The following is a 70,679-nucleotide window of genomic DNA, read 5'->3' as shown; positions in this document are numbered from 1 at the left end:
GATATCATCCATATAATGATATAACAGAACTTGAGGCAACGCAACCCTGACAGGGCTAAGTACCTTAGCGACATACCATTGACAAATTGTCGGGCTATTTTTCAATCCCTGTGGCAGTACAACCCACTGATATCGTTGCACAGGGGCTTGCATATTGACACTTGGGACTGAAAAAGCAAATTTGGCAGCGTCGTCAGGGTGTAGTGGAATGTTAAAAAAGCAATCCTTAAGGTCAATAACGGTGAGATGCCAATTGCGGGGGATCATAGTTGGAGAAGGGAGCCCTGGCTGCAGAGCTCCCATATCTACCATAGCATCATTGATTTTTCGGAGATCATGGAGCAGGCGCCACTTGCCAGATTGCTTCTTAATAACAAAGACAGGTGAATTCCAAGGACTAGTAGTAGGTACTATATGTCCTTTTGCTAATTGTTCCGTAACCAGTTCTTGGAGAGCGCGAAGCTTTTCGCGTGGTAGGGGCCATTGATCTACCCCAATGGGCGTCTGCGTTTTCCAAGTCAGTTTCAGGGTGTTGCGCACCTCAATGGCCCCCCCTAAAAATGCGACTGAATGCAAGTTCCCCATTGTGACAGCACATCACGTCCCCGTAAGACCATAGGAACAGGCAGCACAAAAGGCTTGATGGAAGCCACTCGTCCTTCTGGGCCTTTGATTTGGATCAATTCCGAGGATTGGTGGCTTCTACCAACTCCTCCGATTCCGGCCAGGGCCTGAGGCACAGCTGCCAAAGGCCATTGTGGAGGCCACTTCGCCTGTGAAATTACGGTAACATCGGCCCCTGTGTCAATAATCCCATTCAGGATTACTTGCTGAGTGCCGTGAATAAGAGTACATTGACAAAGTGGTCGCTTCTGGGAAATGGACTGTACCCAGAGAATCTGTGGATCCCCAGTAGATCCAAAACCTCCTTGTCTTTGCTGCGGAGGTGGGTGAGGCGAAAGAGAGCTTGCGTTCTGCGGAATCAGTAGTAATTGTGCAATGCGGCTTCCTTTGGGTACTGTGCAAGGGGGAAATGGGGTCCAGGCCATGATTTTAATTTCCCCAACGGTATCCGCATCAATTACTCCAGGCAATGCAAAAAGTCCGGCTAAGGTAACCGATGATCTCCCTAATAGTAGCCCTTGTGTTTTCGGGGGTAAAGGACCTGAAACATTAGTTGCTAATAAATGAACAGAGGAATCAAGCCGCCCTAAGCCCCGCCCCTCCCCTCCCATTGGCTGACTCCCACACGAGCCACACCCCCTCCCCTCTTGTCCTGGTTCCGGTGGGGATAGGGTTAATTTTCCCTGGTATTCCATGCCATGTGAGCCACGCCCACCCTGAGCTGCCGGGGGAGGGGGCAGGAAGTTGCTGCTTAAAAGCGGGCTGGGGCGTCCCGGGTCCGGCTGGTGAGCGGCGGGGAGCGGCGGTTCCGTAATCGCGTTTGTATATTCCCCTATCCGTGTTGTTGTTGTTGTTGTTGTTGTTGTTTGCCTGTTCCCTTTGCTGTCCTGTTAAACTGCCTTTGTGTCAACCCAAGAGTCTTGCCTTTTCTTACGATTCTTCCTGTATTAGGAAGGCGCGAGCGAGCGGCACGTGGTTCTTTGTTGCCGTCTGAGGCTAAACCACGACAGTCCTTTTTGGCGCCCAACGTGGGGCTCGAAGGGTTGAGATAACGACAGAATCCAAATAGAACGTGGAAAAAAAAAAACGGTTTTGGTTTTTTTTTGTATGCATTTATTTTATTAGGTAAATAGTCACTGGTCATCATGTTGCTTGGTTTGTTCTCATGGCTGTGTTACATAAATTCCTATATGGCTTATGTACTCCCTGCGATGCTGTTTACCATGTCTGGAAGAGGGATGAGGATTGTCATTCTGCTGTCCTGTGCGATATCTGTTTATGATATGATAACATCACTGTTCAGACGGCTATTTTGGGGTGTTTATGTGGTTTTGCTGTCCTGTCCGTACATTGGACACCGTCTCTCAGAATTTGTTAATAATTTCCCCAGCCCTTTTGCCTCCCTTTTCTCCTTCGGGTCAGGTATGACAGCTTTTGAGAATTTTGAATATCCTTGGGATACTCAAACCAGCGTGTTCCTAGTGCTATGTCTCCTGAATACGTTCCAGGTCTTGTTTAGGGTTAAGCGACTATTTAAGACTACCACCCGGAGATCTGCTCCAAGGCTGGATAGTCAGGGGTGGCACGGCATGTGGGAGAGCATGGGCAGGTACCTAGAGAACTTCTCGCCTCCAATGGTCTGGGACTTCACCCCTGAACAATTACAGGACCCTGATAAAGTGGTAGAATATTTGAAGGGAAAATGCTGTGGCTATTCTAGAGAGGCACAACTCACCGCGCTGTGCTGGGCCCTGGCCAGTATCTAGCAGGCACTGCTCAGAATTATGCAGCACCCTCAAGGGGAAGAGATGGAAACCAGACCAGCAGCCCCTGCGTCAGCCCCTGCGGCTGCTGCGGCCCCTGCGATGGACACTGCGGCTGCTGCGGCCCCTGCGGCAGCCCCTGCGGCTACTGCAACCCCTGTGGCAGCCGCTGTAGCTACTGCAATCCTTGCGACAGACACTGTGGCTACTGCAACCCCTGTGGCAGCCACTGTAGCTACTGCAATCCTTGCGACAGACACTGCGGCTACTGCAACCCCTGTGGTAGCCACTGCAGTTACTCCAACCCCCATAGCAGCCACTGCCACTGAACCAGGGAACCAACCCGTGCCGGTATCAGTTGCCCCCATACAGAAGAAGAAGTACACAAAGAAATCAGTTCGCTTAGTAAGAGATGATGATGAACCAGGGTCATCACGAGAGCAGGAGGAAGAGGCAGAACCAGAGATAATTACTCGATCCCTATCCTTGAGTGAGCTGCGGGATATGCGAAAAGATTTCAGCCGACTTTCAGGCGAGCACATTGTCACCTGGCTGCGCCGGTGCTGGGATAATGGGGCCAGTAGCCTGGAATTAGAGGGTAGGGAGGCCAGGCAGCTGGGATCCCTGTCTAGGGAAGGCGGCATTGACAAGGCGATTGGGAAAAAGACCCAAGCCCTCAGCCTCTGGAAACGACTCCTGTCAGGCATGAGGGAGAGGTACCCCTTCAGTGAGGATGTTGTATGTCAGCCAAGCAAGTGGACTACCATGGAAAGAGGTATCCAGTACCTGAGAGAATTAGCCGTGCGGGAGATGATTTATTATGGCTTGGACAATGCAGACTTACCCACAGACCCTGATGAGGTGCGATGCACAAGGCCCATGTGGCGGAAGTTTGTACGGAGCGCACCATCGTCATATGCCAACTCCCTGGCAGTAATGGAATGGAAAGGTGAAGAGGGACCAACGGTGGATGAGGTAGCTGGCCGGCTCCGGCGATATGAAGAAAGTCTCTCTTCCCCCCTTGTCTCAGCTGTGGAGAAACTGTCGCGGAAGGTCCAGCAACTTGAAGAGAATATGTTCTACTCCCCACCTGTACGGGCCAGCATCTCAGCTATTAGAAGCAGGCATTTCCCCACTCAAGAGAGAGAGTACAGAGGGTACACACCACGAGGCACCCTGTGGTTCTACCTGCGGGACCACGGAGAAGACATGAGGAAGTGGGATGGACAGCCTACTTCGATCCTGCGGACACGGGTACAGGAGTTGCAAGGAAGGACAACCACAAAAGGGGATCCCTCCAGGAAAAGTGCCGCCCCAGTTTCCAGTGGGCCGTTCCCCAGACAAAGCAGAAGGCCTGATCTTGCTTCTGATCCTCTTGAGGGAACTTCCAAGTCATTTATGCAAGAAGTGAGTAATGGATACTATGACGAGTATTAGGGGGGCCCTGCCTCCGGCCAGGTGGAGGAAAGGGACAACCGGGTTTATTGGACGGTGTGGATTCGATGGCCTGGCACATCAGACCCACAGGAGTATAAGGCTCTAGTGGACACGGGTGCGCAGTGTACTTTAATACCATCAAGCTATAGAGGGGCAGAACCCATTTGTATTTCTGGGGTGACAGGGGGATCCCAAGAGTTGACTGTACTGGAGGCAGAAGTGAGCCTAACTGGGAATGAGTGGCAAAAGCATCCCATTGTGACTGGCCCAGAGGCTCCATGCATCCTTGGTATAGATTACCTCAGGAGAGGGTATTTTAAGGACCCAAAAGGGTACCGCTGGGCCTTTGGCATAGCTGCTTTGGAGACAGAGGAAGTTAAACAGTTGTCTGCCTTGCCTGGTCTCTCGGAGGATTCTTCTGTTGTGGGGTTGTTGAGGGTCAAAGAACAACAGGTGCCGATTGCTACCACAACGGTGCATCGGCGGCGGTATCGCACTAACCGAGACTCTCTGATTCCCATCCATGAGCTGATTCGTCAACTAGAGGTTCAAGGAGTGATCAGCAAGACTCGCTCACCCTTTAACAGTCCCATATGGCCGGTGCGAAAATCTAATGGAGAGTGGAGGCTAACTGTAGACTATCGTGGCCTGAATGAAGTCACGCCACCGCTGAGTGCTGCCGTGCCGGACATGCTAGAACTGCAGTACGAACTGGAGTCCAAGGCAGCCAAGTGGTATGCCACGATTGATATAGCGAATGCATTCTTCTCAATCCCTTTGGCAGCAGAGTGCAGGCCTCAGTTCGCTTTCACTTGGAGGGGCGTCCAATACACCTGGAATCGACTGCCCCAGGGGTGGAAACACAGCCCCACCATTTGCCATGGACTGATCCAGACTGCACTGGAACAGGGTGAAGCTCCAGAACATCTGCAGTACATTGATGACATCATTGTATGGGGAAACACAGCAGAAGAAGTTTTTGAGAAAGGGAGTAAAATAGTCCAAATCCTTCTGAACGCTGGTTTTGCTATAAAGCGAAGTAAGGTCAAGGGACCTGCGCAGGAGATCCAGTTTTTAGGAATAAAATGGCAAGATGGACGCCGTCAGATCCCAATGGATGTGATCAACAAAATAGCAGCTATGTCTCCACCAACTAGTAAAAAGGAAACACAGGCTTTCTTAGGCATTGTGGGTTTTTGGAGAATGCATATCCCACATTACAGACTAATTGTAATCCCTCTCTATCAAGTAACCCGGAAGAAGAATGATTTTAAATGGGGTCCTGAGCAACGACAAGCTTTTGAACAAATCAAACAGGAAATAGTCCATGCAGTGTCCCTGGGGCCAGTCCGGGCAGGACAAGATGTTAAAAATGTGCTCTACAGCGCAGCCGGGGAGAACGGCCCTACCTGGAGCCTCTGGCAGAAAGCACCAGGGGAGACTCGAGGTCGACCCCTAGGGTTTTGGAGTCGTGGATACAGAGGATCCGAAGCCCGCTACACTCCAACAGAAAAAGAGATCTTGGCAGCATATGAAGGGGTTCGAGCTGCTTCGGAAGTAGTTGGTACAGAAGCACAGCTCCTCTTAGCACCTCGACTGCCGGTGCTGAGCTGGATGTTCAAAGAAAGGGTCCCCACCACACATCATGCAACCGATGCTACATGGAGTAAGTGGATTGCACTGATCACGCAGCGAACTCGAATGGGAAACCCCAGTCACCCAGGAATTCTGGAAGTGATCATGGACTGGCCAGAAGGCAAGGATTCCGGAATGTCACCAGAGGAGGAGGTGACGCATGCAGAAGAGGCCCCACCATATAATAAACTGCCAGAAAATGAGAAGAAATATGCCCTGTTCACTGATGGGTCCTGCCGGATGGTGGGAAAGCATCGAAAGTGGAAGGCTGCTGTGTGGAGTCCTACACGACAAGTTGCAGAGGCCAGTGAGGGACAGACAGGGTGAATCGAGCCAGTTTGCAGAGGTGAAGGCTATTCAGCTGGCTTTGGACATTGCTGAGCGAGAAAAATGGCCAGTACTTTATCTCTACACTGACTCACGGATGGTGGCAAATGCTCTGTGGGGGTGGTTACAGCAGTGGAAGCAGGGCAACTGGCAGCGCAGAGGCAAACCCATCTGGGCTGCTGACCTATGGCAAGATATTTCTGCCCAGATAGAGAATCTGGTTGTGAAAGTACGCCACGTAGATGCCCACGTACCGAAGAATCGGGCCACGGAGGAACATCAGAACAACCAGCAGGTGGATCGGGCCGCTAGGATTGAAGTGGCTCAGGTGGATCTGGACTGGCAACATAAGGGTGAAGTCTTCACAGCTCAATGGGCCCATGACTCCTCAGGCCATCAAGGGAGAGATGCGACATATAGATGGGCTCGTGACCGAGGGGTGGACTTGACCATGGACACTATTGCACAGGTCATCCATGAATGTGAGACATGCGCTGCGATCAAACAAGCCAAGCGTTTGAAGCCTCTTTGGTATGGAGGGCGATGGCTGAAATACAGATATGGGGAGGCCTGGCAGATTGATTATATCACACTGCCACAAACCCGTCAAGGCAAGCGCCATGTGCTCACAATGGTGGAAGCAACCACGGGATGGCTGGAAACATACCCTGTGCCCCATGCCACTGCCCGGAACACTATCCTGGGCCTTGAAAAGCAAGTCCTGTGGCGACATGGCACCCCAGAGAGAACTGAGTCGGACAACGGGACTCATTTCCGAAACAGCCTCATAGACACCTGGGCCAAAGAGCATGGTATCGAGTGGGTGTATCACATCCCCTGTCACGCACCAGCCTCTGGGAAGACAGAACGATACAATGGACTGTTAAAAACTACACTGAGAGCAATGGGTGGTGGGACTTTCAAACACTGGGATACACATTTAGCAAAAGCTACCTGGCTAGTTAACACCAGGGGATCTAACAATCGGGCTGGCCCTGCCCAATCAAAACTTCCACGTACTCTAGAAGGGGATAAAGTCCCCGTAGTGCACATGAAGAATATGCTAGGGAAGACAGTCTGGGTTAGTCCTGCCTCAGGCAAAGGCAAACCCATCCGTGGGATTGCTTTTGCCCAAGGACCTGGGTGCACTTGGTGGGTGATGCGGAAGGATGGGGAAGTCCGATGTGTACCTCATGGGGATCTGATTTTGGGCGAGAATAGCCAATGAATCAGATTGTGTGCTGTTAATTGCTAAGTAACACTGTCACTGTATGTCCTCATTGCTATAATTGCTATCAGTTGTACTACAAGTAAGGCACAGGGATGATGGGATAAGAACTGATCTCAGCAGCTGGCGCCCAGCAGTTTCCTCAAGATCTACATCTTCAGCCCACGGGCTGCGTGCATGAGCCACACCAGGTGCACCAGTCACAAGCTCCGAAAAATACAGCATGCAACAGACCAGCACCACCCAGCATCTCACCTGCCCTGAGAGACTGTTCTAACAGATGGAGCCCAAAGCCGTGGATTAAAAGAACTCAACGGACACTTTGGAGGGATGACCCATAAACTAAGGGCATTATATGTGTGTACATATATATATATATATATAACAGGGGAAAGTGGTGGCAATTCATTGGAACCTGCTGGGCATGGCATAGATGGTATGGAATAAGGGGTGGATAATGTCCTGGTTCCGGTGGGGATAGGGTTAATTTTCCCTGGTATTCCATGCCATGTGAGCCACGCCCACCCTGAGCTGCCGGGGGAGGGGGCAGGAAGTTGCTGCTTAAAAGCGGGCTGGGGCGTCCGGGGTCCGGCTGGCGAGCGGCGGGGAGCAGCGGTTCCGTAATCGCGTTTGTATATTCCCCTATCCGTGTTGTTGTTGTTGTTTGCCTGTTCCCTTTGCTGTCCTGTTAAACTGCCTTTGTCTCAACCCAAGAGTCTTGCCTTTTCTTACGATTCTTCCTGTATTAGGAAGGCGCGTGCGAGCGGCACGTGGTTCTTTGTTGCCGTCTGAGGCTAAACCACGACACCAGGTCACGCTAGATGGCAGCACGGCCCTCTGGAGTGTCGGCCACCCCTCCCAGCTTGGTATCATCAGCAAACTTGCTGAGGATACACTCTGTCCCCTCATCTAGGTCATTAATGAATATATTGAACAAAATTGGTCCAAGTATTGACCCCTGAGGGACACCACTCGTTACAGGCCTCCAACTGGACTCTGTGCCGCTGATCACAACCCTCTGAGTTCTGTCACTCAGCCAGCTCTCGATCCACCTCACTGTCACCTCGTCTAGCCCATACTTCCTCAGCTTCCTAATGAGGATGTTATGGGAGACAGTGTCAAAAGCCTTGCTAAGGTCAAGGTAGATGACATCTACGGCTCTCCCCTCATCCAGCCAACCTGTTATAACATCATAGAAAGCTATCAGATTGGTCAGGCATGATTTGCCCTTGGTAAATCCATGCTGACCACTTCCAATAACTTCCTGTTCCTCTATGTGTTTGGAGATGACATCCAGAACGAGTCGCTCCATTACCTTCCCAGGGACAGAGGTGAGACTAACCGGCCTGTAGTTCCCTGGGTCCTCCTTCTTGCCTTTTTTGAAGATTGGAGGGATGTCAGCCTTCCTCCAGTCCTCAGGCACCTCTCCTGTTCCCCATGACCTTGCAAAGACAATGGAGAGTGGTCTAGCGATAACATCTGCCAGCTCTCTCAGCACTCGCGGGTGCATCCCGTCAGGGCCCATGGATTTATGAATGTCCAGCTTGGCCAAGTAGTCTCTGACCCGGTCCTCCTCAACTAAGGGAAAGTCTTCCTCTCTCCAGACCTTCCCCCTTGCCTCCAGGGTATGGGATGCGTGAGGAACGGCTTTATCAGTGAAGACCGAAGAAAAGAAGGCATTCAGTAACTCTGCCTTCTCTGTGTCTTCCACCACTAGGGCACCCGTCTCATTCATCAGTGGACCTATATTTTCCCTAGTCTTCCTTTTTCTGTTGATATACTGGAAAAATCTCTTCTTGTTGTCTTTAACTGCAGTGGCCAAGCTGAGTTCTGATTGAGCTTTGGCCCTTCTAATCTTCCCCCTGCATAGCTTTGTTATATCTTGATAATCCTCATAAGTTGCTAAGCCCCTTTTCCAGAGAATGTAAGCCTTCCTTTTTTTTCTGAGGTCCAGCCAAAGCTCTCTATTTAGCCAGGCTGGCCTTCTTCCCCGTCGGCTCATCTTTCGGGACATGGGGATGGCCTTCTCCTGTGCTTCTAAGAGCACCTGCTTGAAGTATGACCAGCCTTCCTGGGCACCTTTGCTCTTCAAAACTGCCTCCCAAGGGACACTCTCAACCATGCTCCTAAACAGGCTAAAGTCTGCCCTTCGGAAATCCAAGGTGGCAGTTTTGCTGGCTCCCCGCCTCCCTTCACCAAGAATTGAAAACTCTATCATTTCATGGTCACTCTGCCCAAGACGACCTCCAACCTTTACATCCCCCACAAGACCTTCTCTGTTAACAAACAGTAGGTCCAGTAGGGCACTTCCCCTAGTAGGTTCCTTCACCAGCTGTGTTAGGAAGTTGTCTTCCACACACTCCAGGAACCTCCGGGACTGTTCCCTCTCTGCTGTGTAGTATTCCCAGCGGACATCCGGGAAGTTGAAATCCCCCACAAGAACAAGGGCAGATGATCGCGAGACCTCTGCCAGCCGCTTATAGAATACTTCATCGGTTTCTACATCCTGATTAGGGGGTCTATAACAAACTCCCATCATGATATCTGCCTTGTTGGCCTTCCCCTTGATTTTTATCCATACACACTCAACACTGTCATTCACACTGTTGAGTTCTAGACATTCAAAACCGCCCCAACATAGAGGGCCACCCCACCACCTCTCTTCCCTTGCCTATCTCTTCTGAAAAGCTGGTAGCCATCAATTACAGCACTCCACTTGTGTGTGTCTTCCCACCACGTTTCCGTGATGGCAACCACATCATAGTTTCCCTGCTGCACGATGGCCTCCAGCTCGTCCTGCTTATTTCCCATGCTGCGTGCATTAGTGTAGATGCACTTCAGTTGGGTTAATTGTCCTGCCACTTTCTTGGGGGGACAGGCCCTGATTTGCACATGATCATTCTCGGACACTACTGTAGTTACCAAATTATCACTACTCCTTGTGTCTATGCTGCCACACAATTCACTATCCCCCGCCATCGCTGAGACAGGCTGCAAGACCTTGCTATCACTTTTACCCATGAGCAGGGCTATGTTGCTCCCAGGCACCACTTTTGTGATCCTGGTTTCGTCACCTTCCCCCATCAATCCTAGTTTAAAGCCTTATGGATAAGCCCTGCTAATTCTTGTCCCAGTCTCTTTCTTCCCCTTCGGGTTAGGCTTCCCCCGCCTGATGCCAGCATGCCTGCTTTCCTGTAGATCAGCCCATGTTCAAAAAAGCCAAAGTCCTGCCGGACGCACCAGTCGCGGAGCCAGGAGTTAATTTGCTGGCTCCTCCTATTTATCCCCTGGTCTACCCCTGCAAATGGTGGGATAGAGGAGAACACTATTTGTGCTCCCGATCCCTTAACCAGCCGTCCCAGGGCCCTAAAGTCATTCTTCATTGCCCTCAGACTTCTGGTACCTACTTCGTCACTGCCTACCTGAAATATCAGTAGCGGATAGTAATCTGATGACTGGACCAGGGAAGGGAGTTTCCTCCGTATGTCCTTAATTCTGGCCCCAGGGAGGCAGCTGACTTCCCTGTGGGATGGGTCCAGTCTACAGATAGGACCCTCTGTTCCTCTCAGAAGGGAGTCACCTACTACAATAACCCTTCTTTCTTTCTTTGTTGAGGACGTCCTGAGGCGTGGGGGTGAGTGACGAGCACTGGGCATTTCACTGGATGGATCAGCTTCTCCATCCTCAATCGCCTGGTCCTCAATTTCCAGAGCCTCATACCTATTACGTAAGGGCAGTTGGGATGGTGAGGGGGGCCGTGAGAGGTTTCGCTTACCTCTCCGAGGAGGGATCTGACTCCACTCCCCCTTATCCCTTGAGTCCTCTCCTTCTGCCTGGTGACAGGAGGGAAGTGGGTCATCCACTTCTGATAGAGCCTCTTCCTGCTGCCTTTGCCTCAGGGTATGGCTCCACCAATCTATTTCGTTTTCACAGTTCCTAATACTTCTTAACCTTTCTACCTCTTCCTTCAGTTCAACCACCTTCCTGAGCAGATCATTTACTTGATCGCACCGTATGCACACAGTGTCTCTGGAACCCTGTGGGAGCAGTGCCAGACTCAGGCATTCATTACAGCCCGAGACCTGCACAGCCACACGCTTGCAGAGGAGCTCAGTCTGAGTTCCCACGTTCTTCCTCGCAGAAGCTTTTGACTGTTTTACAGCCATGTTCTTTTCTCGTGCCGGGAGATGGAGGATCTCTGCTGTTCGCTTCCCTCGCGCCCTGAGCCGGTGCCCTTGCACGCCGATGTTCCTCTGCTTGTGGTTGCCCAGCTTCTGCTTACCTTAGACTCAAGGCTTCCAGTGACCCACCGTACGAAATGCTGCTCCTTGTTCGTTCGCTCGCTCGCACTGCGGTGCCGCCCTGGGTGACCCACGTAGGCTACCCGCGTGCTGGGTGCGCAGCGGCCGGCCGCTGCGCTCCGGGACCACCCGTTTAGAGCTGCCGCGTGTGATGCTGACTCCGCCCCTGCCGCGTCAGCAGCCCGCCCCCGAGCTGCCGGTTTCGGCACGAGCTAGCCGCCTTTCCTGGCTACGAGAGCCCTCGAAAGAGCCCTCAAAAGAGCCCTTTGCCGGCCTTATCCGCCGCGATCCCCTTCCCCAGTGAGGCCTTACCTGCACTGAAGCTGGTCTCCACGGCGACTGACCGTTGGCGTGTTTACAGCTCGTTTAGAGCTGCCGCTTTCCTTCTCCTCCCAGTCGTGGTCCTTCACGGCTTCGTCTGTGCTAAGCGAGCCAGGGGCCTGGTAGGAAATCTTTCACAAGGACGTTATCGGGCCCATTCCTGCGGTGGGACGTGCCCTGGCCCCTTCTCAATCCTTGTGGCAAAGCCTGAGGAACGGGGTGTCCTCAGTGGGAGGGCAGGGCCAGGGGAAGGGGTGTTGAAATGTGGGTGACCGGCACATTGCTGAGCGTGCGTCTTTGCTGCTGTGCCTGAACCACCGGCAGAAAATGTTCCCCTTACCACGTGCTGAAGCACGACACCTTAATAAAAGCATCGCAGACCACGATCCCAGGTCTCCCAGGAGCCCCAGTTGCGTTGGAAGCACCCTTAGAAAATGAATTCATGGGATTTTTGATCTAATTTATAGCACGTAAACCAGAGTCAGGTAACCCAGCCACCCAGCCCCGCTGCCAGGAGGCTCAGTGGCTGTCTGGCTTTGGCCTCTACTGTCACAGGGTAACTCTCTAATGGGGTTTTCCTTTGTTTTCCATTTACTCCAGCTCCTGTGTGCACAGACATACAGAAAACACGGCAGGACACGCTGGTTCCTATGCGTCGGCCCCCATGTGCGCTGGCGCATGTATTTATTATCAGGAATATATTACACTTATCTGTACATCATAACCGAAATAATACAAACTCTTCCTGTAATCATTAGCCACATAGTAAACGGGACCACAGAACTCCTGCTGCATGGGAAACTGTACAGAGGCTCCTCAGCGTGTCCATGGGACACAACCACCATCAGTGCAGAGACGTAAAATACCTGATTTTTGCACTTGATAGTTTTTCCTTTCCTCCCCACAGCCCGCCCCCACCGCAAGACTTTGCCGCTGGCCGAGATAACCCCTCGGAGCCGGCAGCCGCGGGAGGTGTTGTCCCAATGGGGCCAAACAGCGCTTTCCTGCAGAAAAACAGAGATTTCCTGCAGCTTTTCCAGCTCTCCGTGCCCCCCGCTCGCCGCTGGGTCTCCTGCTGTCCCACTGCTGTCACCTGCTCCCGGTGCCAGTCTCTGGGCCTCCTTCAGAGCAACTATAAGCTGGTTTTATTGCCGCTGTGTTGAATAAAGATGAACCAAATCAAACGTTCTCCTTTTCAAAAGCATAAGGGCAATAAAACCCAGCTCGGCACTGGCTATGTTCCCTCTGCTGCCAAAGGCCGCCCTACCCTGCAAAACAGGAAAGCCACCGCAGTGGCCATGGTGTTCGGGAAGTGTCCAGCCCCCCAGAAGCAAAAGCTTCCCCTTGCTCATCTTTGAGCAGGGATGGCTGGGGAGCAAGGACTAGAGAAGTGGCTCCCACACCGCTGGGAATGCCAAGCTCACCGTGCAGGGTCACAGCTCCCTGGCGAGAGCCGGAGTCACCGTCTTGGCCGCATGCTCGGGGGGTCTTCATTCCCCTTCACACCTACTCTGGCATGCAGAGGCAAGGAGGGACAGGAGAGAGGAAGAGCAGGAAAAAAAGGAATGACCTTTTTGGGGGGAAAAAAGTCCACGTTTCTGGGCTTGCACCAGAAGGAACCACTCTTGGCGCCCACCGCAGCGATGGGTTTCTGGGTCCCCACTGGTCAGGCAAAACTTCCTGCAGCTTTGCTAGCCATCGGGTAGGCCCCAGAGGCCGTGCCAAGGAAGAACCCAGTGAGAGGCAGGATTGGGAGGCAAAAATCAGATGGGAAAGGGATTGGCAATGATACCAAACGATGGTGGAGCTGGGATCGGTCCCAGCTTTCCCACCATAAAAGCCCCACTCCCAATTCACTGCTGGAAGCATCTCTTGCATATGAATTTAAACTAACAAAGTGATAAGGAAAGCACCAGAAATTAGAGGGAAAGAATGAATAAATTAAAAAAGGATGGTCTCAGAGAGCCCATCAATATGCTCTAGTGTGTTTAGCATGGAAAAGCTCATATTAGCATCACGGTAACAACTCTGGTTGTATCATCTCACCCATTTTTCAGAAGGGTAAAAAGGAGGCCCCTAGAAACTACCAACAAGTCCGCCTGACTAATCTGGTGGTCCTCTGTGATGGAGTGACTATGTTGGTGGATAAGGGAAGAGCAACTGATACCATCTACGTGGACTTCTGCAAGGTCTTTGATACGGTCCCACACAACATCCTCGTCGCTAAACTGGACAGATATGGGTTTGATAGATGGGCGTTGGATATGGAATTGGCTGGATGGCTGCATCCAGAGACTTGCAGTCAAGTGCTCTATGTCCAAATGGAGATTGGTAACAAGTGGTGTCCCTCAGGGGTCTGTGCTGGGACAAGTACTGTTTAATATCTCTACTAATGACATAGGCAGTGGGATCGAGTGCACCCTCAGCGAGTTTGCAGATGACACCAAGCCAAGTGGTGCAGTTGATACGCTAGAGGGAAGGGATGCCATCCAGAGGCACCTGGACAAGCCTGAGAAGTGCGCCCACGTGAACATCATGAGGTTTAACAAAGCCGAGTGCAGAGTCCTGCATCTGGGTTGGGTAAATCCCCGGTATCGATACAGGCTGGGGGACGAAGGGAGTGAGAGCAGGTCTGCTAAGAAGGACTTGGGGACACTGGTGGATGAATAATCAGACATGAGCCAGAAATGTGCGCTCGCAGCCCAGAAGGTCAACTGTGTTCTGGGCTGCATCAAAAGAAGCGTGGCCAGCAGGTCGAGGGAGGTGATTCTGCCCCTCTACTCGGATGTGGTGAGACCCCACCGGGAGTACTGTGTCCAGATCTGGGGCCCCCAGCACGGGAAAGACATGGACCTGTTGGAATAAGTACAGAGGAGGGTCACAAAAATGATCCGAGGGCTGGAGCACCTCTCCAATGAGGACAGACTGAGAGAGCTGGGGTTGTTCAGCCTGGAGAAGAGAAGGCTGCGGGGAGACCTTCTAGCAGCCTTCCAGTACCTAAAGGGGCCTTGTAAGAAAGATGGAGAGAGACCTTTCACCAGGGCCTGTAGTGACAGGACAAGGAGTAACGGCTTTAAACTAAAAGATGGTAGAGTTAAATTGGACATAAGGAAGAAATTCTTTATTGTGAGGGCAGTGAGACACTGGAACAGGTTGCCCAGAGAAGTTGTGGATGCCCCATCCCTGGAAGTGTTCAAGGCCAGGCTGGATGGGGCTTTGAGAAACATGATCTATTGAAAGATGTCCCTGCCCATGGCGGGGGGGTTGGACTAGATGATCTTTAAGGTCCCTTCCAACCCAAACCATTCTATGATCCTGTGATCTCATTGTTTCAGAATTGTTTGGGCAGACTGCAACATGACAATGCAGTAGGTATTGCAGCTATCTGTGCATTTAGCAAGTATGAAAGTGATTAAGGTTGTACTTGGCAAGGAGGGGCTTTGTGTGCCTGTGTGTGTTGGGTGCCTGTCCTACTTTCAGGTTGTACTCGCTGCACACACTAAAATCTCGTAATGCACTTCAACAGTAGTAGTTGGTGTGGCAGGATCTATTCTAACAAGATGCTCAGTTTATCACAGTATCACGCAAAAGCTGCTACAAAAATACATTTCTCTAAAAAGGAGAAAAAAATCCTTTTTTTTTTTTTTTTTTTTTTTTCTAGTGCTGTGGAACAGGTCACAGGCGCTTTGATGGTGATTGAAGCTGTATCTAAGCTGCGGTCTGTGAATCCTGAGTACTTCCCAGGAAAGCTGAAGCACAGCTCCCATCCGAGCAGAGCCGGGTAGGAGCGCCGCCCTCCCCGCTGTGCTCCTGCACCCCGGGGATTCTCTGCACGTACCGTCTCTCGCTTACTTTGACCCCGGTGCTCAGAGCAGGAATGCACGCAGGCTCTTTGCCCCAAGCTGGGTAGAAAAGCATCCCACAGATCTCCCTTTTTTCAAAAAAAATTACGCTCAGGCATATTTTTTTTCTTGCTAGCAGTGCCCACGAGGGACCTGCAGCCCGTCCCACCCCATCCACTCCTCATCCTCGCCACCCCCTCGGGTGGGGGTCACGCCAAGCCTGGGTGAACCCCAAGCAGGGAAAGTTAAAGGTAGTTTAGCCGCTTTTTTCCATGAACCTTAAAAGTGCTCTGGAACTTTGGGTAAGCTTTAGCAATGTGAAATAATATCTATATGGGGAAGGAAAGAAATTCTGACCTCAGTTGCGCCCATGTAGTCCGCTGGTGTTGCACCACTGTTTGGTGTTACAGATGGGAGGAACCCGGAGCCCCATCAGGTGCCCGGTATCTCATCCTAATACTGGCAACCTCTTGGCAAGCAAAGATCGAGGTTGAATAACTTACCTTCTCCTTCTTGCTTACGGGACTTTAAATAAATCAAAATGGACCAGAACCTACAAGCAGAGATTTTAATTGTACCCAAACCAGGACAAGGTAAAACAAGGTAAGACCTAACTAGGATTTAAATTCACTAAAATTGAAACACGTTAACCAGTAACCTCTATCAAATTCGCTAAAAACCCTCAGGTTTCTCATCTCTAGCCTATCTCCACTTATCGATGCTAAGAGTTCAAAAGCAGTGAATGGTATGCGTATCTTATCTGGTGGTCAATGCAAAGGTGATGGTTTCAAAGGCAGTACTGTCTCAAAATTTCAAAGTCGCTGGTGTTCATGTTACATAGAGTACCACTTGGTGGTCATTTGGAAGGCGCTTCTCCTTCTGTGTAACTTTCTTCTAGATTGGGTATAAATATTCCTGGGAAGCTAAACAGAAATGCTTTTCATTTAGATACAAGTCTTAGGCACGAGTTAGAAAACTGCTGACTGTAATGAAAATATATCAGCACTTAGTAGTATCCAATAATATAAAAAAAGCAATTCAGAACATCTTCAACTACATATATATGTGTGTGTGTCTATAAATAGGTATAAAGGTACAAGACGTACATGTATATAAACACAGACACATATACAGAAATATTAACAGCTTGAACTGTATTTGTAACTAACCTGAAATACTGCAGCAAAAGTTCATTCTGATGAACCATTAACATAGTAGTTTCCAACTTTTGGCTCTAACCACAGTTAAAATGTTAATACACCAAGCTAAACATTTTGCTATCCTAACCTTCTGCTGTCCTAGCTTTTTGCTATCTTTTTTGCTACCCTAATCAACACGTCAGAACCAAGAGCTCCTATGTGGGGACGATAAGAGTACCCTGCCTAGTGCAAAGCTATGCAGCTACCGAGCATGCCTGCAGCCACGAATCCTGGGCGCCTGTTGATGGTAATACTTCGCTGGATGGTAACATGTAGCAGATTGGAAATGCAGAAAAGGCAGGGGACCTTTGGGGGTCAGGCGCCGAATCATCGCCGCAAGGTTCTGACTTTTGCTGGAGAGGAGTGCCCTGATGAGCAGCGATAAAAAGAAGTGGACGATGGCGGTGGGAGTTTCACGGGGCTCACGGCTTCTCTCTCCTGCAGCTTCCAGAGAAGCTCTTCGTTAGTCCTGCTCAGCTTCTTCTTCTCCTCCACTTCTTTCTCAAGGTATTCTTGGAGATTAGCGTTCTCCTCTGACAGTTGCCTGGAGAGGTAAGCAGGACAACATGTAAGGTGGTGGAATTAATGCAGCCAGTTCTGCACAAGAGGCAGGGCCAGGCAGGACCCCCAGCACCTCCCTCCATCCCATCCCATCCCATCCCATCCCATCCCATCCCATCCCATCCCATCCCATCCCGTCCCGTCCCGTCCCGTCGTGTCACGTCTCATTCCGTCCCTAGAATCACAGAATCGTAGAATAGTTTGGGCTGAAACGGACCTTTAAAGGTCATCTAGCCCAACCCCCCTGCAACGAGCAGGGACATCTTCAACTAGATCAGGTTGCTCACAACCTGACCTTGAATGTGTCCAGGGATGGGGCATCTACAACCTCTCCGGGCAACCTGTGCCAGTGTTTCACCACCCTCATTGTAAAAACTTTCTTCCTTATATGTAATCTGACTCTACCCTTTTTTAGTTTAAAACCATTACCCCTTGTCCTATCACAACAGGCCCTTGCTAAAAAGCTTGTCCCCATCTTTCTTATAAGCCCCCTTTAAGTACTGAAAGGCTGCAGTAAGGTCTCACCTAACCAGGTGACTGGTTTTAAAAAAGACAGGGCAGTGCAGGCAGGCTGCGGGACCTGACAGACAAGTGTTTGGGGCATGTGCTGGCAACACCACCATCCTGGAGGATGCATGCAGGAACACCTAGCTTCTGCAGCCCCATTACGCTTGGGCAGGAGCAGGTAAGCAGGGAGACGTTTGAGCAGAAAAGTAGCCAGATGCCTGTGAACACACCTTACAGCATGTGGACACGTCCTCCAGAGAGACCTGCTTTGGCACGTGGATGGAGAAAGGAGCTTATCGCACTTATTTTAGCCTCGTGCACATTGCGCTGGTAATTTACACTGTGTCACCTAAGGTGACGTGACCGGACACAGGCAGAGCCACCTTCATGCCACATGGAGACAGCGGCAGCTCGCACAGCCCAGCAGTGCCGGCATCCTTTAGCAGAGACTCTGCCTTCAGCCCAGCCAACCTGCATCTGCCTCTGCTGCGCCAGGGGCAGGGAGATGGGCAGATGCAGCGTTGCTGCTTCTAAAAGGCAGAGATGCCCGTTCAGCCCCTCTTCATCATTCAGACAGAAGAAGGAAGAGAGGCAATGTAAAAGCAAATGTGTTCTCACTATTGAGTTTGTATCTTGAGATATATGCTCCAATTTTAGACCTAACCTATCCCCAGCACTGCAGACTTAGGATCAGACGCGTTCCTCTGCCAGCCTCCCTGCAGTTTGAGGAGCTGTAACAAATCACAGCCATAAAGCCACAGAGGTCTGCAGGGGCACACTGACATGGTAGGGATGCAGGGGAAAGCACTTGAGTCGTGCCCTCAACTCATGTTAAAGCCTCTCCCAAAAGGCTGAGAGGTCAGTAGGTGCCTAGGTTATGCCAACAGAGACCAGACACCCTCCTGGTCATCTTCATCTCTAGGGTGCTGGAAACAACCATTCCTCAAACATCCCCAGTCCAGAGAACCAAGAAAATGCTGGTTAATTTGGAGGGAGAATCTGAGATGTTGGGAAATCAGATGATTCATTCAAGCACTTGGGGAAGTCCCAGCAGAGATTCTGTGGAGTTCCTGTGCCCAAAGCTGGTGCATGATCTACCTGCAAGGCTCTTCTCCCTTCCTTTGAACCTGCCCTTGGCTTATGATTGGAAATAGCTCTGTAGTGCGCCCCTCGGCCCCCTGATGCCTCCAGGACCCCCATCCTGGCCGTGCTGCAAAGGCTGGCTTTGCTCTTGTCCTCATCCCTCCTGCTCCCCTCCCTCCTCTTGCTGCTGCTGGGCTGCCACGGCCGCGTGGGCTCCCAAACTGCAAATCAACAGAAATAGCTCTAATCCGCGCTGTTCCCCGGCAAGGGCAGCTCCCTGAGCTCGTTCACCCTGCACTTCCCAGGCAGTGCCAGCACAACAGAAACGAGCAGCTGGGGTGGCTACCGCTGCCAGGAAAACACATGTTTTAACAACGCCAGCTTCAAAGCCCTGTCTGATGCTGTCCCCAAACTGCTACTGCTGAAAATGACTGTCCTCTAAGTTGACTTTTCAGGCCGACCTCAAATTCAGAATTTCTCCTGGTAGATGTTCTTCGAAACCAGTACCTACACAGTTACAGGCACGAAGCAAAGCGCTGCAGCCGGCTGCTGGCAGGGGGTGGAGGGTGCTATTCGCCCAGCCGAGGGCAGGGAGCTGCTGCGCAGGGAGACACCAAGCACCGAAGCAGGCACCCTGGCTGCCGTCACAGGCCTGGAGAGAGACTGCCACTTCCAGACCACAATTTGTCCAGTCCAAAAGCGGGTGTCCCAAACTGGTCTGGTGAACCAGACCTTAAAAATTCCTGCTTTTCCTCCCCGGGCACAGAAAGGCTGTATGTAGATACCCTCCTCAGACAGCGACACGTGTGTTACAGCTATTTACAATCAGGCGTGATGAAACATAATCCTCAGCCCAACCTGAATGTTAGTACAAGCAATGCTGCCTTTTAAAAATATCTACACGCAAGAGACAATTTTTTTAAAAGGCTAAACCGTTAATAGAGGAGGCACCGGAAAGATAAAAACTAAATTGAAACCAGAGATGAGACACCAAAGCCTTAAAAAGTCAGCTAAAACTTAGATTGCATTTTAGGCCAATGGCATCATTTGGGGCAACAGTGACAGCTGGTGTGTTGGGACAAGTTCAGCTCCAGCGTCTCCCCCTGGTACCCTTTCTGCCTGGCTCCAGCTGCCGTCTCTTCCCTTACAGCAGACTATGAACTCTCTGGGACAGGGACTGTCCTACCCTTCTCTATTTCTACACTACCTAACACACGGAGCCGTGTCACCCTTATCAGGTTGTGACAAGGGTGCAAATAGACAGTGCAGATGAAAAAACCCACCTAAGGATAACCCTGCCTGAGTGACAGTGGCACCGTGATGATGTCTCTTCTGAAATTGCCCCATTTCCCACCTTTGTTACCCACTGACTGAGGGGTCTCAGGGCACTGACACTGAGATCAGAAGCCACCGGCAACTTTGCTCTCAGCAGCATGTCAAAATCATGGAACTACACAGACAGATATGTGGCATTCCTTAAGTTAGAGTAAGCAAACCCCGATATAAAACGGATTGTTTAATAAAACAAGCAGATCAGGACACCAATAGACGTTCAGGAGGAAGTAAGTTTTTCCCCTTCTGAAATAAGTGTCAGCCGTGGGCAGTCAAGATCTGCAGTCTCCTTTCAGGCTCAGGCAGATTGCAAATACCAGCACAAACCTTGTTATGACAGTGTTTTGCTCAATTCTGGCTCTGAGTTCTTCATTCTGCTGTTGCAGCATGGTGATTTTCTCTTCCAGTTTAAAATTTTTCTCAACCTGCAACAAAAGAAGGTTCGTTAAGTCTGAAGAAAGCCCAACACCTGATCCAAGAGGATTTGTTCTTTATCTTTATTTGTCCCTAGAGCAAATTCTAAAATCTGGGGATAGATGGATGTGGTCATCTTGAGATGCAGCTAAGACTTAGAGGTCTGACTCACACCACATCATACTGGTGAAGCAAGTGGGGTCATCAGCAGAGCATGGAGTGGAGGCAGAGCTGAACCAACCCTTACTTCTAACTGAGGAAAAGGAGGTTCTTAGTCTTGTCAGCACAAATGAAACGTCTTCCTTGATGATGCCCTGACAACTTTCATCCCTCAGGCGCCAGCGTTACCAGCTGTTGTTGTGGACAGGGAGCTGGTGGCACCTGGGAAGCATGGGGATGCCCAGCATGAAGAGGACACTGTAGTGGGAGTGGTCAGCCCACTTCATCATATCGATGAAGGAGGAATGCCAGGTGGTATGATGTGCCTCATCCAGCTCAACTAACCCCATTGGACATAAATGTCTGGTATCCAGCCTCTAGGATTGTGATTCCATGGGTATGGGGAGGAAGGAGTTACCCACCAGGGCGGATTACGCCCAGAAGCAGCCTTAGATGGCTGCTGCATTCACATGAGGTGGGCTGCCCTTTGGAGACACTTCCCTCCACTGCTGGCAGTGTTGGCTTAAATGACAGGCTTAAACTAGTCATTTAACTTTAAGCTACAATTAAATGACATTAATCCCATCCCAAGCATAGGTAGCTTTTCCTCAGGACAGTTCAAGGACAAAGTTTGAGCATGTCAATAGCAGTGTATTAAAACATCAGTAAAATGTAGCACAGCCTCAGATGCCCTCTTTTCCCCAAGTTTTGAATATGACATAATTTATCACCTTAGTTCTTGGTTTTCCAGCAGTTTGAATTTTGCTGGATTCAACGCTTTTGGAAGAAAACAAGATATCACAGGGTAACCTTATTTCTGTGTGAGCTCGGTTATTCAATTTCCCAACCTTTTATAAAGAACCAAAATATTGTGCACAGGAGTTTGCAATAACTCACACTTCATGGTGGAGACATCAGTTTTGTGCAGTGGTTCCCAGTCTATGCAGGTAACTGTAAAGGATACTCCCGATTCTTAGATATTCTGGCCTCTCCCCGTATATTTTGTTAGAGCAGCACAAGGATTCTGGCCCTGTTTTGAAATGCTCTGAGAGAGGCATCACTACCATGGCTAGCCTCTCTGCTTCCTCAGTAGTTCTAATAAGTAGTAGCTATGCCAGCATGAAGCATGGAAGAGATCTGTGCATCTCCTTCCCCCTCCACTGCAACCCTCACCCTATACCACTCCTCTCCTGCCACCTTCATTTCTAGCCTCCCTTAGGGAGGACAAGGAGCCAAGCCTGACCCTGTATTTGAAATGCCCTCCTGCTCCCTTGTGAGGCACCCCATCTTTCAGAGCATTTGGAGATGCCCTGAAGATGTTCTTGCACCTACAAAGGTAACTCTTTAAAGAGAAAGCAGTTGTGCCTTTGGACAACAGTAGGGCCAGTGTTTTACTGTGATAAAAGGCAGGAGCAGGCCTGTGTGCTCACATGGGGTTAATTAGCAAAAGCAGCAAAATGACCAGGAACTATGCAGGTTGTTGTTTGGGATTTTTTGTTTTTTCAGTATAACACTACAGCGCATGTTTTCAGATGCTGGCTTTGCTCCAGGAGCAGCGTGTTGGAAGGAGCACAGTTAACAAGCCTCAGTTGCAGAGGCACTTCTCTCTACTTTCACTTACTCAAGCATCTGTTCAGCAAAATCACCATCAGAGTTCTCCAATTTCCCCGTAAATGGAAACAAATCTTGCTGAATGCTGTGCTGACCCAGCTGTTCTGGCTCCCCAGCTGAGGTGGTGCCTCATCCTCTCACCACGCCACACGTTTACTGTCACTGTAGGATATGCCTTACAAAATCAATCCCCTTTCCAACAAAAAAATGTAATTGATGGTGAACCGGGGAGTTCTTCGTTAGGGACCCCGACAAGCAAAGGATGAGAAAACAGCACAGGCTGCAGAAAAGCATCGCTTTAGGGTTGGAGAGACCTTTCCCAGCATAGGGACTGCTTGCTGAATATCGCTAATTCATACTCGCGGCTGGGAGCTCCCTAAATGCCTGCACAAGCAGCAGCAAGACACACACATCTCAATCTTCCTCCACTTGTCCTTTCCAGCCCTGAACCTGACTCCTGTTGGGGCACATGGTGCAGGCTGGTGTACAAAATAAAGCCCTGGCCTTCCACAAAGTTCCCCTTCCTCCATTCTTCCTACACCACTTGCCTCACTGGCTAACGTAACAGGCTGAGCCGGTATTGCATGAAAAAGCAATAGAGATCAACGGATGTGTAGGAGAAATCAAGGGATGGGATAAGATCCCAATTTCTGAGTGAAAACCTGACACATGGTACAGTAGAATCAGCTACGCAGGCTGACAGTGGAACAGCACAATACATAGCCATTTATGAACCTCTTTGTGTCTTTCCCCAACACCATGTGTTGTCTCACCCTTTTTAAGTTCATCTGCTGTAACCAAACTTTTACTTTATCATCTCTGTGACGTCTCCTCTGGAGGAAAAATGACAACTCACCTGCATTTCTAGCTCCATAATCATCTTCTCCTGTTGGTGAATCTGATGGTTCTTCATTTCCAGAACATGTTTGAAGCTCTTCAGATCTTCTTCTAAGTGCAGATACGGAGCTCGTACAATCTAGGAAATATACCAGTGATTTGGATACATATCAGTCATAAATGCATCTTCCACCATAAGATAAAGTTTCCTCAATGCGGAGGAAATTTCTCAAAGTGGTTTGAGAGTCTCAGTGATGTGAAAACCACCTGGACTTGGGCCTCCACAGCCCATCCGAACCCTGATATTCTCCTTGAGACCATCCCTTTGGCTGGATAGCTAGTGGTACCTTTCTTTTGACCAGCCTCATGGCTAGAAGAATGGGCTGCCAGGTTGTTCAGCAACCTCATTCCTACTCATAGCTTGGGAATTGCATGAGCTGTTTTATGACTGTGCAGGTATTTTGGCTTAGGAAAAGTACAAACCCGAAACTGAGGAAACTGGAAAAGGGGGCTGGAAGGGAAAACTACAGTGTTCTGCCTTGCCTGCATCACTGCATCACGGTGCCCGTTAACAAAGATCAGATCCAGTGGGAAAAAATTCCTCCTCTGCTTGAGAACTTCAGAGGTAGGGGACACCAGGGTTCGATTCATGGGCAAAAGATGTGCTCTGAATTACACTGATGAAATACTGTTGCTGACTTAAGCTGTTTGTATTTTTCCCAGTGAACTGCCTGGCGGTACTCAGCATTAACATCACTGTGACACAGCAGAATTTGTCCTTTCACATAAATCAGTACAGTGGAGGTGGAAAGGGACAGATGCTCCCTGTGTCCCATGGCCAAACCTGTTCCAGACATTTGTGCTCCTTTCCTAAGGAGTGCTCTCACCTAAAAACTCACTGAGCCCTTTCCTCACCCCACTGTTTTTCTTCTGTCCCCCCTGTCCTGTTGATGCAACTGCCGATGGGGTTGTGCTGTGAACACACTGAAATGCCCCAAGTTAAAAGAAACCTCTTTTTGGAGGGTCATTTCAGTGTTATTTATTTCATTTCAGATAAATAATTGCAGTGTGTGTTTACTTACACACTGTAAATAAGCAGCATGGCCCCCATAGACAGCAGCTGAATAAATATTTCATATGACAGGGCTGTCCCCTGCAAGCCCAGAAAAAAATGAGGGGATACAGAGGATATCAAAGAAGTTAGTTCAGAAGGCACTCAACAACAAAAAAAAGAAACCTAAATGTGAAAAGACAAAAAGTAAAGAGAGGAAGAAGGGAAAGAAGAATAGACAACAGTAAGGATGTACTAGATGGAGTTAATGAAATGTGAAATGTGTTGGAAATAGAGCTACAAAGGCTGGGTGAAAGAATAAAGAAAAAGAAGTAAAATCAGAAAATTATGAACCTAGACTAAGATTTCTGACTCCTCGTCAAAGCTAACTGGGGTCTTGGTTGGGACCTGCCCCCCAGTCCCTGGGGTAAGGATCCCATTGCCATCCACTTAATCGCATGATGTGAGTCATACTTAGAAACATGTATCTTGATGACCGTACAGTTATAGTCGCCATCTACCTTCAGCTGTTCCTCGGTGTTTTTCTTCAGAGCCTCTTCAAATCGGTCTGCTTTGGCCTTCAGAGATTGGTTCTGGAAGGTGAGGGTGTCTACCTGGTCCTGGACGGGAGACACATCAACCGTGTTATCACCCCTCTTACATTCATACAAGTCAATCTGCACTGAGAAACCACCAGGGGAGTCGAACAAGGCTTAGAAACTTCTGCAAGGTGGTATGTTTTATGCAAGGCCACTTGAACATACAGTGATAACCCAGTGCCTCAGGAAATCCCAAAATCTCTGCAACGCCTGAGGCTGGCTGACGCTAACTGGAACTAGTTCATGAAGTTTCTTGGATGCTAAATCACGCCATCACCTTGGGCTGGATGAGAACGAGCATGTCCTTCCTTAAGTGAGCTGGCATTTACTATCACAGGCATGAAAGAGATCATTTGTGCGGTCCCTAGAGCCTGAATGAGGCGGTAGCTACCCCGTCCCTGCTTCCTTCACCTTTCTGGGCTTCTAACATGGTAACACGCAACGATGAATTAGTGGTGTGGGCTTTAAAAGATCGTCATTTCATCTCAGAGCTATACACAGGAACAACACGTTATTTTAAGCAATCATATTTTTGTTACCTCTCTATATACAACATCTGTAAAAGCCACAGTTGCCGTGAAATTGGTATTCTTATCTTTCATACGTGTAATTTCTTGGCCATAACAGTACATCAGTGCTCATTGCAAAACTGCTGACACGCCTCAAACTGTCACAGCCGCCTGAGGAAGGCAGTGGCAGTTGCTGGGTGCAACGATATGTGCTCGTCAGGGGTTTTAAAAAGTGCAATTCATCTCTGCCTAGGAAATCAAACAGCGCTTGCATTATTTGCTGTGGCATTTTCATTTGTTCACACAAGATTTCCAAACTTAGCATGAATCCCAGGGGCATGTTTCTGCCCTCCACTCCTTGGGATTTCTTCATCTAGAGAGTGAGAACAGCATGGAGTTGTTAGAAGGACTGAAAAAGCCAAGATGATCTTGAGCTTGGTGTTAAATAGTGGGATGTGGGAGATATGATGGGCAGGGCTGATCCTGGCCAGCCACAGCCTGGCTGCACAGCAGGGCCAGCCCCGGGGCATCCCTCACCAGGGACCGCATTGCCTTCCGGTGGGAATGGCGACGTGTCTACACGCGGGACTGGCTCCTCTGTCTTCAGGCAGTGGGAAAGAGTTGAGAGCACAGGCACAGGGCCAGGCAGGGAGAGGCGAGCGTTTCTGAGCCCCGGGGGTGTCTGCCCGAGGGTAGCACGTAGAGAAGGTGATGCTCACAGGCACGGCAGGTGCTGGAGCTCTCCCCACCATGCAGGGAAGAGCTCATCTTTGCTCCTTATGCTGGGCCAGCCGCCAGCAGGGTCAAAAGGACATTTCGTTGCTTTATCCAGCTGCCTTTTCCTCCCTTTAGGTTTTCCCTCTCTCCTCTTTCAGATAGTATTTTGCTGAACCAGCCAAGGCAGGGGAGGAAAAAACCTGAGGGGGCACCTTTGCTGCCAGATCCCAGTTTGGCCGGGCAGAGGACAAGAGGTACTAGAGCTGGTAAGAAGCAGCCGGCAATGGGGCTGGGGCTGCCCCGTCAGCTGCTCCACAACATCATTCCAGGGGTGGGGAATAACAAAACTGCTAACCTGGAGTGACAGCCGCAGCTTTTCAAAATTCTCTTCTAATTGTGCCTTTTCCAGCTCGTGAGCAGTATTCAGTTCTGGGGGAAGACACACAGACACGACACTGCTAAGTGAAATCCAGCAAGCCAGGGTCCAAGAGCACAGACATCAGGAGCCAAGCGCAATTCGGGATGGAGTTTTAGGGCATGGAGGTTGAGTAGGAAACTGGTCGTAATCTACTCTGTGACCTTAGGTGAATTGTTTTGAGCATCAGGATTTCCTGCCCTTTCGGTGGCTGCGGGTACCTCTATTTCTACACGAACAGATTCTGACTTTTCAGAACTGCTCAGAATTCCCGGCTCTCAGGGGCTCTGATCTGAAAAGGGTCAGTCTGACACACCCGTTCAGAGTGAATGTCCCCAAATCAAAGAGTTTTACACTGAATATACTTAAAAGCTTGGGTTGGAATTTCTTTGGGGAGATAGAGGGGCCAGTAACTGGGATGCAAAAATACATGTGATAGTACTTCTCCAGGAGCTGTGGCGAATGACCCGTGAGGTTTATTGCATCAGTGAGACTGACAGACCCCGAAGAGAAAAAACTCCTCTATTTATATTACATGACTTAAGGTTTCCTTACTAGAACAACTCACACTGGACTTAATAATAACCAAAGCAGTATAAAGTTTAATCTCTAAACCAATGGCATCAAATTGTCATTCAGTACAGCAGTAGAACCTACCTTTTTGGTACTCGGACACTTTATTTTTTGTGTCTTTACCCCCAGATCTATGGGGTTTTTCCCTCGAACTATTGCTCGCTAGCCACAATAACAGCAATAATACTACTATTGCTCTAGTGCCCTGTACATGGCACCAGACGGCAGCTGCTGCAATGCCTTTTCCATGCACAGGAGGGCATTTCGTAGCCACACCAGGAGCAGGGAGTACAAACTTTGGCCACCAGAGCCCTGATAAACCGCTGCCAAGATTTATCGTCAGAAAATACTAACGCAAATGGACAGATATGAACATCCTCAAGCAAGGAACAGCTCTTCTTTTGTTATTTTCGAAATTGTATATGTTAATTTAAAAATCGTACGCTAGATGATACCATCTCTGCCTACGGGAAAGGGGAATAGGCTGTTCTCAGCTCAAGTTGTGCTGTCGACTGTGTCCCTAATTGACACAGTGCAGAGCTAAGCAATGTGGCTTGGTCTGGGGAAAGCTGTGGGAAAACCTACCAGAGCTATTTAAATATTAGACCATGCTTATATTTAAAAGAAAAAAAAAAAGAGGGCGATTGTACAGATATCTGCTAAATGTCAGCTAAAGCATGTACAAAGACATTTATTTAGATACTGAGCTGGTAGGGAGGAAGCAGCTCTCTCTGCAGCATCAAGTCCTGTGGAAAAACCATAACAAAAAATTAAGGTAACGGTGCTGAGGTGCAGATTTGCACCAGCATGTGGCTTTGATCAGCTCAGCATGGCCAGACTTGTGCTCCTGAAAATGATGAGTCTTGTTTTTAGAAGCAGTGTAGGCATTTAAGCACCTAAATTTGGAGATCTTCAATGAGCTCTAGCCTCCTGAACACCTCCTCAGGCTCTTGAGAAAAGTCTGGGTGTGAAGTGAGGTGGAACTTGGACTCTGTGTTCAGCAGCCCATGGAGAGAGCCTTATTGTTGTCGCAGAGACCCCTCCGATAGTCTCAGGTCCAAGTTAGATGCTGTACACACTGCATACAGCTCTCCCTCACCACTAGCACGAACCTGGTGGTCCACCCCACGTGAAAGCACTAGACCAACACGAACTTTCTCTATCATCTACTCTGGAGGAAGAAAATCCAGGTTTACACAATCTCACTACAGCGCTAATTTCCGCTCTGGAAGAGCTCTGTAGCCATTGGGTTGTCGCTGGCTTACCTCGAATCTTCCAGTCATTCTCATCCTGCAGTACTGTAATGGCAACTACGTGGTTATTTTCCAGCTGTAACAGTGCAGCCTCGTGTGAAGCTGTGATATCTTCCACCTGTTCCAACGACAATGGATGGAGACATGGAGACACGATTAGGCATGCTGTGGCACACTGACAAGCCACTGCGAAAGAGCTCCAGTGAGCTGAAAACAGTAAAGGGATCTACTGAGCGTGACACTTCCAGCACCTGAGCAGGTTTATTCATTACGAAACAGGCATGTCGACGCCTTGAGTGGTAGCGTGTAGTCACTGGTGGTAGCATTTTTGCTCTTTTAACTTAACGGTGATAAAAGAGGTACATAACAAAGCAAAAGGCCAAAAATCCCTTAAGCAAAAACAGCCATTCATGAAATGTTCATAAATCTCAACGTTCCGTTAATCTAAATTATATTAATGACCCGACTCCCTCTGATGGTCAGATAAACATAGACAGTTCTGAGCCACCCTGGTTTTTGTCTTCACGGCACTTTGCTGCAATGATGTTTATTGTAAGGTCTTGAATTAACTTCCATGGAAAGTGCCTATGAATTATTCATATCTGTAAAATACTTATTTCTAGAGAAACATTGACATTATTACTAGTGGGTATGCAAAATGAATTGCACTCTATCAACTGAGGTGCTCAATGCCTACTTTGCCTCAGTCTTTAGCTATTCCGTGGGCACCCAGCCTCATGAGCTAGGAGACAGGGAGGGGAAGCTGGACGAGGTCATCACAATTAAAGAGGAAGTGATCAGTGACCTGCTACACCGCTTGGATGCGTACAAGTCTATGGGACCGGATGGCTTACATCCAAGAGTGCTGAAAGAGTTGGCAGACATGCTCGCCAAGCCACTTTCCATTATCTACCTGAAGTCATGGCTAACTGGGGAGGTCCCAACGGACTGGAGGGTAGCAAATGTAGCACCCATCTGCAAAAAAGGCAGAAAGGAGGATCCGGGAAACTATAGGCTTGTCAGTCTGACCTGGGTAGCAGGGAAGGTCATGGAGCAGATCATCTTGAGCGCCATTACAAGTCATATAATGGACAACCAGGGGATCAGGCACAGTCAGCATGGGTTTAAGAAAGGCAGGTCCTGCCTGACGAACCGGATCTCCTTCTATGACAAGATGACCCAATTATTGGATGAGGGAAAGGCTGTGGACATTGTCTACCTAGGCTTTTGAAAAGCATTTGACACTGTCCCCCATAGAATTCTCATGGAAAAACTGGCGGCTCACGGCCTGGATGAGCATACGATCTGCTGGATCGAGCACTGGCTGGATGGGCGGTCCCAAAGAGTGGTGGTCAATGGAGTTAAATCCAGCCGGCGGCCGGTCACAAGTGGTGTCCCTCAGGGCTCGGTGTTGGGACCATTTCTGTTTAACATCTTTATTGACGACCTTGATAAGGACATAGAGTGTATCATCGGCAAGTTTGCAGATGACACGAAGCTAGGCGGGAGCGTTGATCTACATGAGGATAGGGAGGCTCTACAGAGAGACTTGGGTAGATTGGACCGATGGGCCAATGCTAATGGAATGTGCTTCAACAAGGCCAAGTGCCGGGTCCTGCACTTGGGCCACAACAACCCCATGCATCGCTACAGGCTTGGGGAAGTGTGGCTGGAGAGCTGCCTGGCAGAAAAGGACCTGGGGGTTCTAATTGACAAGGGGCTGAACATGAGCCAGCAGTGTGCCCAGGTGGCCAAGAGGGCCAATGCCATCCTGGCTTGTATTAGAAATAGTGTGACCAGCAGAAGGAGGGAGGTGATTGTCCCCCTGTACTCAGCACTGGTGTGGCCACACCTTGAGTATTGTGTCCAGTTCTGGGCACCTCAATCCGAGAGAGATATCGAGGTGCTGCAGCGAGTGCAGAGGAGGTGTTAAGGGATATGGTGTAAGGGAGAACTTTGTAGGGTGGGGTTGATGGTTGGACTCGATGATCCCAAGGGTCTTTTCCAACCTAAATGATTCTATGATTCTACACTTTTACATGAAAAAGAGTATCTACGAAGTCGCTTATACCCAAATTCCTGTGTCCTCTTGAATCGTGTGTTTGGAGTCCACATCTAATAAACTGATGAATGATATGACAGAACCTTTGTGCAGACACATGAGTTTTCATGCGGGTGTGGAAGTAACCAAGGTGACGGTGAGGCTACAAAACCTTCTCCCGCTCTCATATTGAGGCCAGAAAGAGGTCCTGCTGCTGCAGGCTGCCCAGCAAACTGCACCCCACCACACGCAGCCATAAGGGGAGCAGGGGAGGCAGCTGGAAGAGGGCAGTGGGCAGCCTGTGCTCGGGTGCACCCGATGGGTTTGGGGCTCCTTCGGTACATTGCTTGTGACTAGACTTGGCTAAAGGCAAAGCCAGATCCCTAACAATGGTGTTTTGATATGCATCGTTAAAGAAGATACAGAGAAAAGCAGTGATCAAGGTTAAGTCAGTGGTCCAGAGCAGTTTCTGAATGCAAGGCATCGATTTGCTTTTCTGGGTTTTGTAATCACAGTGATCTTATTCTCTACATTTAACACGTTCTCTGTGATATCTGGGAATTCAGAGGATCAAACTATTTCACTTTTATAATGAAACAGCTGTTCATTGCAAAGTGACTTGACTTGAAACAGCTTTTTTCCTCACTCTTATGTTAAATAATGGTAGAAAGTTACTGCAGCTGAGCATGTCTTGACTGGAATAAGTGTTATTTCACTGTGTCTAACTGTCAAATGTATGTGTTAGATTATCCAACAGAAGCAAATTTTCCAACTGTATTGGAGAAAGCATGCTCTTAGAATGAAAGACAGGCATTTAAAGTTATCCAAACTCATTTTCACAATAATATGGGAGACAATTCAGTGGTGAAGAACTGTTTGCAAAACAATGGAGACTCAGCCTGCTGATATATTGCATGAAAGAGCAGGGGAAGGGGGGCCCATGACTCAATGGGCTACTAACGGGATAGAGAATATCACTTGACTTTTCCCAGAGCACCATGTCCTTGTATACCGTGTCTGTGCGCTGAACCCTCATGAGCATCGCCATGTTCTTTACCTCTCCCTTGCTTAAGTCTTTATTCATACTCTTAATTGCTTCTCAGCTGAGCAGCTCCCCATAGGAATGATTACGCTCAACTCCAACGCCTTCACAAGGTGAAGGGGTCTCCTTTCGTTGCCACCATCCTTGGCAGGTTATTTATCTACAAAGCCAAGTAATATGTTCCAAATGGTCTCCAGGGATTTTTCTGTCTTCTGTACGTTTCATATCCACATCCCACATGACTCTCTCTAATCTTCCAGCATGACCTCCTGTCTGCAGTTTTTCATGGCAGATAGTCTACTTAGCACTGGGAATCAGATCTCTTGGATATTAATTCCAGCTTTGCCACTAACTTTCTCTATCGGCTTGATCAACTCAACCTGTGTCATGGCTATTTCTGGCTACAAAGAGAAGTTCAGGTGGGATTTTTAAGGCTTAATAAAGCAAAATCAAGTGGAGGCTCTAGTGGGACAAGTTCAATAAGTTGGTGGACAAAACAGCTTGAGCTGAGCAGCTCAAGCAAGAAACGCTGGCAAGCCAGGATCGCAGCCTTTACTTTGCAAGGAGATATGAGGACTATTGGGATGCATTGTCACACATGACTTGTTTGTGAGGAGTTTGGCTCTCACGCTCAGCTATGCCGAAAGAGCTGCCTTCACCTCCTCAGAGACAGATGAGCCTTCAAAACCTGACAACTGTGTATCCAAAGAAACAACAGCTACCTTAGAATCATAGAATCACCTAGGTTGGAAGGGACCTTTCAGATCTTGTGCAAAAGTAAAAGGTGACTACAGCAATACAGTGCGGAAGACTCAGTTGTGACTGGAAACCATGAAGTGGGATGACTAACGTTGCAAATTTTGCCGTTGTTATTGACGCCATGAACACAAGCTCCAAATTAGCCTGCACAGACGGACAGCTCAAGGACAAGGCTTTTCCCATGCCCAGCGTAAGAGCTCTTTAGCTCGTGGGTTAGGTGCCTCTGGTCTAATGCTGGTTGGGACCAGTCCCAGCTCAGCAGCGTTGGAGCTGAACGAGTCCAGTCCCTTGAGTAGGCTTGCTTGTTTTGGCATGGTCTGAGCCAGGAACTTCTCCTCCTCCTCTGAGAAGGGGAAGGAAGAACCAGAGGATTACAAACCCTTTGGGTCAGCAGCCGTTAGGGATCCTTATTCCTCATGCACCTTGGTTCCTAGGCTAAAAAAGTTCTCCTTCTCCTTGACCAAGAAACATTCCTGGTGAGCAGCTTTCCAACCCAGCCTGTCAGCCTCCTCCGATCCAAGAGCACTTGACACAGGATGGGTGTACGCCAGAGTAGGAATTGAAAGGGAAAACCCGCTAAAACTCATCATGAGATGCTAACGGAACCATGGATTGAAAAGATGGGCTTAAACTCTGAGATACTAGGCTCACAGCAGCACTTTCAAAGCAGTAGAGAAAAATGTTTGTCTTAACTTCAGTAATTCAAGGAACAAAGAGCCCTGGAGCAAACCAAAGGGCTGGAGGAGACAGAACTATTTGCCCAACAGAAGGAAAGATGTCTTTCCATTGTTTCTGTGTGGTGATTAATAGAATGACAATAGATAAGAACAGGAGAAAAATAAGTATACTTCTAGTCAAGTCCTATGGTGACCTATATCACCCTTTCTTGCACTGATCAACTTGAGGGAAAAAAACCCACCATCTGTTCTTGTGGTCTCGGAAGTTTGCAGAAACACTTCAAAGAGCAGCAGAGAGAAACTATCTCAGCAAAAAATTAACTCGCAGAACAAATTCCTTCATAAATGCTTATGCCTGGTGATCCAGGAGAGGCAAGGCTTGCAGCTAGAGCTGATATCTTCTACTAGGCAAACTGGCACACTGACACAGTGAAAGGAAAAAGAAGCCAAGGCTTTTGGGAATACCACCCATCCTTCATATCAGAAAGCAAAGCAGAAAATTTGAGGGGCATTGCAAGAAAACCGTCTTGCATAAACTGAAATCAGAACCAAATCTTCATCTCTAAGAATTTACAGAGAAAGATTTTGAAAAATCTGGTTTAGAACACAAAAACCTATTTGACAGCACCTTCTAATGCATCTTTGAAAATCAATGCCCTAACAGAAAAAGGTAGTTTGTCCAGGACAAAACAACCCAGTCAGATAAAGCCTTTGTGTTGCATGTTATAAGCCTGCAAATCAGGAACAACTAGCAGGCACAGCAACTGAAATAGGTAAAATCCAGCAAGAGTTCTTCAGCAAACCCCCCACTGAAGAATCAAACCAAATTGCATGGCTGTCCCCAGGGCAGCAGGAACTCTGGGGCACAGGCTGGGATGCCGTGTGTCTGACCTGGCTGTCTGACCCACGTGCCAGCGAGGACCACGCTTGTGCCCGGCCCCGGCGTACCGTTGCTGTTACACAATAAATCTAACACCGGGCAGCTGTGGCATGAGTGACATAAAACTGTCACCGTCTCAGTTTGTATTTGCATTCCCATCCCAGGAGTGTTTTACAGTGCATCAAGCACAGGCAGCAAATGGTGTCATCTCCCGTTTTACAAACAGTTGACCTTAAAGACAGTGGGCTGCCGCCTCTGCTGCGCTGTGTCGGTGCTCTCCTCTCCCATGAGCTCCCCGCAGGCCAGCCCCCCTCCCTGGCTCCTGGAGGCGCTTCAGCTACGGCCACACAGTGCTGCACCAGCCTTTACCTCTTAAATGGTCGAAATTAGCTCAGGCACAGGGTTCTGCTGATGGGGGTGGTTTGCTTCTGAAGCCCACAGCTAGCGCTGTCATCGTCCTTGGGAACCACGTGGGGCACGTCTGTGCTCTGCCCTGGGCATGAGCAGGGTGGAGCAGCAGCTCTGGAGCCTTGGCCACAGGCTCCTGCTTGGCCACAGGCTCCTGCTTCAGGCAGCAGCCCCAAAATGCGCACTAGAGATACCCTGAGATACAGAGCATGCAGACATAAAACCTTCTCCTCGACCTTTCGTTGCCAAAGGTTGTTGCTGCCAATTTACGTTGCCTGAGAGAGGGAAAAAGTCACCCTCTACCAACTCCAGCTGCCCTGGGCATTGGCAAAATCCCCAGGATGGAGAGAACAATGCTGGCAAACAGGGGGTCTGTTGGCTAGGCTCACGTTTCGCAGATCTCTGGCCCTTGTACTGCATCAGACACCTGGGTGGCATGCCCATGGCAGCCAGGGCTGTGGCATGTCAAAGTGCGAGGGCACAGACTGCAGAGTGCACCTGAGTGCAGCAGATACTCGTGTGAGAAAAGCCCTCACGAACTGTGGGCAATAGTAAGGGTTGCAGCTGGAAAAATCAGATCTGTATCCCATGCTCACCGAGTTCCAAATGAGAAAAGGCAAGGTAAAGGCATTATTGCCACAACCCAGAGCAGGATGTTCTGCCACCATGTGAGAGGTGCCCATAGGTGAGTTAGTGTTTGTTCACTCCAGCCATTAAAAATAAGACTAAAGTAGCTGCATGTGAGAGTATTCCTACCTGCAGAGAGTAGTATTCCTACCTACCTGCAGAAAGCAAAGCAGGGAGAAACACTTGGAATGTACAATCTAAGAGATTAGACTGAACGGTGGAGCAGAAATCAGGGAACACAGAGTGTATCACCGGTGTTTCGGCTACGTGTTGCATGGGCCCTATCACTTTGCTCTACCGCCCTTTAATTAGCATTGCAAATAACAACAGGCAGGACTATGCTGGCCTTACCTGTGTTAAGCAGATTCTTGTTCAACCCTTGGTTTCATATACATTGGCTACAATAGGTGGGTTGGGTAGTAGTATGCATGGGGAGCAGAGCTAGTCTTAATATTTGTGTTGTAAAACATCTGGAAGCATGTGAAGACAAGACATGGAAATGTAATGTGCTACTATGTAAAAATACCTATAGGAATAATAGGGAGGAAAAGCAATAAAGATAATCAGGAATATATTATTCCAGTCTTCAGTTCGTTACCAACACCTTCATGAGGAGAGGCTGAGGGAGCTGGGCATGTTTAGCTTGGAGAAGAGGAGACTGAGGGGAGACCTCATTGCCCTCTACAACTCCCTGAAAGGAGGTTGGAGAGAGGTGGGTGTTGGCCTCTTCTCCCGGGTGAATAATGACAGGACCAGAGGAAATGGTCTGAAGCTGCGGCAGGGGAGGTTTAGATTAGATATTAGGAAGAATGACTTTACTGGCAGAGTGGTCAGGCACTGGAACAGCCTGCCCAGGGAGGTGGTTGAGTCACCATCCCTAGAGGTGTTTAAGAAACGTGTAGATGTGGCACTTCAGGGCATGCTCTAGTGGCAGAGATTGTAGGGGTTTTTTTGTGTGTGTATGGTTGGTTCTTTCCAGCCACGAAGACTCTATGATTCTATGATGGAGTGTTCAATATATTTCATTACCTACACCCACTCAGTATTGGCATGGTCTACTCTTCACAGGGAACAGGCAGAGACTGACCTGATCCTGATGCTGCAATTTGACTTGCTCCAGCTGGAGGCTGTGCTGCTCCTGCAGGCTCTCCCTCTTGGTGTCGTACTCCTTCTGCAGCTGCTGCTCCAGCGCCTGCAGCTCCTCCTGCTGCTGCCTGCCAAGCCGCTTCCACTCCTCCTCAAAGCGCCTCTCCAGCTCCTCCTTCTCGCTCTGTAGTTTCTTCCATCTCTCTGTGTTGAGGGCTGTGGAGACAAGACCGTACGGTCAGGCTCTGAGCTCCTCGGGAGCAAACAGTGGCGTTGATCTGTTTGTGCAGCACTGAGCGCAGTCGTTCTCGCCGACCCTGGGGCTCCCATGAATCTCAGCCATCAACAAGCTCTCGCTGTGCCTTCTCTCTCTGTCCCCATCTCTCACACACACATACACACAGGCACTTGTCTAAATAGAGGCACTGCCAGACTATGCAAAGGCCAATGCAAAACTGGGATCTGATTAAGTATAATAATAATAATAATAATAATAATAATAATAATAATAATAATAATAATAATAATAATAATAATAATAATAAATAAAAGCAGGGAACTCCGTGGACCTGCAGGGTGACTGGATGTCCGCTCCTGGCCAGCATAGTCTTGGATCCACAAATTGAGGCGTTGGGGCTTTTACTTTGCCTTGGATATAAGAAACAGCATGTGAGACAGTCGCTTGACACAACGCCTTTCAACTGGGATATGAGATTTTCCTTATTTCCTTCTCTCAAGCCACAGTCTTGGCTAAGTCGCCACTTCCAATGATGTGCCAGGAAGGCAGAGGATGGGACACGGGGACAATAAAGCTCGCTGTGAAATGATGATCAGACAAAAGAATTGAAGAGGAGCACAGCAGGGAGCACAAGCTGTTGGGCATGAAAAAAGGGCTGGGATCAGCTTCTCTGCACTGGGTTGTCATAGCCAAGGTGAAGAAGCATCACAGGGAGGATCTGCAGCTCTGCCCAGCTCACAGGGTCTGAGCCCCATTTTGCAAACCGTCCTGCCAGATGGCATAATCTGGGCTTACTGTGCGACCCAGCACCTGGGCTCCCACTTGCAGGGAAAGCTGAGAGGTCCCCCCTGTTCACAGCTCCAGTCACCAGTGGTTCCAACACCTTTTGGTACTCAGGGTGTCCCCTGCCCTGATGGTCCTCCCTCCAGGGGCCCTTCCTCTTCTCCATTTGCCCTGCGGTAGATGAACCCAATGTCACACCCATTCTGGGGAGGTTTAAGCCCAAAAGAACTCAGCCTGTTGACTGAAGCCAGCGCAAAAGCCCATCTTCTCTCTGAAGAATTGAAATGTCTTTATGCCCTCCCTGTCTCTCCTGTCTAGATCAGAAACCAGACAGGAAAAATGATGCACGCAGATACAGGGGGAATACACAGACAAAAGCACAAACATGCTGCTTTTGCCGCCTTGCAACCAGGAAGAGACCTGTCACTAACAAGAAAGTTCTGAGCTTGGTGTCCTTCAGTTTGTAGCTGAACTGCAAAACACGCAAACGTACATACAAGCGATGCATTCCCAGGCACCGTGCACCACAACAGACCCAAGTTCCCACTTCTCATCACGCTCTGCTTTCTCCTTGGCAGTGGTGGTACATAGTTTGAGAACGGAAGCTAGGAGTTTGTGAAGAACCATTTGTCTGGTAAAGATGATGCACAACCAGCTCCAGTGTGTGTTGTGATGGACCCACCTCCACAACAAAGGGGTAAAACCATGGTTCCCTGCAAAGCCCCAAACCCCCTTGCCACTGGGCGTCAGAAGACACTTCACCGTATGTATGCAGGTTCCCCAGGACCAGGTCCCAGGGAATTACAGCTTTTGTGTAAAGTGAGAAAAAGGACTTTGCTTGTACTACTTACCAACTTCATCCCTGATCTTTGCAAGCTCGACTCCTGACTCCTTTATTTTCACAAGGGCATTTTCATTCTAAGGAAAAAGAGAGAGAAATATGTAGAGTCCCCAGGTTTATCCCAGATAAGCACTTTCACATGTTCATTGAGTAAAACAGATTAGATTGATTCCTCAGATAGTTTTTTTCCACTTTTTTTTTGGCGAGTGGCATGGATTATAATGAACTCACTCAGTTTTTAAACCAAGCTTAGGAGCCACAACTCACTGGCTACAAATACCTTGTGTCTCTATGAATGCATATACACACACTCAGGTGCACAGGGCAGCACAGAATACTCTATTTACTCCTATGTATCTAAAAAGACATTTCTATTTTTCTATCATTTTGTGTTCGATCTGTGCACCATTTATGGCTGGACTGCATACGTACAAGATGGTTTTACTAATTCTGGTAAAACACTTTTATCTACTCATGCCTGCATTTAACCACCTCCAGACGTAGTGATAAGCTCACACCGCCAAATTTGAAGAGCAGATTACTGTACTTACACCGTTCTAGGCATGGTGGGCATAGCCATACAGACACCAATAACAGCCTGACGTTCATGCCTATTTCCACATTTATTTCTGATATTTTAGTTCCTGTAAAGGACAAGAGCTCCTTTCCTTGACCTGTCTCAAAAGAAATCTGAATACTTAAGGAATCAAAGCAGATGAGCTGGCCAAAGGAAAATTAAAACATATTTATGTTAACAATGCTAAGGTGTTATTGCTAAAACGCAAGGACTTTGTCAGCATCTCACGAGTGCTGTGCAAACTGACAAAGAAAAACCTCAGGAAATTCTCCTGGAGTTTGGTTTAGTCCAATAAATCCCGGCATAACGGTTCAAACATAAGGGCACTTTAAATTGGAATGTATCCTGAATCACATTAGGAAGAAGACAAAGGAACATATCCTGCTGGGAAGATCACCAGTGATTAGGAAAACTAGATCAGGCTATTATAAATATGTCCTAGGTTAGAAAAGGCCACGAATATTTCAAGGACACTCCAAAAAAAAGCATATTCAAGAGAAAAGGCAATGTAGTAGTAAATGGAATTAGAAAGAGTCCTAGAAAGTAAATATTTTGGTAATAAGCAAGCAAGGCTAATAAAAATCTAGGGCACAGAAAGGATTAGTTCAGCAGCAGGATACAGAGCAGGTAGGAGAGCATATTAACTCTGTTTTACCAAAAGGAAAGTGGAAAAAAAGAAAGATTTCAGAGCTTAATGTTTCTGCTTATTTTTCCTGCATCTAGTTTTTAACTCTGTAAAGGGAAATAACACAACAGCTTTATTTTTTGTAATAGCAGGAAATCGGAATCTGCCAGCCCTTCCCTGTTGGTGAGAACAAGGTCCAGTATAGCACCTTTTCTGGTTGGTTCCTCTACCACTTGGAGGAGAAAGTTGTCATCTATGCATTCCAGGAACATCCTGGATTGTTGGTGCCTTGCAGTGTTGTCCCTCCAGCAGATGTCAGGGTGGTTGAAATCCCCCACGAGGACCAGGGCCTGTGAACGTGAAGCCACTTCTGTCTGCCTATGGAGGGCCTCATCTGCTTGGCTTTGCTGGGCAGGTGGCCTGTAGCAGACCCCTACTGTGACATCACCTTCCCCTGTCTTCCCTTCAATCTTAATCCATACACTCTCAACCAGCTCATCGTCCTTCCCCATGTGGAGCTCTACCAATTCTAGCTGGTCACTGATGTAGAGGGCAACACCTCCTCCCCTCCTACCCTGCCTGTCCTTCCTAAAGAGCTTGTATCCATCTACCCCTACATTCCAGTCATGGGAATCATACCACCAAGTTTCAGTAATAGCCACTATGTCGCAGTGGCCCTTAATTTATCATGTTTATTGCCCAAGCTGCGTGCATTCGCATAGAGGCACTTCGGCTGGGCTGGCCCTGTCACCCTCTTGCGGGAATCTCCCTTGATTCCCTTGGGGTGTCCCGGTGCGTCATCTCTGGCTTGCCTTAGGGCAACAAGTTGAGAGCCCTTACTAGGACTCCATCCCTCTGCCCCTGATGTGCTGCCCCACTGTTTGGCACAGGCAAGCATGACATTATTGACCCCTTCCCCCTTCCAATCTAGTTTAAAGCCCTATCAATGAGGCCTGCCCCAGAACTCCTGCCCCAGAATCCTTTTCCCCTTCTGGGATAAGTGCATCCCATTAGCTGCTCGCAGCTCTGGTGCCTCATATACCAAGCTGTGATCATAAAAGCCAAAGCCCTGTCTACAACACCAGTCCCGGAGCCATGAACTGACCTGTTGACTCCTCCTATATATTCCCTTGTCCATCGCTGATGTCCGAGGGATGGAGGAGAACACAACCTGAACTCCTGATCCCTTTACCAGTTGCCCTAAGGCCCTGAAATCTCTTTTAAATGATTGTGAGCCTCTCATTGCTACCTCATCACTTCCCACCTGAAAGACCAGAAGTAGGTAATAATCTGAATGGCTCACAAGGGTGGGGAGTTTACCTACGATGTCCTTTACCCGGGCACCAGGGAGGCAGCAGACCTCTCTCTGAAGCGGCTTCAGTCTGCATATTGGGCCCTCTGCTCCCCTCAGCAGGGAGTCACCTACAACAATGACCCTTCGATTTTTCTTTTCAGGGTCAGTTTTGATGGTTGGCCTGAGGTGAGTTGGCCTTGGAGGCTCTTCTGACCTTCGAGAGCCCTCTTCCTTGCTTGCAACCAGTTCCTTCTGCAGAGCCCCATACCTGTTCTGCAAGGGCACTGTAGGTGGTGCACTTCTTAAAGGAACCTGCTTGCTCCCTTTCTTTCTTTTGTTCCATCGGACAGAGACCTGTTCCCATTGACCCTGCTCATGCGGGTTACTACGGGACAGCTGGGGGGCTTGCTGGTGAAAGGATATGGAATCCTCTGGTCCACTAAGAGTTATGTCCCGTTCTGTTTTTGTAGAGAGCAGTTTGTGGAAATGGTCAGTTTCCCTCTCACTCTCTCTGATGTTCCTCAATCATAGAATCATAGAATCATAGGGTTGGAAAGGACCTCTGGAGATCATCTAGTCCAGCCCCCCTGCCAGAGCAGGGTCACCTGGAGCAGGCTGCACAGGAACGTGTCCAGGCAGGTTCTGAATGTCTCCAGAGACGGTGACTCCACCACCTCTCTGGGCAGCCTGTTCCAGTGCTCTGCCACCCTCAAAGGAAAGAAGATCCTTCGCATGTTTAGGTGGAACTTCCTCTCTCAATCTACTCAATCTATTCAGCTCTTCTCGGAACTCCATCTCTTCATCTTGGAGCTGTGCCACCTGGCTGAGCAGGTCATCAACCTGCTCACACCGCACACAGCCATGGTCAGCATTGTTGTCCGCTGCCAGTGAAAGGCTGTGGCATTGCTCACAGCCTCTGGCCTGGATACCAGTACCCATCCGGGTGGGTGCTGGTTTGTCCTACCCTTAAGGACATTGGGTGGTGAGACCCTCTCCAGAACAGTGGAGAATCGCCATGGTACCAGCTTAAAAATGCTATCCCATAACTCAGGTGCCAGCATGGACACCACCCTACCAGAACAGTGGACCTCCTGGCTGCCTCACACCACGCTGGGGCTGTGGTCTCCAGAGCAGCCTCTGGGGCTATCTTGAGCCACTGGTGTTGGCACAACTGAGGTGCCTTCACTGTCATGTCCCTACCCTACCAGTACTTCTTGCATTGTATTTTATTTTGGTTAGAGCTTTCTGACTGCTCTTTGGGACCTCACGGTTATGTTTCCTGGGAGGTCAGATGTGCAAGGGTTGCCCTCAGTGACCAGGCCTCAAATAGCCCCTCATTCTCTGGGGGTTCTTTTAGAAAGCAATAACACGAGTCCTTATCTTCCTCTTCTGCAAGACAGGCAAGGGGTAGTTTTGGCTAACCTTCGGATCATCCTCATGGTCTCCTGGATGCTCAGGGAACTTACAAACCCCTGATATTTTCTGTTCCTGTAACCTGCTTTGTCAGTGTAACATGACAGATTTGGTCTGCACATGTTCTTGCAAACAGTGTAAACACAATGCTAATACCAAATGAAAAAGCCTGTCCTCGTTATCATCAATGTGGCTCTGGAGATAACCAGCACTTCAGTGTCAGTGCAGCCAGGAAATTGGGAATGCCAGTGCTTAGGAAACCAAACATGACAGTAGAGCAAAACTGGATCTGACATGAGAATGGAAAGCTATCAGGTCCAATGCTGCAGTTCATATATGTCCAATGTCAAAACACCAAAGCAACTAGAAAACTCACAAGCATGCGAGGAAAAATCTGCCAAAACAAATGTGTAAGAAGCCAAATTAATGGGATATCCCATTGAATTAATCAATCTTCATTCACATTTATCTCAACAAAGTTTGAAAGGGAAGGCGGAGTAAGCAGGAACCTTTGTTGCCCTCCCGAGAGTTTTGTGTCGAACAGGGTCGGCGTATCAAAGGAGCTTTGTAGGCTCCCTTCACCGGGCACGGGTGTGAGTACAGCCACTGAGGGTGAGCACTAAGGGCCAAAGGCTCAATGTCCATACTAATGACACAGCTGTTTCCCGTGGGTGAAAAGGTCATAGGCACTGTAAGGAGATTGTGAAAATATCTGGCATTTCAGTGTGACAGTTCAATGGCAAGGGAGAAAAAAATTGCTTTGATGTGATCTGGGATTAATTTTTCTTTTTTTTGGTCAAAATGTGAAACCAAAACAGTGGCTTTTGTACAAATTAAAATGTTGCATTCATTTTTCAGGTACTTTTAGTGAATGAGGGATTTCATTATTGCTTGGAAAACTGTCGAGAAAGGTTTTCCATTGGCTGCATCCCAGGAAATGACTCTGATATTGAAGTAATTTTCATAAAATAAAACTACGCTCATGATGGAGATGAAGGAAGCCTTCTTCCTCATACCTGTACTCTACAACACAATGATTAAGTCTTCTGTCTGGAATATGTCCTGTCTCCTCAGACAGAAAGAAAAATAGAACAACACGTTTGTTCTATGCTTAAACTACTGCGCTGTTGAATAGAAGACACAGTAGCAACTCTTTTTCCTATCATGAGCTTTCTAAGGTACAGACCTCCCAGTATTTCTGCCACGAAAGGCTCGCTGATGGACTGCATTTCATCAAGCAAAAAAGACACTGAAAATTGCCCTTATGTATTCTCCATTCAAGTCAAAACTCCCTGAGGACAGACTGAGGTATGACTTATATTGGTGCAGTATCTGAGCAGCTCCAGAAAAACTGGCAGATAGCCAGGCAGGTAGGCAGAGAGGTGGGAAGGAAGGAGGAATTTTTCTTTCTCATATTTGATCAGAACTTCCTATGTTGTCCAATTAAATGGAACAGTGGCCAAAACTGAGCAGTGTAGTTCAGAAAAAGAAATCTGCAGGACTTCGAAATAACTGCATGTGAGGACCTGGAAAAATAACTTGGTAAAAGATGCCATGATGCAGGCCTGAGGATGGTCAAGACACTGGTGTTGTTCAAACAGATGAAGAAGGGAAGCAGTCATGAGGGCTTGGGCGAGAGGAAAGTCTCTGCTTTAGTTTCCTGGAGCTTCAGCTAAGAGCTAGGCATCCTCGAGGATACGCTGTCAGGGAGACAGGTCAAGATTTTACTTTAGACCAGGAATAATTGTGGGATGGGGAGTCAGAGTTAAGGTCTGCCTTAGTGTATCTCTCCTCTGAGAACTGCAGACTACCTGAGAGATACTAACTCATTAGAAATGCTAATTAATTAAACCTCCATGTACTTATTAACAATAGGTAAGCAATAGTAGATCCACTGCAAAAAATGGGTCAGATCAGGCAAGGAACATCAGAAAATTGCCCAGACCCACATAGGAAGTCAACTGCGGCTAGGGAGTAAACATGGGAGCTGGAATTACCTCCCTAAATCAAAATGTCTCTCCTCCCTGCCAACTTACATGCTTGCGTCTATTCTGAGGTCCAAATATATGCACTGTATCTCCACAAACACCTCCCAGTTCTCTACGATACCTTCTGAAGATATGCACTGCACACAGATGCTCTGTGGCTCTTGTCATTAAAACTGCTCCTTCAGAATAGCTTTTCTGTATCCAATGCTTTCACAATATTGAGGGGAAAAAAAAAGAAAAAGACTGACCTGCAAATGGTGCTTAGTCACTGTTGTGCTTTTTTCAGTTCCCTGGGGCAAGGACTTATATTATAATTGGAAAGAGAAGCATATACATTGGGAAATCTCTTGTACCAATAAATATTTCAGTCGATACTTGCAGAAGCAATGACTGAATCCCACTGCAGGTGATGTTCAAAAGGATCTACAGGCTTCCTTCAAAAAAGAGGTGTTCTAAACACTCCTGTTTCAATCATGCCAGTTATCAGGTAATCCTCCCTCATAATACTCTTTAGGTTAAAGTTTACAACCACCTAGATATCCCCCAGTGACTGTACTTTAACAAGTTTTATATTAAGCCATCCATTTTTTCTTAACCTGCTTAGTAGCGTATCTCAAGCTATATTTGAATAGATGATTAGGTTAATGGAAGACACTATCAGCTTTTCATTAGACCAAGTACATGAATAGTTTTAAAAGACAAACTCTAGCAAAATATACTGCACAAGCATGTGTTTCTGCGAAGATATTTTCTATTAAGCAAATTAAATGCATTAATTCATTCTCTCCTTCCTTAATACTTAAAATCCAGGCATATATCCAGAAGAATAACATGAAAAGCTATGTGTTAGAAACGTCCCACAACTTCTCTCACACACGCCGATCTCCTGCTACCTGTAGCTACGTACTTACCTCCGCACTAACATATATTACACGACCCATTTTGGTGCCTGGAAGTTCGATTGGTTTAGATTCACCCTGACATAAGAAAACATGTAGTTTTGCCTTGTTTCCTTTCTAGGATGGAGGATCAGTCCCCGTCAGAAAGGAGGATCACTAGAGAGGTAAAACCTCAGGACAGCTAGAAGTTGAAAAAAATCTCTCTTCAAACTTTAGAACTCTGTGCAGGTTCCCTTTCTAACTTGTACTCCACAGGGTTATTAAAAATGTATGAAAAGCATAGCAACAAATCAAGCCAGCTGTTACTACAGAAGATGCCGGTGGTCCCTCCTTGTTTCACGAAAATCCAACCCTTCCGTTTAGGCTGCAGGATAAAATGATGTAAGGCACCGCAGTGCGTGTGAAAGCGACAGTTCAGACTTGTCCCTGGTGAACCAGAGCTCTGCACACCGTAAATAAGCCGAGCATCGCTCCCCACTCCGCCACCCCGGGATGCGCACACACCACTGACTCCAGCTGGAAGCAGCGGCACAGGCTTAATCACGGCAACGGCCGCCTTCCTGCCCTTTCCCTTAAGGATAAATTTAAAAGTACCGTCTCGTCCTCGCACCGAACGCAGCAAAACAACTTGGAGCAGAATTTGCCCATCCTGGCAGGACTGCCGCCAGCCGGCCGCACTGCCACCCGCCTCGCCCGGAGCCAGACGATGAGCCCCGGGGGCGATGCCGCTATCAAAAAGGGGATGTCGCGCCCCCGCACACCGTGGCCGGCCTGATGCCGCCGGGGGATGGCCGCAGCGGCGGGGCCGGGGGTCACGGAACCGGGAGCAGGGAAGGGGCAGGGGCAGGAGAAGGAAGGGGAGGGTGGCTGTTGGTGGCTGCCGGCGGCTGGGGAAGATCAGCGGGTGCGGAGCGGCAGAGCAGTCACCGGCGTGGCGGAGGGCTGCCTGCTGCCGTTCCTGCCGCCGCACCCCGGTTTAGAATCACCGCATCATAACGGAGTTACGGAACCGACCAGGCTGGAACAGACCCTTACGGTCACCGAGTCCAAACGTCACCCTACCGCTGCCAAGTCCACCACTAAGCCGAGTCCCGCAGCGCCACATCTACCCATCTTTTAAATACCTCCAGGGGTGGTGACTCAACCGCTTCCCTGGGCAGCCCGTTCCAGTGCTTGACGACCCTTTCAGTGAAGGAATTTTTCTTAATATCCAAGAGGTTTGCTCAGGCGTCTCCCGAGAAAAGGGGGTCCGCTCGCTTGCCCAGAGCAGGGCACGTCCAGCAGCGCCGTGGCGGGAACGTGTCGGGGCGAGCAACGGCCGGGAACGGTTTTGAAACTTCTCCGCCAAAGCCGCAAACGCGCTGAAATCCGGGAGCGCGCCCGGGCTCCCCCCGGGAGGCGGCTCTGGCTGATTCTCATCTTCATGCCGCATTCACAGCCACCGATCGCTGCAGTCCCCGTCCTCCGCAACCCTCAACCGTGCCTTTAACCCGAACGTCTCCCGGCTCGCTGCCGGCGCGGCTGCTCGCCCCCACCGCTCCCCAACCGATCCTCACCGGTCCCTTTGGTCAGCTTAGGTCCTCTCGGAGAAAGTGAACCCGAACTCATTCAGTTTAAATTAAGCCACATCTTGCAGGTCAAGGTGTGCAGCATTAAGGTGAGAAAAGACCCAAACCGAGAAAACAAAAGGAAAACCGAAACTATTTTAAAGAGCAGTTCCTCGGTCAAAAGCACAAAAATGCTTTTTGTGCTTTTGAGGATGAAGAAAGAGGGGTCTCTCTGGTGGGAGCATTCTCCAGGTTGGAGGTAGGTTCCTACACGGACAAGGTTGAACATACAGTTGAAGGCACCAATGCCTATGGGATTAAGATATAGAAATGGAAATAAGCATAACCGATACAGGAGCAAAAAGCTTAGCAAAGCAGGCATGTCATGGGAGAGTGCCGCGATTGAGAGACGGGACGCTGCTTGATGCAAGCAAGATGTCCGTTTATTAGACGCGTCGGAAAGCTTTTTATACAGCTACTTAACAGTTACGTAAATTACACAAATTCTATCATTTCTAATTGGCTTAGCTCTAAATATTTCATTACAATAATCCCTCCTACTTGCGGTTCCACTACATGCTAGAAGCTACTAGTTTAGGAATGTGCTAAAAGCTACAGTGATAACTTGTTGCCTACTCCCTACTTCTTCAAGGTTATTTATCTCGGACCTGCAAGGCCAGTTGTTCCCTGGCTCCTCAGAGTTATTTGTCCCAGACCTGCAAGGTCGGCATGCCTTCGAGTTTCTTGCATACTTGTACTTTTCCGTTAGCTGCCCCGACATCTCCCCCTTTTTGTTTCTTTAAAGACAGAACTGAGGTGCGGGTTTAAAGGTCATCATACTCAGTGAGCTGGACAGAACTAACACTAGCGTAAATCTTTGGAATATCGCCGTTTTGAATAAACCATGTATGTCAAACAACTTTAGTCACCATAGACCTGACACAGGAAAGAGCGCAGCTTAGTATCAAAAGGCCTACCAATATAATAACTAATATGAGCACAGCAGATTGTACCAGGCTCCTAAGCCAGCCCTTTAGCCCAAACCGATCACCCAAAGTACCCAATCCGAAGAAGTCCGTATCAGATTGCACCTTTTGTGAATGCGCGAGGAGTTGTGTAATTTGCTTATGTATCGAAGAAGAGTGGTCCTCTAAGTCCATGCAGCACATTCCGTCGCTACCATCTCTTACCACAGCGATAGCAGTCACATAAAACCCAAGGGTCACAATTACCACAGGTGACGCAATGAATATGTTCTACTGGCGTCTCTGCTCTATTGTCCATAAGAGCACTGCATCAGTCCTCCGAATGTTCTCCGGTATGCTGTTCAGGGGAATGATCTAGCTGTGGATTGGTGTTGTGGCCGCCCGACTGTGGTAGGGGTCCACGGAAAGGTCGCACGCTCTTCGCTGGGATCCACCTGGGGCCTCGTTCTGTGGAAACACAAGCATAGCCTCTGCCCCATGTGACAAGGGGGTATGGCCCCAAGACCTTACCTGTCTCAGGGTCGCGGATCAGGACTGGAGCTTTTACGCTGGCTTCGAAAGAAGTGTTTGTGTTAAAGTGGCGAACGATCGGAGGGTTGTTATCTATTAAAGAACAATTTAAAAAGTTAAAAACATACAGGGCTTTCTGTAGACGTTCTTCAGGGGTGGCTGTCCCTACTCCCCCCTTCTGTTGCTGTAACAAGCGCTTTAAAGACTGGTGAGAGCGTTCAATCAGGGACTGGCCCGTAGGGGAATGCGGGATCCCAGTGATGTGAGTGATCCCCCAAGAGATAAAAAAGGTTTTAAGTGCAGCCGAGACATAAGCAGGGCCATTGTCTGTTTTGATTTGTGCAGGGATGCCTAAGGTAGCAAAAGCACGCAGCAGATGCCTGCGAACATCTTTTGCCGCCTCCCCCACATGGCAGGAGGCAAATAGAGCGCCTGAAAAGGTGTCAATAGAGGAATGGACGCATTTTAATCTCCCAAATTCTGGATAGTGTGTGACATCCGTCTGCCATAATTGCAGGCTTTGTAAGCCTCTGGGATTAACCCCACCTGGTGCCGTAGGAAAAGAATGTTTTTGACAATCAGGGCAGACAGCGATGATGTTCGCCGCTTGCTGAGAAGTGAGGCCAAACTGACGTTTGAGGCCCCCTGCATTCTGATGGAAAAAGGAATGACTAAGCTTAGCTTGTGCAATACGGTCAGGTAAAACTTGTACCGGCAGAGTGAGCATATCGGCCCGTCGATTGCCCTCTGCAATAAACCCAGGTAAAGAGGTGTGCGATCTAACATGTAAAACAAAATAGGGATGTGTTCGAGAGGTTAAAAGGAAAACAAGTTCCTGCAACAAAGCAAACAAATCAGCATGCGAAGTATGACGCAGCGCCGAGGCCTCTGCCCGTTCGACGACGCCTGCAACATAAGCAGAATCAGTAATAAGATTCAGTGGTGTAGACCACTTACGAAAAGCTCGAACAACAGCGGCAAGCTCTACGATTTGAGGGGACCCGGAGACCGTCTCAACGTCCGGCTCCCATTGTTGAGAGCGGTCATCCCACCAGACAATCACCGACTTGTGTGTTTTTCCAGACCCATCGGTGAACACAGTAAGGCCTTGGAGGGGCTGGTGACATCTCTTTGGTATGGATATTAAGTTAAAATGAGCATGTAGAAGCTTGTGGGACGGAGGATGTGAGGTTAGTTGACCCGAATAATCTGTTAAGGCAAACACGAAAGCATCAGACTGTTGGAATAACCATTGTAGGTACATATTAGTTACAGGTAAACAGATAGAAGCAAAGTCCATCCCTGACAGGGCAAGCAAGCGCTGCCGTGCTTTAATTACCAAGGAAGCAAACATTTCATGTTGCGTCCAAATTGTTTTAGTGGGCTGGTTGGGTAAAAAGACCCACTCAATGATTAATAAGGGATCAGGATTGTTAGGGTCCCATTGAAAAATCAAAGCATGTGGCTGACGTGCAGGGTTCAAAATAATTAAATTGAAGGGCAATTCAGGCGCACAGCGGTGTGCTTGCCGTAAGGCGATGGCTTCCGCTACTTTTTGTAATGAGGCAGCGGCTTCAGGACCCAGTCGACGAGGGGAGCGTAAATCGGAATCTCCCTTGAGGAGTTCAAACAAAGGGCTTAAGTCTGAATTGGAGATTCCTAGCAAGGGTCGGACCCAAGTAATGGTCCCTAATAATTTTTGAACATCGTGCAAATTTTTAATGTCCGCCTGTATATGCACAGGTTGGGGAACTATCGTCTGGGTCCTGATGCGCCAACCCAAGTAGGTCCAAGGGGGCATTTTCTGGACCTTTTTGGGCGCAATACAGAGGCCTGCCGAATTGACAGCGGCCGTGACAAGGGCTACGGCCTTTTCCATGAGCTCAAGGTGAGGCGCAGCCATCAAGATATCATCCATATAATGATATAACAGAACTTGAGGCAACGCAACCCTGACAGGGCTAAGTACCTTAGCGACATACCATTGACAAATTGTCGGGCTATTTTTCATTCCCTGTGGCAGTACAACCCACTGATATCGTTGCACAGGGGCTTGCATATTGACACTTGGGACTGAAAAAGCAAAGTTGGCAGCGTCGTCAGGGTGTAGTGGAATGTTAAAAAAGCAATCCTTAAGGTCAATAACGGTGAGATGCCAATTGCGGGGGATCATAGTTGGAGAAGGGAGCCCTGGCTGCAGAGCTCCCATATCTACCATAGCATCATTGATTTTTCGGAGATCATGGAGCAGGCGCCACTTGCCAGATTGCTTCTTAATAACAAAGACAGGTGAATTCCAAGGACTAGTAGTAGGTACTATATGTCCTTTTGCTAATTGTTCCGTAACCAGTCCTTGGAGAGCGCGAAGCTTTTTGCGTGGTAGGGGCCATTGATCTACCCAAATGGGCGTCTGCGTTTTCCAAGTCAGTTTCAGGGTGTCGCGCACCTCAGTGGCCCCCCCTAAAAATGCGACTGAATGGAAGTTCCCCATTGTGACAGCACATCACGTCCCCATAAGACCATAGGAACAGGCAGCACAAAAGGCTTGACGGAAGCCACTCGTCCTTCTGGGCCTTTGATTTGGATCAATTCCGAGGATTGGTGGCTTCTACCAACTCCTCCGATTCCGGCCAGGGCCTGAGGCACAGCTGCCAAAGGCCATTGTGGAGGCCACTTCGCCTGTGAAATTACGGTAACATCGGCCCCTGTGTCAATAATCCCATTCAGGATTACTTGCTGAGTGCCGTGAATAAGAGTACATTGGCAAAGTGGTCGCTTCTGGGAAATGGACTGTACCCAGGGAATCTGTGGATCCCCAGTAGATCCAAAACCTCCTTGTCTTTGCTGCGGAGGTGGGTGAGGCGAAAGAGAGCTTGCGTTCTGCGGAATCAGTAGTAATTGTGCAATGCGGCTTCCTTTGGGTACTGTGCAAGGGGGAAATGGGGTCCAGGCCATGATTTTAATTTCCCCAACGGTATCCGCATCAATTACTCCAGGCAATGCACAAAGTCCGGCTAAGGTAACCGATGATCTCCCTAATAGTAGCCCTTGTGTTTTCGGGGGTAAAGGACCTGAAACATTAGTTGCTAATAAATGAACAGAGGAATCAAGCCGCCCTAAGCCCCGCCCCTCCCCTCCCATTGGCTGACTCCCACACGAGCCACACCCCCTCCCCCTCTTCAGGCCACACCCCCCCCCCCCCACTTACAGGGCCGTGTGCAGAGCGTGGGGGAATGTGGTCTCCGCCTTGCCCCACCTCTGCCCATTGGTTGATTTAGGAGGAGGCGGACCCAGCTGGGGGGAGGAGCCAATGGTAATCGATAGCAATAATCCCGCCCCTTCCCCCCTCCCAACCCCGGGGAGGGGGCGGAGCCTCTGAAGCACAAACTTCGAAGGCCGGCATTTCCTCAAAATTGGGCGAAACGCCGGCTCCCAGTAACGAGCGGGCCCCTAAACTGGCAGCCGCCCCGTTTCACGGTGTCGCCCCGTTCCCGTATCCGCCACAATCGTCAGGTAAAGCCGCGGGATAACCGCATCCCGCCCCGCACCTCACGTAGCCTCGCGAGCGTCCTCCTCCTCGGGGGATCGCCGACGGGGCATTTTTCACGCCGGCCGCGGCTGTTTTCTCCCTCAGGAGCCTCCTGATTTTACGCTTCGCCTTAACGGGCGAACGACGCCACGCTTGCGTATTTTGAGCCCGTTCAGTAATTATTCCACACCCGGGCCTGTTCGCAAACCCCCGGGGAGGCCAGGCCCGGCCCATTGGGATTCTCGGCCGCCATTTTGGTGCTGGGGCCTGGGCCTGCACGGCCAGCAAAGCCTGGCGCCCCCGCGACTAACATGGCGGCCGAAGCGGCTCCCCCCTGGGGAGTGAGGACGAGCCTGGCTTGTCCCCCCCGGCTCCTTCACCAGGGCGCAAGGCCCGGCCGTTCAAGATTCTCGGCTGCCATTGTGGCACTGGGGCCTGGGCCTGCACGGCCAGCAAAGCCTGGCACCCCACAACTAACATGGCGGCTAAAGCGGCTCCCCCCTGGGGGGTGAGGGCGAGCCCACGTTGTCCCCTTGTTCCCCCACTCCCCATCGCTCCATCCTTGTCCCCCCCATCCTTGCCCCCCCAGTCCCCCCCACCCCTGACCCCCCCCATCCACATGCCTGACCCCCCCATCCCTGACCCCCCCATCCTTGACCCCCCCATCCTGACCCCTGTGCCCCCCATCCCCCTCCCCCCCCCGCCTTCAGCCTCAAAACCACCCTTTCCCACTTGGCGCCGCCCCGGCCTCCAAAATTTCCATATGTCTGGAGATGGCTCCGATGCCCCGATCCCTTGGGTGTCCTCCCCCCCCACTCCAGGGTCCCCCCGAAACATCAGGGTCCCCCCCGAACTCCTGCCCCCCCCCCAATCCCTTGGGTTCCCCCCAAACCCTGGGTGCCCCCCGAACTCCAGGGTCCCCCCCAATTCCTTGTCCCCCCCCCCACCAGGTGCTGCCCCAGCTCGGCCCCGCGACGCTGCAGGAGCTCGAAACGCCTCTGGGGGAGGCGGTGCCACCCTACGCCCCGCCTCTCCCCTCCCATTGGCTGACTCCTGCACGAGCCCCACCCCCTCCTCCTCTCCAGGCCACGCCCCCTCACCCCCGCCCCCCCCACCCCCCCACCGACAGGGCCGTGTGCGGGGGGGGGGGGGGGGGTGTCTCTACCTTGCCCCACCTCTCCCCATTGGTTGACTGAGGAGGGGGCGGAGCCAGCCGGGGGGGAGGAGCCAATGGTAATCGATAGCAATAATCCCGCCCCTTCTCCACCCCCAATCCCAGGGAGGGGGCGGAGCCTCTGAAGCACAAACCCCGCCCCCTTGCCGCCCCCATCCTCCCCCCAATCAATCGCAGCGCTTCCAGTGGGGCGGGGTGAAGCGTGGCCCCGCCCCCTCCCCCCCCCCCCCAAAAAAAAAAAAACACAACGGGGGGGGGGATGGTGTGTGTGCAATAAAGTGGCTTTTCCCACGGAGGGGGGGCTCGTGTTTGGAGGAATTTGGGATGCGATTTTGGGGGGAGGGGGCTGGGATGGGGGGGGCTCCTTTGGGGCGGGGGGAGGAGTCATGGGGTGGGGGATTGGATTTAGGGGGTGGGGGGGCACTTTTGGGAGGGGGGATTGGATTTGGGGGGTGGGGGGGGCTCTTTTGGGGGGGGGCTTTGAGGGGAGGGGGGTTGGGGTAAAACCCCGAAAGTAAAAGAAAGTGAAATAAAATAATATAAAATAAAAGAAAATATAAAATAAAATAAAATAATAAAATAAAATAAAATATAATAAAATAAAATAAAATAAAGAAATAGAATATAAACCCAATAGCAATAACAACAACAATTACAATATTGATACTAATAACGATACTAATCGAGATAAAGGTGACGATAATAATAATTATTATTATAATTAATAATGATTAAAATAATTACTTTTATTTTTAGCCAAATGGAAGGGATTTGGGTGGCGTCAGGCGGCCGCAGCGAAAGAGGGCGGGAGGATGGAGGGCCCTGGGGGACACCCCAGCCCTAAAAGACAACCCCCAAAAAAATCCAACCCGAACTTCAACCCAACCAACCCAAAAATCCAACCCCCAAATACGACCCAAAATTCAACCCGAAAAAGCCAACCCCAAAAATTCCGCCCCCAAAAAAATCCAACCCAACCAACCGAAAACTATCCAACCCCAAAATCCCCAAACCCCACACAAAATCCAACCCAAAAAAATCAAACGCGACATTCAACCCAACCAACCCAAAAATGTCCAACCCCAAAATCCCCAAGTCCGACCCAAAATTCAACCCAAAAGTTCCAACCCCAGAAGAATCCAACCCAACCGACCTCAAACCCAACCCAAAAAAATCCGACCCGAAAAATCCAACCCAAAAATTCCAACACAAAGTCCAACACAAAACCCCATCCAAAAAATCCCCAAATCCAACCCAAAAAAATCCCGTTGACGCGGAAGGCTCGGACAATAACACAACGACCAACGTGATCAGGTTAATGCCACTTTATTGCGCAGATAGCTCAGTTATTACAGACGTTCCGGTTCCGCATCACGCGCCGACACTTTGCCGATTGGCTGCACGAGCTGTGCATGCGGTAAGCAACACATTATAATTGGCTTAAAGCATCTGTCCACGCGGACAATCACCCCTCCGATACCCTGGGTGAAGCTCTGCATTTCGCACGCTGAGTTCAGCACACTTTCTCATATCTTGTTGGTCTCAGCATTTCTAACATCCCTACAATGTTTTCACACAACCTTCAAACTTACAAAGCCTACATAGTTCTTCGGTGCTTGGAGTGTTCACAGATGACCCCTTTGTACTAAAACTCCTCCAACAGCAGCTTATCTCTTTCACGCTATCATCCCATTCCCATATCTGCCGTACATCATAAGGCAAAGCCGCAGAATAATGGCATCCCACCCCGTACCTCATGTAGCTTCACAAGCATCCTTATCAGGGAACCACAGATGTTGTATTCTTCACGTCAGCTGCAGCTATTTTCTACCTCAGAAGCCTCTTGATTTTATATTTTTCCTCAATGTGTGAACAATGCTGTATTTTGTATTTTTAGTCAATTCAGTAATTATTCCACAGAGGGTGCAGCACACGGATGCCCGGCCTCCCTCCAGCCCCTGCCCCGGGAAGGGGCCCCAGCACAGCCGCCGGCCGGCAGAGTGGCGCTCGGCCCCTCACCTTTCAAGGGGACGGGCAGCGCGGTGTTCTCCAGGGTCACGCCTGGCCTGAGGAGGCAGACCCTGCCGTCATTCCCCGCCTCGGGGCTCCAAGTTGCTGCGAGGGATGAAGCCTCGACTGCTGATGCTGGGCGGAGCAAGAGAGCACCGAGAAGGCAGTTTGCAAAGCGACTCACAGCTCGCGAGCGCTTCACGATTCACTTGGGATGGGACAAGTCCCCTCTGACATGGTCCAGTGCCTGCCCTGAACGTGGTGGTCATGAAGCAGAGCAAAACAGTTCCCACCGCAAGCATTTCTTGGCATAGCCCTCCCAAAGATGTTCTGCCTTCACGCCAGCTTTCCCACACAGTCCTTCCGTCAAAGCTTCCCGACTCCCCAGGGGACGACGGAATGCCCCGGGGCAGAAAGCAGCAGCATTGCTGCCTCCGACAGCGCCGCCTCCACAGCCAGGGAAACTGCTGGTGCTAATGCAAGATGTGGCCTCAGTCCTGGCTCTTCCCCAGGCCGCGGCACTCTGGCTGGCATTGCTCTCTCGGATGGCATCACCACTGTTTTCTTCCACTACCGGCACCCTTGTAGGGATTTACGGTTTGGGATTCAAGTTTCCCGAGCTCATCCCCCACCTCAAGCTGGGGTTTGTTCTCAAGTGAGCTAGCCTTTGGCCAAGTTAAACTACATGCCCATTGGAATGCCTAAGAAACACCACAAACACATGCGCTCCGGAATGATTTCCCCCGTGTTTTAACCCCGCAACCCCCGCCCCAAGAATGTAGGTCCCTCCGAGCCACCAGAACTCACTGCCCCTGCTTTGGCTGCCCCAACAGCAAGGCGCACAGGAGCCCACACCTCCGCCAGACCAAGATCTGACCCTGCCCAGAGCCATGGGAGAACAACGGGGCAAGACTCTGCTGTGGAGAACGCGCCACAGCAACTCGCTAGTCGCAGCCAAGGTGCTTACTGATCAGGCTCTCCCAGTTGTCCTTTGCTTTTCCAGACTGCCTCCGGGTGCGGAACTGGAGCACGCTGTTGGCACGAAGGCAGCGCAGCAGCTCCTCACAGTAATATGGGATCCCTGAGCTGGTTCGGATCAGGAACCTGCACAGGAGCAGACCTGTTGGGGACCAGCACAAGGAAAGTAAGGTGAAACACGGTTCAGGTGGGCGGCCAGTCACTCAGGCATACCAGGGTAGCCAGCACCTTCATCACAGCTACACCTCACTTTGGAAAGGGATCGTCCTCCCGCTGCCTTGGGCTTTTGTGCCCCCTGAACCTCCAGCCTTTGCTGAAGTCCATGGGAAAAGAACTGTGGACAATGCCCAAAGCACAGAGCAGTGATCCCTGCCTTTCTTCTCCTCAGGAGCCTGGAGAGGATGGACCTCTGCCCCGGGGAATCTCCCCCACAGCCCAGCCACCCAGACCAAGGCCTTTTCTGTTCACACCCAGACACGGCTGGGCTCAGGACTCTTCCTCCCTTCCTCCCTGTGCGGCAGCCAAGGCTGACACCTCCCAGGCTGGGTGTCTCGGGAGTTGCCCGCTCTCAGCGCACACCCACCAGGGTGAGGCATAACAAGCCGGCCACGCCTGGCACTCGCTAGAGTCCGGATGCTTCTAGCGGCCCTGCGCTCCCTTGCCTGGGGGGCTGATTCCCTACCACCGTTGGCAGAGGTTCAGGCCCCCAGGAAGTGCTCCTCTGCCTCCAACTTACCTCACCAGATCCCTGGGGATGCTGACCACTCCGAGGTCCTTGCAGACCTTCTGCATCACAGCTGAAGCTTTCAGCTTGTCCAGATGAAAATAAGTGATTTTCTGGGACATGGCGTTGTCTGCTGCGGCTTTGCGAAAGCTCTCTGTTATCTCGTAGCCCGGGGCTAAGCTCATGACTGTGAAGAGGGAGACTTTTTGGAGCACGGGTGACGTGATGAACCAGGAGTCAGGGTCGATGAAATGGGCATTGTCGATGACAAATATGCCAAAATCTCCTGTAAGGGTCTGAAAAAAAAGCAGGTTGCTCTGAGGGGAATCCAGTGGATTCTCAACTGTCTTCCAGGGGACGAGATTTAGCCTCCGTCTCTTGCGGGAATGCTATGAAGTCTCTCCCCAGCCACTTTCCTGCTTGGAAGCTTTGCCTTTGGGCTCCAGACCTTATGGGTCCGCCTGCCAGAGCACAGGCCCCCGTGCTCCTTCTGGGAAACAGGCCGAGGGCAAGCAGGACTTCCGAGACAGGCAGCCCTGCTGTCTCTGGGGTCTGGAGTGGGATGAAAAGCACTGAGCTTGGGCTCTTTCATTCTATCCGCGCCTGACCCAGGGGTGAAGGAGGAAAGGCCGTGGCTCCAGAAGCCACCTCCAACTCCCCAAAGAGGCAGAGGCGGGAGCGCAGCACGCAGGTGCTCCCAGGCAGTGTCTCCAGGAGGCTCTGTCGGGAGGCTGCAGTCCAAGGGCCAGGTGCCCTGGCAGAGGGGCTGGAGCGTTCCACGGCTGTCAGGGGATGGGCAGGGGCAGCGTCCCAAAGCTACAGGTGGAAAACCTGTATCTGTGGCCAGCATCCTGGCCTAAAGAGGCCCGATCAGCAAGTAAGTGGCTCTTTCCACAGCCCATCGTGTCCTCAAACGCCAGGATGTTCCTTTGGCCTGAATCCCGGTAGGCATTCGAGCAGCTGACAAAGAGGTCAGTCTCCTGCTTCCGACCTGCGAAGACAAACCAGAAAACGAGCTGCTGGGAGCGTGCTGAAAAGCAAAGAGCCGTCCCTTTTGTGGGCACCCTCCACCGCAGCTTCCCTCCCCGCCACCACACTGGCCAGCCTGCCGGCACCCAGGCCTCCTTCCCACCCGCTCGTCCATGCTTGGGCACCTCTGCCTTCCTCAGAGCACTCGCAGGGCCACCTGGCCCCCTGCCCCACAGCGCAGCCCCCTCGCCCTCTCCCCTCTCCCACAGGCACAGAGATTCCGCCGGCCCCACGCGACTCCCCGCAGAGATCCAGCACAAGGCTGGAAGGGAGGACTGCAGCCGGTTCAGGCAGCTGCGTCCCAAACAGACTCAAAGCATCTCCTCGCTGTGCCGTGAGCCCCACAGCACCTCCCAGGAGCTAAGGCAGTGTCATCTGGACCGTACTGGTTTGGGCTGGGCTGGAGTTAATTTTCTTCGGCAATAGCTCGTACAGGTCTATGTTTTGGATTTGTGACCAAACATTGCTGTTGATAACACAACGATGCTTTAGTTATGGCTGAAGAGCGCCTGTGCAGCGTCGAGGCCTTTTCCGTGGCTCACGCCGCCCCGCTGGCGAGCAGTCTGGGGGTGCACAAGAAGCTGGGAGGGGGCACAGCCGCCACAGCTGACCCCAACTGCCCAAAGGCCTATTCCAGACCATATGACGCCGTGCTCAGCAAGGAAATCCGGGGGAAAGGAGGAAGGGGAGGACGTTCGGAGTGATGGCATTTGTCTTCCCAAGTCACTGTCACACGTGGTGAAGCCTTGCTTTCCTGGAAATGGCGAGACGCCTGCCCGCCCATGGGAAGCAGTGAATGAATGCCTGTTTTGCTTTGCGTGTGTGCACAGCTTTTGCTTTCCCTATTAAGCTGTCTGTATCTCATCACAACAGTGTTCTCACTTTAACCCTTCCGATTCTCTTCCCCATCCCACTGTGGGGAGCAAGCGGCTCTGTGGGGCTGAGCTGCCAAGCGGGGTTAACCCGCAACAGGGCCCAAAACATTCGGCAAGACACCGAGTGAATACAGGCATCCCCTGCGTCCTGACCTTCCCATGTCTTTGCCCAGATGCTGCCAAGAAAGGAACTCTGAGGAGTACAAGGAGGAGAACCCACCGCCAAAACTCTCCATCGGTTTGGCAGAAGGAAATCTCTTTCCTGACCCCAAAGACAGGGATCAGTTTAGCCCCCAGGCTGTGAGCAGCTCCACAGTTGAAAGGAACCTTCCTACCAGGTCTGGAAGACGACAGGGAGCAGCAGGCGCCCCACCTCGCTTTCCACCCCAAAAATATCAAGCAAGCAGAGACCAAGACAGGTGACGCTTCCTTAGGGCTGCTGCAGGCAACACCATCCCTGGTAAAAGCCTCTCCCTTCCCAGCAAGGCACTAAAAGTCACCAAGGGGAAGAACCTGGGCTTCAAAAAAGCGAGGCATTCTCCACCTACCCAGCAAGGGGACGTACGCCCACCTCTTCTTGGTAAGACCCACGCCAAAGATGCTAGAAGCAGGGGAAACGACAAGACAAGTCAATGATCTGGTGAGAAGCCAGGGGACCTAGAGGAGCAGCCTGGCGTGGCAGGGAAGGAGGTGCTCCTCGGGTACCGGCTTTTCTTTGGAGCAGGGTGTTATCCCCTGCACGCTTTCCCAGCCAAAGTTCAAGCTAACACACTACCACAGCTTCAAGCGTAAAGAAGCCCAACGGCAACAGTGGGACAGAAGAAGATATCAAGAGTCCATCCCCAGAGGCCAAACCCAGAGAAATTGGAGAAGACAAGTGAAAGAAGCCAGGGCATGCTGTTGGCTAAAAGACAGCTTTACCACGTTGGCCAGGAACACGAAGTGTCTTTGAAAGGAGGACTTGGTCCCTGAAGGGGTTGGGATGCCAAGCAACTGGCACCTTTGGCTCAAGTCTTCCCACAGTTTCAAAGAGACGGCAATGATAACCTTCAAACCGCCCTCAGAAGGGAAGGTGAAATCCTGTCCCAGAAGAAGAGCTGAGATTTCTGCAGGAAGACCTGAGGAAGAGTGTCCCGATGGTCCACGTTTCCCCATGGGGACCAGACATGCCCAAAGCTTTCTTGCTCAGAGCAGCTGGGACAAAAATCTCCTTGCGTCAGTATTCCCAGGGCACGTGGTGGAGCAAGCCCAGCACGGAAAGCACAGCCCAAAGCCCTTTAGACCGAGCCCACAAGGCCAGGTTGTGTCTACCAAGACAGACAAACCTTCCCCATCCCTGTGGTTTCACTCCTGCTCTCTCAGCAGCTGGAGACAGCAGCGGAGAGGGGCAAAAAGCCTGCCGCGCCAGGGCTTCCCACTGTCTCAGAGGACACTCACCTCTCCTCGGTGACCCCCACGTACTGATAGACAGGGCCAGGCTGGCTGAGGACTTTCATCTCTCTCTCCAGCAGCTCCTTGAAGTAGGAAGTGGGCAGCCGAGAGGCGGCGTAGGTCACTGCATCACAGGACACCAGCCCAGGGTAGTGCACCATCATCCGGGCAGCCAAGTCCACCTTCTGGCCACGGACCGCCAAAGAGAGGGCACGCGTTACAGAGAGAGAGCACGCGTTGGTGTGGCCTGCGCCACCAGCCCCGCGGCACCCTTCCAGGCCAATACCTGTGTATTCGTGTCTCAGCGGGTGGCCAGTGACTCCGCAGAACGTCGTCCCTCTGGTAACTGCCACAGACATTGTCCTGGCACACAGAGAAACAGCAGGGCTTCAGCAGCGCCCCAGGTGCAGCCCTGCCCGCCCGGCTTCATCCCTTCCCTCACCTCCCCTCGGTGCCAGCCTGGGCCACCAGCTGTCCTGCCCTGCCAGCGTGGGTCTCGGGGACGTGGAGAGCTCAGGGGTCCAACATCTGCAGGCTGCAAGGGACAAGGGGCAGAGGCAGAGCACGTGCAGGGCCACAGCCCTCTCGTGAACAAAGAGAGAGAGAAGAAGGCGCCCGCCATGTCACCGCCTGGCGATGACAGCCACTTGGGATCAGGTGGCTGGGCCCCATCCCCGTTCATGGGCCAGTGGTCCAGAAGGGCCTGCCTCTAGCCACAGGGGCCTCTGGCCCTCACGAGGGCTCTTCCCAGCGCAGTGGCCAGCAGAGCGTGCTTGGAGGGACTCCGTCTGGCTGCCGTGGGCTGAGCCCAGGGGTTGCCTGCCACCTTCTCAGGGCACTGCCTCCTTCCTGCCAGGGACACGGGAGGGCAAACTAGAAGGCACATCTCTTTCTGGGAAGCCCCCTTGCGCCGTCCCAGGCAGCACGCACCCCGCCAACCCCCACCACACACTCACTCTATTTCCTCGAGCATGGTGGAGCACGAGTTGAAGATCTCCAGAGCGCTCTGCAAGGCGTGAAGGCTCTCGCAGGGCAGCTTGTTTGCAGGGAGTCCCAGCACACAGAGGAACATGCAGCCCTGCCCAGGACAGATGTGGAACGCGTTGCTACAGCGCCTAAGAGGGAGTCTCTCCCTCGCGCTCACTGCCCACCCTCTGGTGCTGGGGGAGGTGACCGTTCCCCCTCGCTCACTTTATCACACAGGAGGACTTTGTTGATGTGACCCTCGTGAGGAGAGAGGATTTCTAGCATCACCCTGCCGGCCTCCTTGAGGATGGTGCTGAGATGCAGCTGGACAAAGATGCAGGTGACTGGCCGTAGCTCAGAGAGGAGGTCCATGGGCAGTCCTGCATCGAGCTGGAAGACAAGAGCACGACGGCTTCACCAGCCTGCTCTCCCGGGCTCTTACTGCCCACACCGGTACCGAGGGAGAGCAGGCGTGCTGGCGATAGCGGGCACTAGCAGAGAAAGGGACAAATCCTCCTCTCAGTGCAAAGGGCGGGCAGGCCGCCCAGCCTGCGGCAGGCAGACGCCGAGTCAGAACACAAACGACAAAGGAGAGAAGGCTGCTCCATTAACACGCCATCTGGGGACCCGTACGGACATGAGGGGAGACCCTCAGGGATGCTCCAGGGACTTCAGGGGAATCTCCCCTTTATCCCACCGTCGTGTGCACAGCACATCCAGAACCATAGCCACGCAAAAGACAGAGAGACAGGAGTCGTCCTCCCGCCACCCATGTCTCTCTGAGGACAACGCAGACAATGGTGCAGCACCAGTGCCCCTGGGCTCAGTTCCCCCGCGTTGTTGTCTCAGGGTGCAGTTTCTTTGATTGGTCTGTTCCCGTGAGAACTCCATCTCTGCAGGTCACCACTTCTTCTGCCCTCCAAAAATGCAGTCCCCACAGCGGTGGCCTTGCTGTACCTTCCCGAGACCTGCGACTGGTATGTACTTCCTAAGCACATCCTCGGCATTCAGGTCACTGGGCAAGGGAAGAGCAGGTCTCATGGCACCTGAGGAGAGAAAATGCAGGTGGTCACTGGGCAGATGGGACTACGAGCTGTTGCAAAGCAGGGCCTGGCCCTGGAATCGAGGGAGAAAGAGTCTTCTGCGCTTGCTCACGTTGCCACCTCCAGATGCTGAGGGCAGAGCTCTCCCCTGGAAGGAGGAGGCGGCAGCAGCCACCGCCCTGGGAGGCCCAACAGCATGAGTGCTAACGGACAGAGGGAAGAGGGAGGAGGTGGTTCCTCTCTGGCCCCTGAAGCAGCAAAGCCCCACCTTTCGGGACAATCACAGAGCAAGGGGAAGTGGGCACTCACCTTCCCTTTTTGAGCGGTGGCTCACTGGGTCTTGTACAAGCTTGCGTAAAGGCGTCTTGGCATTTGGACCAAGGCATCGGATCCATGCCCGTCACCTGAAGACACACAGAATGAAAGCACTGCCACTGGCCTCCCCAGGAGTCCCAGGGGAAAGAGCCTGCCCTCCACCGTCACTGCCCAGAGAAGGGGAGAAGGAGCCCACCTGGCTGGATGGGACAGCAGTGCTTCCTCAGAAGCACCGGAGCTGGGCAGCCGTTCTCCAAGCATGCCCATCTCCAAGCAACCACAGCTCCATGGCCCACAGAGGACATTGCTGCTGGGGCTCAAACCCTCCCAGTGCCTCCCGACCCCTCAAAGCAAGCAAGCCCAGACCATGGTCACCCCTGAGATGGGAGGACAAGAGCTTCGGCTGCCTGCCCGCTTTCCCACCTACAACTCTCTCCACTTTCATCCCCTCAGCCTTCCGACACCTCCCTCCTTCATGGCCAGGCCCAGGCTCTCAGAATGGCTCTCGAGGCCATCCCATCCACCTGCCTGCACAGGTCTTGCGCCTACAAGACGCTTGGTCCTCAGCCGGTGCTGCTCACAGAGCTCCCAGCAGGTTGCCGAGAGGACAAATTCACCTGCACCCGCAACCTGTTCGGCGTCACGAACTTCAGCCAGGCATGGGCCAAAAATGCAGAAGCGTTGCCAGATCTCATCTCCGAAAATCAGGAGGCTCATGGGCCCTGCAGAGATCCCTGGGGAGAGGGAGAAGCAGAACTGACACAGGGAACATTTGGAACTCTACAGCCCCCAGCATCTCGGCTGCTCAGAAGCTCATCTGAAGCCCAGCAGGGAGACGGGCATTACGGAGGGGCAGAGCATCCTCCCTCCTCCTCGAGGAGATGCTGACATGAGTCCCTGAAATGGGCGTCTAGAAATAGACAAACCAAGTCGACATTGAGAATGTGCTGAGAATGCTGGGCGTCACCCCCAGCTGCCTGCCCCAGAAGCCCAGCAAACCAGAAGCACCCTGTGACACGGAAGAGTGCCACGCATCTGTGTCTGGCACAGCACCGTACCTATCTTCAGCTGGACCTTCTGCCCTACATCCGTGTCACGCCTTCCGTACTTCTTCTGGATCTGTCGGCTACAGTGCAGCACCAGGCTGATGGTCCCGGCCACCTCCTGGGCTGGTGTTCTCCACAGCACCAGCACAGTGTCTCCTGGGGAAAGGGAGGGAAGGTAAAGGCTCAGTTGAGACCTGACTCTCCCTGACCTACACTCAGTGGCAGGGACAGCAGAAACCAGCCGCCGTGCGGAGGAAGATGGGCTTGTGGGAGGCCATCATCCTGGAGGACCATGTCCTGGGCACCGGGACACCTCTCCTCTCCTGGGCAAGCCACAGCAGCAGCCGGCCAGCAGCGGTGGCACCCCCTGCCCCGAGCGCTCCTCTGCAGCTGCAGCACTGGAGAGAGGGCACTGCCAGAGGGGTGCGTGCGTGGCCAAAGAGCTGGCTCAAGGCACTGCGCAGAGCCTCTTGAGAAGGACAGCACAGCAAATGGCCGCCACAGGAGTTAAATGCTGCAGCTCAGTGCCCAAGGTCATCGTTGTCCCACGAACCTACCAGCAAACTTCAAGATGTCTCCTCCAAAAATCAGGAACTCTGCGGACAGAGGGAAGAAGAGTCATGTGGACACCTTCTTCCAGAAGCCACAGAGAAAGGCCCCCTGCCTGGGGAGGAGCACCGGGGCAAGGGTGCACCGTGGGGGACAGCTCAGGAAAGCACCGCTCCGGCCTCTCTCCCAGGCTCACGGTGGCCACCCTCAGCGTTTGATCCGCTGTTTCGCGCCTACTTGGGAAATCTCTGCAGTTCGTTTAGCGGTAAAAGGTGGTAAATAGGGAAAAAAACCCAACCAGGATATCCAACTAATAACCAAGAAGCACTTAATCAACCCCAAACTTTGGAGATATTTAGTCTCCAAACCGGATGCAGCACATTGCTCGGTAAGACGATCTTCCCCGAAACATAATCTTGGCAGTGACTCCCCAGAGAATGATCTCTTAACGGCGCGAGGTTTGTTTAGGCGGACTCTTGATCTCCCTTTTCCCTCCCACGGCTGACGAGATGCTCATTATTTCCACTCATACCAGTTATTTCCGATGGAGCGAGCGGTTCCCCTTTGGATTATCGCTGACCTGGGCACGAGCCTGGCCCAGAAGCCAAGCGAAAGGCTCCGTCTCACATTATTAAACATCCCAAGACTTGAGCTCCTGAAATGATTTCTCAACCTTTGGCGCTGGATTAATCAATTAATGGTTTTCAGAGCGCTCTGGACGTGAGCACTTTTGAAGTACTGTTATTGGAGAATCTAGAGCTGTCGGCACTAATAAAAAGCACGCACTTCATTCCTCGCGTTCCTCTACACTTCTCACTTAGTATTAATAAAAACACCTTTTATTATAACGCTTCTCTTGGAGGGCTCTGGCCCTCAAACGACTAAATATCTGCACAAAAATGAGCGCAAAACTCCTCGCCAGCTTTTCTCCACTGGCAGTAAATTTGCCTTTTCTGCGGCTTTGATGGGGAGGATCTGTAGCATCCCTGAACTCGCAAAGGTGCCTCGCCCCAGGCGTGCGACTACCTGACCAGCGAGCGGAATCAGCCATGCAGGATTTTCTTGCCGTGCCGCAGAAGATGACCCTGAGAAAAGACGAGCAGAGAAATGAGCCTGGTTGTCACACCCAGCCAAGGGCGGTGAGCCGGGGGACCCCCACCCCACCTCTGCCCCCTCGGGAGCGGGGCCGGCACGGACCCTCCACGCAGAAAGAAGGGGCCTGGCGCGGATTTCATCTCGAGCCCTCTTCCTCAGCCCAAAGTCACACAACTCCCTCTCTTTCTCAGCCCCAAAACCAGCCATGACAGCCCCTTTGCCAGCCCCGGCAGCAGGAGTCCCGCTCTCAGGGTCGGGCCACAAACCGGCTCCCCCTCTCTGCTTCCTTCCCCCCTCTGCAGCCCCCCTGGGCGACACTGAGGGACCGCAGCCACCCCACAGCCTGACACCCCCAGGGCCCCACCGACACTTTGGGGGGAGCGCTGGCGAACTGTGGAGGGCCCGGCCCCGCGTCCCTCTGGGGCGGCACCAGCACGGCCCAGGCGCTGCTTTCTTACCACCCTGACAGGCTTCATTTCTCCACCATCACCAACACCGCACCCCAAACCCCCCAGGACCAAGCGACCCCATGGGGAGCTGTGACCAGCCACCCCGCTCCCACCCGTCAATGCCCCCCCTCAACCCTCCCATTCCCCCAGCCCCACTCAGGGCCCTCCTGCACCCCCCATCACCCCTCGGGGCCGCCCACTCCCCTCTGCGCAGTCCAGCTGCCTCACCATGTGCTTGCAGCGGCCCCGTGGGCCCGGCCCGACCCACCACCCACCTACCGGGCCCCGCTTTCCGCCGGGACCACCGCACTCCCATTTCCAGCCGCCTGCCATTTCCCCCAGGCCGGCCCGCCCACGGCGGGCGCCCATTGGCCACTGCCGCCCCACCACCCACCCCCTCCTCCTTGGGCACTGCTGCTCCATTGGCCCGATCCAGCCGTCAATCCCCACCACGCCCCACCCCCGGAAAGGCGATCCGGCCAGTGGGAGGGCACACGGGGAACCGCCCAATGGGAGCGCGGCACGGCAGCCCAACCAATGGGAGCGTCGCTGTGCACGCGCAGTGCAGCCCCACAGCCGGCCAGTGCCCTCCACCAGCTCTCTCTAGACAGGGATTTTGACGCTTGAACATCTCTTTCTAAAGAAATCTGTCCACAGTCTTTTCGTAGTCTAAACTCCTTTACATCATAAAAAATTGTAGAATCCTGAGAGATAGAAACAGGCTTTCTTTGCCTTTTCGGAACCCCCTACGGCCCAGACATCGCCACTGTGTGTCTATTGACACACATCTCTCTCCCCAGAGAACACAAATTGGCTATTTACGCTTGTACGGAACAGCTGCTGAACAGAGGCAGATCCCTTTAGACTGGCATGGTGACACTTCTTCGACACAACATCTGTGATGTCATTATGGGGCACGTTCCAGAGCCAGCAGACAGGCAGGGCTTCTACTACGACGCCGGAGGGAGGGCAAGGACAAAGTGCTGTAAGCACCCCAGAGTGGCAGAAGCGTCTCCCACTGCCTCAGGCTTGGAGGTGGGCGACAGCTTGCCTCGCGGCGCATCCTCCTCCTCCTCACCCAGGGAGGGGAAGATGAGTTCCGTGGCTTGCACCGCCTTCCACGGGCTTTGTCCAGAAGGGACACCAAGCGATGTGATCCTCAGCGTGGACGGCGTTGAATTCAACGCGCACAAGATGGTCCTCTCTAACTGCAGTGCGTACTTCGGGTGAGTGCTTGAAAGAGGAGGGGATGGGGCCAACCAGCGCTCCCTGCTCCGTGCCACACTGTGCCTGGCTGTATCTCCAGCGCTTCCCTCGGCACTCCAACTCTCCTCCGGCAGTTCCCCCTGGTCCTGCTCCCTGCCCAGGCACCCAAAGTCCTCCACAAGCTGGAAGTGGTGTCTGAGAAGGCCCAGCTAGGGTGCGGGGCTGGGAGCGTGGCCGGGAGCGTGGCCAGCCTGGCTGCTCTGCTGTCAGGCGGGAGGCTTTCCTTCCCCACACACGGCTACTCTCTGCTGTTCTTCTTGAAGCCAGGTGCCCACTCGCCCTGTGGCTCCTCTTGAAAACAAGCGCCCAGTAAAGCCTTCCTTCATCAAACTCCACGGCCTCCCAGCGTGCCTACTGCTAGTGCCCAAACGGGTGCGCGGGGAAGGGGGCACAGGGGATCACGGACTCAGGGTTTCCCACGGCAAGGCCGCTTTCTTCCCCAGCAGCATTCTCTTGGTTTTTCAGGGCTTTGTTCTCCAGCAACTGCAGCAGTGCCGACAGCAACGTCTATCAAATCCACGGCGCTTCCCCTGAAACGATGGGGCTCCTCATCGAGTATGCCTACACCGGCACAGTGCCCCTCACGGAGGACAACGTTGAAAGTTTGCTCGTGGCAGCAGACCGGTTCAACGTCCTGGGCGTCGTCAGCCTCTGCTGCCACTTCTTAAAAGCCCAGCTGTGCTCAGAAAACTGCATCGGCATCTGGAGATTCACCCACTACTGCTGCTGTGCTGACCTGCGAGAAGCAGCCCACGAGTTCATCCTGCGTCACTTGGAGGAGGTGACCAGGGTGTCCGCAGAGTTTCTGGAGCTCTCCTTCAATGACCTGCAACGCCTGCTGGAGAAGGGGGAGCTCCCTGTGAGAGAAGAGGCCATGCTGGAGGCTGTTCTCACCTGGGCTGCTCATGACCTGCCCAACAGGAGGCAGCACATTGTCTTCTTGCTGAGCAAGGAAGGCTGGAGGAGTGGACAGAAGGGATTTTTCTTCTTAAAGTAAACTCCGTGTTTCTGACAGTCAAGACTTTGCTCATCACTTGTGAAGTCAGACCTTGGCAAGGGTAGGACGTTGTACTCCACATTCCCCGGACTCACACGTCCCTCATCCAAATCGGCAAGTTTCATTTCTATCAGTTTCATAGGATCGAGATTGTCATCGGTGTCCCAGAAGGTCCTGTTGACCAGCTCCTGGAAGAGCTGGAAGTTTGCTTGCCTGCAACTCGGGGGCCTGACTTTACTCTTGCCGCGGAGACCAGCTTCAGGGATGGTAAGACTGAGCTGGGGAAGGGATCTGCAGCGGAAAGGGCCGACACAAAGCTCTTTTTGGGGCTTTTGGAAGCCGGCAAAAGCCCTCGGCCTGTGCTGAGGGCTGTCAGCTGGTGGGCGGGCTGCTGAGTGAGCCTGGGGGCGGAGACAGCCCCTCCCCCGATCGATCAAGCCACCAGGTTATAGGAAGCCTCCGGGAGGGCAGGGACTAGTCCTTGCCCAGAGCGAGCAACCAGTGCTCCCCCCAACTGGCCGTCGAGTCACAAGGTCTCGCTTGTGTCTAGAGATCCAGCCGTGGTTGCTACCCGGTCGAAGGCGGCTGTTAAAAAAACTGTGGGCACCCAGACAGAGGCCCCGCGCAAACATGTGGGCATCCAGGCCTCTGGCTGCAAAGAGTGCCGGAGCCTGGCACTCGCCATGGAGGGCAGCGGAGACAACACCCGTGTCAGATGTGAACAGGTAAATGATCTGCTCATTCTGGTGGCTGAGCTGAAGGAAGAAGTGGAAAGGTTGAGGAGCATGAGAGAATGCGAGAGGGAGAGTGACTGGTGGACCCGCTCCCGGAGAGAAAGGGAACAGGGTGAGGCCCCACACAAGTCAGAGGACCCCCTCCCCTCTCGTCACCAGGCAATAGGAGGGGATGGCAGAGACGAGGGGGAATGGAAACAGGTCCCTGCTCGGGGAAGCAGGAGAATCCCCTCCCGGCCCCTCCCACCTTCCCAGTTACCTTTGCAGAACAGGCATGGAGTCCTGCAGGAGGAACTGGCTGTTGGAGAGGAGGATGAGACACCCAGGCCAGGAACGTCAGAAAGACCAAGTCGCCATGGACCCAGCATCACAGCTGGCTCCAAAAGGAAAAGCAGACGGGTCATTGTGGTGGGTGACTCTCTATTGAGGGGGGCGGAGGGGCCAATATGCCGTCCAGACCCACTTCACAGGGAAGTCTGCTGCCTCCCTGGGGCACGGGTCAGGGATGTGTTGGACAAACTTCCAGCCCTAGTAAACTCCTCTGACTAATACCCCCTCTTAGTATTTCAGGTGGGTAGTGATGAAGTGGGTAGGAGGAGCCCAAAATCGATTAAAAGAGATTTTAGAGCCTTGGGGCGACAGCTTAAGGGGTCAGGAACACAAGTTGTGTTCTCCTCTATCCCTTCAGTGGCAATCATGAATGAGGAAATTAACAGGAAGAGGCAACAGGTCAACTCGTGGCTCCGGGACTGGTGTTATGGGCAGGGCTTTGGGTTTTTTGATCACAGGCTGCTATAGGAGTGACCTGACCTGCTGGTGGCAGGTGGAACGCACCTGTCCCAGAAGGGGAAAAGAATTGTGGGGCAGGAGGTAGCAAGGCTCATTGACAGGGCTTTAAACTAGATCTGAGGGGGGAAGGGGAGACAACTGGGCCTGTCAGGAATAAATCAAAGGGGAGGATAGTGAGGACTCTCACTCTGACATTTCATTGGAGAGAAGGGATAGATGCTTAGAAATCATGGAAGCACCTGAGAGGGGTCTGGTGGGAAATGGGGCCCACACCCACAAAAAGGTGCTGGAGTCATTAGCACATCTGAAGTGCATCTCTACCAATGCACGCAGTATGTGCAACAAACAGGGGGAGCTTGAAGCCATGATGCACGAGGGAAACTATGACATAGTGGCTATCACAGAAACGTGGTGGGATGCCTCACAGGACTGGAGTGCCACAATCGATGGCTACAAGCTCTTCAGGAGGGACAGACAGGAAAGGAGAGGTGGAGGAGTGGCCCTGTATATTAGAGAATGCTACGAGAGCTCAGAAATCGAGTATAGCGATGACGGGATGGAGAGTGTTTGGATTAGGTTAAGGGCCGATAAAGCTGCTATCGCTGTGGGAGTCTGCTATAGACCTCCCAACCAAAGCAGTGAGGCGGACGAAGCTTTCTATAAGCAGTTGGGGGAAATCTCGTGATCACTTGCCGTTGTTCTTGTGGGGGACTTTAACCTCCCGGATATCTGCTGGGAATACAACACAGCTGAGAGGGAACAATCCAGGAGGCTCCTGGAATGTGTGGAAGATAACTTCCTCACACAGCTGGTAAGTGATCCGACCAGGGAAGGTGCCCTCCTGGACCTACTTCTTGTGAACAGGGAAGAACTTGTCGGGGAAGTAAAGGTTGGTGGCCGTCTAGGGCACAGTGATCATGAGATGATCGAATTTCTGATTCTTGGGGAAACAAGGAGAGGGGTTAGTAAAACTGCCACCTTAGACTTCCGGAGGGCAAATTTTGACCTGTTCAGAAGACTGCTGGACAAAGTCCCTTGGGAGGGACAGGCTGTGGACATTGTCTACCCAGACTTTTGAAAAGCATTTGACACTGTCCCCCATAGAATTCTCATGGAAAAACTGGCGGCTCACGGCCTGGATGAGCATACGATCTGCTGGATCAAGCACTGGCTGGATGGACGGTCCCAAAGAGTGGTGGTCAATGGAATTAAATCCAGCCGGCGGCCGGTCACAACTGGTGTCCCTCGGGGCTCGGTGTTGGGACCATTTCTGTTCAACATCTTTATTGACGACCTTGATAAGGACATAGAGTGTATCATCGGCAAGTTTGCAGATGACACGATGCTAAGCGGGAGTGTTGATCTACATGAGGATAGGGAGGCTCTACAGAGAGACTTGGACAGATTGGATCGATGGGCCAATGCTAATGGAATGTGCTTCAACAAGGCCAAGTGCCGGGTCCTGCACTTGGGCCACAACAACCCCATGCATCGCTACAGGCTTGGGGCAGTGTGGCTGGAGAGCTGCCTGGCAGAAAAGGACCTGGGGGTTCTAATTGACAAGGGGCTGAACATGAGCCAGCAGTGTGCCCAGGTGGCCAAGAGGGCCAATGCCATCCCGGCTTGTATTAGAACTAGTGTGACCAGCAGAAGGAGGGAGGTGATTGTCCCCCTGTACTCAGCACTGGTGAGGCCACACCTTGAGTATTGTGTCCAGTTTTGGGCACCTCAATCCAAGAGAGATATCGAGGTGCTGGAGCGAGGGCAGAGGAGGGCAACGAAGCTGGTGAAGGGCCTGGAGAATAAATCTTATGAGGAGCAATTGAAGGAGCTGGGACTGTTTAGTTTGAGGAAGAGGAGGCTGAGGGGAGACCTCATCGCTCTCTACAACTACTTGAAAGGCCATTGTAGAGAGGTTGGTGCTGGTCTCTCTTCTCACAGGTAATTAGCGATAGAAGAAGAGGGAATGGCTTCAAGCTGCAACAGGGTAGGTTTAGGCTGGCCATAAGGAAAAAATTCTTCACAGAAAGAGTGGTCAGACACTGGAATAGGCTGCCCAGGGAGGTGGTGGAGTCACCATCCCTGGATGTGTTTAAGACTCGTTTAGATGTGGTGTTAAGGGATATGGTGTAAGGGAGAACTTTGTAGAGTGGAGATGATG

At 51.3% G+C, this 70,679-nt stretch overlaps 2 protein-coding genes across 2 annotated transcripts; one reads left to right on the top strand and one right to left on the bottom strand.

Annotated features, from left to right (window-relative positions):
• Nucleotides 1-16,921: 16,921 nt before the first annotated feature.
• Nucleotides 16,922-45,124, bottom strand: LOC134509218 (microtubule-associated tumor suppressor candidate 2-like). The gene is made up of 9 exons (XM_063321695.1): nt 45,071-45,124; nt 37,691-37,757; nt 35,820-36,034; nt 28,311-28,416; nt 26,413-26,486; nt 24,754-24,852; nt 23,201-23,320; nt 20,488-20,585; nt 16,922-17,221 (listed from the first exon to the last, which is right to left on the bottom strand). The coding sequence occupies exons 1-9, from the start codon at nt 45,122-45,124 to the stop codon at nt 17,005-17,007; spliced, it is 1,050 nt and encodes a 349-aa protein (XP_063177765.1). The 3' UTR covers nt 16,922-17,004.
• Nucleotides 45,125-64,237: 19,113 nt separating this feature from the next.
• Nucleotides 64,238-66,995, top strand: LOC134509199 (kelch-like protein 10). Its single transcript, XM_063321678.1, has 4 exons — nt 64,238-64,327; nt 65,533-65,605; nt 65,760-65,958; nt 66,464-66,995. Exons 1-4 carry the CDS (start codon nt 64,238-64,240, stop codon nt 66,993-66,995), a joined length of 894 nt encoding a protein of 297 aa, XP_063177748.1.
• Nucleotides 66,996-70,679: the final 3,684 nt, after the last annotated feature.

The sequence above is a fragment of the Chroicocephalus ridibundus genome, unplaced genomic scaffold (assembly GCF_963924245.1).
Source record: "Chroicocephalus ridibundus unplaced genomic scaffold, bChrRid1.1 SCAFFOLD_84, whole genome shotgun sequence".
In the NCBI taxonomy this organism is placed as follows: Eukaryota; Metazoa; Chordata; class Aves; order Charadriiformes; family Laridae; genus Chroicocephalus; species Chroicocephalus ridibundus.
The sequence above is the reverse complement of the archived record's forward strand: the minus strand, read 5'-3'. Positions and strand labels throughout refer to the sequence as shown.

Bases quoted from the DNA above. Each gene is read 5' to 3' on its own strand.
- LOC134509218 (XM_063321695.1), bottom strand. From the start codon at position 45,124: ATGGGCAAATTCTGCTCCAAGTTGTTTTGCTGCGTTCGGTGCGAGGAC. The intron at 26,487-28,310 runs GTAAGCCAGCGA...GTCTTCCCCCAG, and splicing joins GAATGACTGGAAGATTCGAG to AACTGAATACTGCTCACGAG. The intron at 24,853-26,412 runs GTTAGCAGTTTT...TCTCCCGTCCAG, and splicing joins AGCTGCGGCTGTCACTCCAG to GACCAGGTAGACACCCTCAC.
- LOC134509199 (XM_063321678.1), top strand. From the start codon at position 64,238: ATGCAGGATTTTCTTGCCGTGCCGCAGAAGATGACCCTGAGAAAAGAC. The intron at 64,328-65,532 runs GTGAGCCGGGGG...CTCTCTCCCCAG, and splicing joins GTCACACCCAGCCAAGGGCG to AGAACACAAATTGGCTATTT. The intron at 65,606-65,759 runs GTGACACTTCTT...CCACTGCCTCAG, and splicing joins GATCCCTTTAGACTGGCATG to GCTTGGAGGTGGGCGACAGC.